The following is a 72,089-nucleotide window of genomic DNA, read 5'->3' as shown; positions in this document are numbered from 1 at the left end:
TCTTTCCTATGTATCTGCCCCTGTGCTGCCTGTACCACAAGCAAGAGCTGCCAATCAGAGTCCTGGGTAAGAAGGAGGAAACATGATCAGTCCTCCCCACACTTGAGCCCGAGCTGCAAGACAGGCAGACTCCACTGTGGTCACACTGCTTTTGAGAGCAACAAGCCCCCTTCCCCTCCCCCTCCATCAGGACAGCCAGCAGTTATTGACTCATATTCCTTTTTCTCCCAGTGACCTGTATAATTGGAAGATGCAGAATCCAAAATTTTCAGAGAAACCCTCAGCTCTCTTAGACTTGTTAGATTTTATAATGAAAATCCTCAGCCCACTTGGGATGACTATCAGCAGCTTTTGCAGGTTCTCTTTACAACAGAGGAAAGGCAGCAAATTCTAGCCACTGCTCACAAGCTAGTTCCTGGACCTAATGGCCAAGCCATAGCTATGCAGGCTGTCATAGAGGTGGCTTTTCCCCTGACCCATCCTGACTGGGACCCCATCAGCCTTGAAGGTAAGGAGACACTCAAAGCCTACCACCAGATTCTAATGGGGAGGGGGTCTCCAAGAGGCTGCTAGGAAGCCCACAAATTTATCTAAGGTAGGACAGTTATACAAGGTAAGGAGGACCTTTTTAGAGAGGCTACTAGAAGCCTACTGGACCCATACACCTGTGGACTGGGAAGCAAGAGAAAACCAGTCTGCTGTGAACATGGCTTTTGCCAACCAGGGGGTGCCAGACATCCACAGAAAGCTCCAATGACTGGAAAGTGTTGCAGTTAAGCAAATGTTGGAGCTAGTAGCAATAGCAGAAAAAGTTTATAATAACAGGGAGACTCCAGAAGACAAACAAACTAGAGGCCTGACCAGAATATTATTGGCTGCAACAGGAAATTCTGTTGAAAGGGAACTAAAAAGAATGTCTTATGGAAGAAACAGGGGCAGACCAACCCCCACAATCAAGACGGGAAGGGTCATACCAACCCGGTCTCCAAAAGGACCAATGTGCTTATTGTAAACAGATGGGACATTAGAAAAATGAATGTCCACAAAAGAAAGGCCTAAAGTTCTGGAGATAGGAGAACTCAGTGACTGAAGGCATCACAGCTCATGGCCCCTCCATGACCCCTGGGTAAACTTGAAGGTGGAGGGGAAAACCAATAGATTGTTTTTAGTCAACCAGGAGCCCAACATTTGATTCTGAAACAGCCCATGGGACACTTGTCCACCAAAAGGACATGGGTTCAGGGGGCCACTGGGACTAATCAATACTCATGGAGTACCAAAAAAAATTGGACCTAGGAAAGGGAGGGGTAACCCATTCATTCATGGTCATCTCTGGGTGCCCATATCCACTCTGGGGATGAGATCTTTGGACTAAAATGGGGGCACAGATCCATTTCAAACCCAAGGGAGTACAGGTTCTTAACCAGAATGGTCCTATGCATGTGTTAACTGTGTCACTGGAGGAAGAACATAAGTTCTACACCTCTCCTTCCTAAGCAACCCCTGAAAGCCCATATCTGAGGGAACTATGGGAAAGGATTCCAGGTGTGTGGGCAGAAAGAAATCAGACCAGGCTGGCCAAACATCAGACCCCAATCAAAGTCCAATTGAGGGCTAATGCTAGCCCAATCCAAATTCACCAATACCCTATGCCCCGAAAAGCCAAACTGGGAATAACACCTCACATAAACCAACTTTGGGAACAAGGAATATTGGTCTCTTTTCAGTCCACTTGGAATACTCCTCTCCTGCCAGTAAAAAACAAAACAACAACAACAAAAAAGAAACCACTCCAGGGCTGGAGAGATTGCTTAGTGGTTAAGCACTTGCCTGTGAAGCCTAAGGACCCTGGTTCAAGGCTTGGTTCCCCAGGACCCATGTTAGCCAGATACACAAGAGGGTGCACATGTCTGGAGTTCATTTGCAGTGACTGGAAGCCCTGGCATGCCCGTTCTCTCTCTCTCTCTCTCTCTCTCTCTCTCTCTCTCTCTCTCTCTCTCTGTCACTCTCAAATAAATAAATAAAAACAAATAAAAAATTAAAATAATAAGTCCCACTCCAATAACTACAGGCCTGTGAAGGATCTGAGGAAAATTAATAAATGGGTGGAAGATATCCACCCTATGGTGCCAAACCTGTACACTCTACTAAGCACTCTGTCACCTGAGCACAATGTGTAACCTCAAGGATGCATTCTTCAGTCTGCCACTGGCCCCAGCCAGTCAACTTCTATTCACCTTTGAATGGAGTGATCCAGAACATGGATTCAATGGACAGTTGACTTGGAGCAGACTGCCACAAGGATTTAAAAACTCACCTACCATCTTTGATGAGGCACTCCATAAGGATCTGGGTGAGTACTCCCAGGCTCATCCCGAAATAATCCTCTTGCAATATGTAGATGACCTTCTCATAGCAGCCTCAGATGAAGAAGCCTGCCTCTCAGCTACAGAAGCCTTGCTGAGAGAATTGGACCACATGGGGTATTGAGTTTCAGCCAGAAAGGCACAGCTTTGCCAGAGAGAAGTAATGTACCTTGGGTACATACTCAAGTGGGGACAACATCTGTTGTCTCAAGCCTGCAAAGAGACAACCCTCAACATTCCCCACCCCAGAACCAGATGACAGATACATGAAATTTGGGGGTCAGCAGAATTTTGTAGACTCTGTATACCCAGATATACAGAGATTTCCAAGACTCTCTATGAGGCCATGAGGGACCAGGAAAATTCCCTTGAATTGACCCCAGAAAAGGAAATGACTTTTCTCCACTTAATTATTTTATTTTATTTATTTATTTATTATTATTATTATTATTTTTTTTTTTTTTTTTGGTTTTTCGAGGTAGGGTCTCACTCTAGCCCAGGCTGACCTGGAATTCACTATGTAGTCTCAGGATGGCCTCGAACTCACAGTGATCCTCCTACCTCTGCCTCCCGAGTGCTGGGATTAAAGGCGAGTGGCACCACGCCCAGTTCTTTCTCCAGTTAAAAAAGGCCTTCCTTGAAGCCCTGGCATTAGTTTTGCCAGACATCCACAAACCTTTCCATCTTTCCATTGATGAGAACAAAGGGATAGTTAAAGGGGTATTGACTCAAACTCTCAGTCCTTGGAAAAGGCCAGTTGCTTACCTATCAAAGAAATTAGACCCCATGCCTCCGAATAATAGCAGCCACTGATTTATTGGTCAAAGACTTAGATAAACTAACTTTGGGCCAAACCCTGAGAGTGGCTACTCCTCACACTATGATCTTAGAGCCAATCAAATACAACCCTTGTTCAAATTAGCCAATCAAACTGTAGAACTAATTGCCCTCCAAAACCTTAGTTATGCTTAAAGGAGCCCGTAAGTTCCTCTCAGGGTCACCATTTTGTATGAATGGTTAACCCTCGCATGCTGGCTGATTCTGCAGAATAAATGCTCTTTGCTTTTATATACTATTTGAGTCTGGGGTCTTTCTTCAGCAATTCTCAGACCCTTACAATTACTAGGTTTACCTTGACAGCACAAGATTTTTTATGTGAACCTTTTGTGGTTCTAGGAAAGTTGCATTTATTTGTTGCTAGTTGTTAAAGGGTATCAATTGAAAGTCAGAGTCTCCAGTGATCAATGGAAGTATTGTGATAGGGGCTGCTCCAGAATAACAGAAAGTTAAAAAATAAAATAAGACTTAAAATCAAACCACCAGTAATGTTAAATTATCCCTGAGTACACATTATTTAGTTCCTCATTAACTTAATTGTTTTCCAGTAAAAGTGAAATGTGCAATATGCAAATTAAATAATATTATGTGTCAAAGTTTGAAAGAAATATTCATTTAACATTGGAAGGGATTTTTTTTCCCCCTGGAAATCTTGTTCATTTATTTTGTGAGAATTTTTGTTTGTCGCTATTTGTTCAAAACATAATACAATTGTGAGACCCAGTGCCTGCTGGCAAAGTTGGAATAGCTGTCAGCGGGAAATGGCAAACTAATAATAAGTGCTGGTAAAATATTTATATTATAGTTTACTGGAAAGCTGAATGGAGATTTGTGTTTCATTACTTCTTGAGGCAGTACATAGTAACATATTTGTGCACCAAAATAAGTGGATAGAATTCTAAATACTATGGTAACCTATCTTTAAGCTATCTGCTTGAGGGGGGGGGAATTAATGATCATCAGGATTTTTACGACTTGAAATATAAGAAATTTTAAACAAGGTCCATGGGGCAGTAATTAGCAGCATCTCACATTTAGTGTTATTGGACACTAGGCTGCTAGATCAACCACTTCAGAATCTGGTTCATAATTTTCAATAACAGAGCTATTCACCAGGGAGGAGTGGTGGTCTTAAGCCACCAGAGGACTGAGAAGTATGGTGATGTTCAAGTACAACACTGTGTTTATGTACTCCCCAAAGTGTATCAAAGCTCAGATCCAGCGAAATAAAAGAAAAGTCAAACAAAACAAGCATTAGACTGCGTAAAATAAGGTATGGACAAGGCAAACAGGTGAGGCATTGTTTAGGTGGCTGAGGTAGATCAATATCTATTCTTGCAAGCCAGGAATCCTGCCTGCTTTCCTCTGGGGCTATGCAGATCATCTTACAGCTTGTAGACAGACTGTCGCCTAACCCCAACTGACAGACAACCTATTTCACCCCTGTAAAAATCATACCCATCTTCTTCCTTTGTGATTCATTGAGGGGAGAAAATATATAACTGCCAACTAAAATAATGCTAGGTTGGTTTTACTACAATTTCTCATGCCTTTTCTCTTTCATGTGCAATTTAAAAATACTTAATAAGATGCAACTATATATGAGTATATTATTGTGTGCATGTGTGTTGGGGAGTTTATGGAGAAGTGACCAAGTTTATTCTAAAGTAAATACATATAGTCTCTGACATATAATAATCATGCAGTAAATATCAACAAAGATCAATATTCCTCTCATAAGAATTTTAAAACCTAACAGGGGATTATATATATATATATATATATATATATATATATATATATATATATATATATATACACATACACACACATATATATACATATGGCCAATTATAGGCTTAAGGAAGACATGTATGCATTTACCTTGTAATTCATTTCAAGATTAACATGCTTATGATAGTGGAAGTTTGATAGGGGAAGGTATATCAGAAAGTCTGATATGTTATATTTGAGGACATAGAAACATAGATTTACCTTGTCCTGATAAACTACAAGGTCTTACCTAGTGTTTAGTGATATTTTACTTTTTCTTACAGCACAATGTTTTCATTCCAATGGAAAAGCCAAAGTTAGAAATATTTTCTCCAAAAATTGGATTATACTTTCGTTATATCAAAAATAGCCATATTATAAAACATTCCAATTTCATCATATTTATATTATCCAGAATTCCCAGAAAATAGATAATTATACATATTTTAAGTTTGACTACATAATTTCATTGTTATTTTACTTTACAATTTATGATTTATACCTTTTACTAACATAAAAAGAATGGTGAATGATGCAACCATGACTGCTCAGTATAGAAAAGAAATTATAATATGGGTGTGGTGGTGCATGACTTTAATCCCCGCACTTGGGAGGCAGAGGTAGAAGGATCACCTTGAGTTTGAGGCCACCCTGAGACTGTGTAGTGAATTCCAGGTTAGCCTGGGCTAGAGTGAGACTCTACATGGACAAATCAAAAACAAACAACAGGGCTGGAGATATGGCATAGCAGTTAAGTGCTTGCCTGTGAAGCCTATGGACCCCGGTTCAAGGCTCTGTTCCCCAAGTCCCACGTTAGCCAGATGCACAAGGGGGTGCACGCGTCTGGAGTTCGTTTGCAGTTCTCTCACTCTCTATCTGCCTCTTTCTCTCTCTGTCACTCTCAAATAAATAAATAAAAATCTTTATAAAAAAAATAAATTAAAAAAAACAAACAACAAAAAAAATAGCAAAATTAACAATGAAGCAAAAACTATATTTTAAAAACACACAGCGCTCTTGATTTTGATTTGGTAAGCAAACATTAAATATGTATTATTCTTGAGTTCAGAATTTACTAGGACTAAAATTTTTCATTCATCTATAACTTATAGATGTCAATTTATTCATATTTTCATAACACACTCTTTCTGCTATAATTTTCTTTATGTGAGTTGATCAATAAAAGCAATGATAATTTTAATGCAATAACAAAAAACACAAAATGGGAAGTCTGAATTTTCGTTCCTTTTGTATGAAGTTTTAAAGTAGAACAGGTCATATTTTGTAGACTGGTGCATATCATATCTCTGAGTAATAATAACTTGTCTTTTAATCATGATGGTAGTTTTTGCACTGCCTCTTTGTATTGGAAGGAATTTAACTGTCAGATTAAAATGATTTATAGAAATCCTTCTATGTTTTGAACTAGTATTTGTATAGTACAAGAGACATGTACAATTAAACAACTACTTCACTCCTAACTTAGCAATAGTATGATTATGTTAACTTAATATTAAACAACATAAACATCATTTTTAAAAGAAATTGACCCCACAAGAAAGTATGAGTACAGAAATTTAAAATAGGATACATGATTAGAATGTGAACCCAATATTTTCAGTTACTCTCTTAATGTTATCAACAATAGATTTAAAACTTAAATCTAATGTTATTTATAAAATATTAGTTTACATTAAGGTTTCTTTTCAACCTACTAATATACTTTCGAATTTAAATAAAAATTCAATTAACAGTTTAGCATGATGCTAAAAAAGTTACTGTAAACAAACAGTTGGGAGACAACCAAGGGATTAATTTTATTTCTGTGCAGGTGACTAATTTTTCACAGCTATGCAATATCAATTTGAGAGGTTAGCTGAAGTCTAGTAAAAAGTACGATGAGGTAAATTCAATTTAATAATTAAGCATACTATAATGTACATGATTATGTGCCCATAAGTATAATGTATGCATATTTAAATAGGTAATATGCATGGATTTTTTGAAAACTAAGAATTTATCTTTAAATGTCAAAACACAAAATAGTAAATTTGCTATGATCACACAAGGGTGAAGGTCATCCCATGTTGACTAATTTGTTGGTACAAAGGAAAATATAAAATTAGTGTCTGACCTAATCAAAGCCATAAGTTGTTTGTTAAAACATGCATTGTCAACACCCTAATTATCTCTATTTATGTTTGTTTAGTGAGATAAACAGATGAAACGTTTCTGATCCAGATGTGACAATCACAGTGCTGTCATTTACCTTTCAAGGATCATAGAATTTTTTCCTTTTAGCACATTCCCTGGAGTATCTACATGTTTTCCCTATAAGCCAGTAGTTGAGAAAACATGTCAGATGCTAAATTCAAAATCCACCATGCAAGAAACATGTAGAAATGTAACAACTGGTTTGTAAGAAAAATGACTTGATGTCAAATTACATAAAATCTTAAATGATTTGCCATTGAAAGTTAATTAAAATTTATATTAAATAGAACTTCAAATGCTGAATAATTTTTACTTCACAACTTGGAACTGAAATTACTTTTCACCAAATATGCATTGAACCTTAAGCTAAAATGGCTATGTTCTATAATATAAAACCTTTAGGTATAAAAAAATATATAGATTTTGTAATACCAATTAAGATATAAAACAAGCCGGGCGTGGTGGCACACGCCTTTAATCCCAGCACTCGGGAGGCAGAGGCAGGAGGATAGCCATGAGTTCGAGGCCACCCTGACACTACATAGTGAATTCCAGGTCAGCCTGGGCTACAGTGAGACCCTACCTCAAAAAACCAAATATATGTGTATATATATATATATATATATATATATATATATATATATATATATATATATATATAAAACAAAAGGAACAAAATAGTTTGCTATTAACATTTATATTTTTTTCATACTCAATATAGAAATATTTGAACTTTCATATAGAACCATGCAACACTTGCAGTAATAATTTCTTCTGAAAATGTTCAGTAGCTTCTATGATTGAGAACTTTAAAGTTCTTTAAGTTTAAATTCACTGCAATACATTGAAATGAAAAATGTGGAGGATTCCTTGAAAGTTATAAGAACCTAAAGTGTTTTCTCATTTCATGAATCTATTTCATAAGCTATTATTTTTAACGTTAAGAAAGTTATTCATATGGTATATGAAATGAAAATATTAATAATATAATTAAGCTTTTATTGTGTAGGGTCAAAATAGTTCATCATCATAGTTCTTATATGAATGCTACTTAGATCGTCTTAATATAATAGAAAAAATGTAAATTTCTACTGTTTTCTTCAACTTTTTGAGACAGAGTCTCACTATGTATCTTACTTACTTCAAACTCATGATCATCTTGTCTCAGCCCCTAGAGTTCTGGGATTGTAGTGTGTTCTACCATACCTCGAACTTCTACCCTTTAAAGTGTGGTTTTTTTTTTTTTCTCCAAGAGTTGTTCAGTTAAGCAATATGTATTTCCAATTCTCGAACTGATGCAAGTGTGGAGAGTTACTTTCTGAGATCTATTTAATAGAGACAGGACTTAGGCAAGCATAGAAACCAAAATTGTGATGCAATGTTAAACTCTAACCTCCTTTAATTTGCAAGTAAGTACTAATATGATGAATGATAAAATGCACCAAAAATACTTGGAATATGACATTCATTTTATATAAGAATTATTAACTAGTGATATAATGGCTAAAGCATGTATGTGGACTAGGGATATAGCACAGTTGGCAGAGTGTTTGCCTAGGGAACACAAAGCCTTAGATGTGATCCCCAGTACCATATAAACTGGTTATGGTGGCACACTTCTATAATGTCAGCACATGTTAGGTGGAGGCTGAAAGATCAGGAAGTACAAGGTCATCCTTGGCTGTATAACAAGTTTAAGACCAGCCTGAGCTACATGAGATCCAGAAGAAGAAGAAGAAGGAGAAGAAGAAAAAGGAGGAGGAGGAGGAGGGGGGAGGGGAGAGGAAAAAGAAGAGGAGGAGGAGGAAACAGGAGGTAGAAAAGAAGAAAAAAAGGAAAACATGTAAAAGTATGAACACATAATCATCTGTAGAATATCAATGTTATGTCTATAATTCAAGCTATTGGGAGGTGAAGGTATGAGAAGGATTTGGAATTTAAGGCCTCAACAACATAGGGAAATTGACACCAACCTAAACTACATAAGACCATGATACCTTTTCTGGGGGGGGGGAGGAATGTCAATCTTTAATTTGAGGTTTTTACTGTGTTACTGTGTTAAATAGGAACTTAGAAATGCATCTTAATGAATATCATAAGCATTTCTTTGATTGAACATGGATAAAAATAGTTTTATCAAGCTGACCATAGTGGTGCATGCCTTTAATCCCAGCACTCGGGAGGCAGAGGTAGGAGGATTGCTGTGAGTTCGAGGCCACCCTGAGACAATATAGTGAATTCCAGGTCAGCCTGAGCTAGTGAGACCCTACCTTGAAAAAACAAAAACAAATAGTTTTATCAATAATTTCAAAACATAATACTACTTTTACATATCTATATGAATTATGAGAATGAAATTAAAATGTTTATTCCTGAGAAAATAGTAGCAATACAACTAAAAACACTGTTAGTGGAAAAGAAACCTTTAATATGCACAATCCACAGAATGTTGACATTGCTAAAATGTGTATTGTGAAACATTATTTCTTTATTGATTTGTTGTGTAAAGAGCACAGTTATTAGGATATTTGAAATTATTTCCTCAGCATTAGTGAGCAAGCACCATCATAGGAACTATAAACAGTAGTCTTTCCTTTGGAGAGACCCTGAGATTCCACGTACTTAGTGGATTTTAATGCAGAACTCGACCATCAGTGAAGAGGAACTTGTTTTCAACCATGTTTTGGAGTATCATAGCAAAGCTTCCATGGCATGTGAAGTTAATCATCACAGAAACTCTTCATGGAAAAAAGAAAAGAACTTTCAAATCCAAGGTTATCAATACACTTCGTTTTGATGATTTTATTCAGTTGGAAATAGAAGATAACTGAAAAAAAAAAAATCTCTTAAAAGCATTGACTTTTAGAGTTCATTCCAACAAAACAATTTGCTATTTACTTGTTTTACAGTTAATCTCCATGCTAAATCTGAAAGTATGCTCTCAATAACAGCTAGAATAAAATAACATTGGGATAATGACACAAGATGATAAAAGCAAGGAAAATGCTCATTTGTGGGTTAGTCTCTTTCACATACATAAACTTTAAGTTGAAGTAAAGTCAGGTAAAGACTGTACCAAAAAGTTATCAAGAGCAGTTATATGGAACAAAAGCTTACTAGAGGGGAGAGGAGGCTTTCCAAACTTCAATCCCTGTTAACAAATGCTTTTGGAATATCTTCCTCCATAAAATTTAGTGCAAATTTTGTTCTCTGAACATGCACTCACCCATGCATTCATGATCTCACAGTGGTTGTTGTTACCCCATAATGCCCGCAGAGTTCTGAACCAATCAACAGTTTGATACAAAAGGCAGAGGAAGAAAGACTGAGACATCACAACAGAAGGACTACTTGGAAAGTGGTGGTGGGGGGGGCGCAGGAATCAATGGGCTAGGGGTAGGGGAAGGGAACAAAAGAGGGTAATGGGAGTGTAGTTAAATTACTATATCTTGATGTATTAAAGTTCTCAACTAAAGAAACTTAAATAAAAATTAGCCTTGAAGCCTAATATTGTTTGGCATCTTTAACTGGTGAAAATTTAGTCTTAAACCTTAGTTTGCCTGTAGCTGTTCTTGTGATTATCAAGACAGAAGACAGACATAATGACATGCATTCAAAAAGCTACTCATTGTCCTCCTAAAATCCAGTGAAATTACATTGCCATACTTATCCAGCAGTCAAGTTCAACAATGTTACCACCTTTTGCTTATGGAATTGTGACATTATCTCAAATAATGCTCTGGAAACTTTCTTCTCTCCCCTTGCCAATGCATATATAAATATGAAAGAGCCATTCCTAAACCCCTAAATAACTGAATGGGGTTCAACTAAGCAAAGATCCACTCCCAATTTTCATTTGACCTATGATAGGATGATGTCACTAAGCCTGGGGAAAGGTTAAAAATATTTGTTCACCTATTTATTTCTCCAATATTGTGAATGACACATGTTTATAAGGGATATACATAAAATCTAGGAGTTCAGAGAAAAGTAAAGGTGGTAATTGTATGCAATATGAATATTAGATTAAGAAGATATTTTAGAAAATCTATGATCTCATGTATTTAATTGTTATCTGTCCAAGATTTGTTTCACCAAACCATAACATGAATTAGTATCATCTTATTATGAAATACTCACTATTAGGGATAAGTACTTAGAGCATGACTTCCCTTTCATTTCTTTTTAATTTTTTAATTGGTACGTACTGTTAAACAGATTTTTCTTGCCCACTGTAACATTTCAAGGCATGTATACAATGTGTAGTGATCCAATAACAGTAATTGGCATATCCATCACTTCCAAATATAACATTTCTTTGTATTGGAACCTCTTTATTATTCAAATCCCTTTTTATTAGCTACTTTGAAACATACAACTCATTGTTCTCAATTAAAGTTCTCCCACTGTGCTATATAACATTAGAAGTTGTGTCTCTTACTCAATAGCGCCCCTGAACCTGTTAATATCCTTTCTCTATTTCCCTCTCACACACCTTTCCCAGCCATCAATGCATGTCTATAATGATACCATATCTGGGTTACTGTGAATAATGTTACCATGAACATGTGAATTCAGATGTCTCCTCCTCTTTGTATATATACCATTCATAGGATTTCTGGGACATAGCAGGTCTCTGTATAGTTTACTGATAGACTTCCCATGTCATACGAACCTGCATTTCCACTACAATGTAAGAGAGGTCCCTGTCTCTGGTCCCTTTCTAGAATCTGTCATTTTTTTAAGTTTTGATAGCAACAGTCCCTCTAACAGGGATGAGATGATAACCTCAGTTTTTTTCATTGGCATTTCTTACCATACTCTGGGCTAAGCAGTTCGTATAGTTTACATCATCAAATTTCCTATATTTGAGTTTGAATATAATCATTATTCAGAGGAAATTGATTCATATAACCATCAAGGTGATCTCACAGGTCATAACATAGTCAGTAGCAAATCCAGAATTCAAATAATCTTTTGCTATATGCCCATCCTTTAACTGCACAGTATTTCATTGCAAGAAATATTTGATATCAACATATTATTTGAGCACTGATAATTCACTTCAACTACCTTCAACTGCACTCCTGAAACAAATAAAAGCATGTATGTTAACTTCTTATGTCACAGAGAAGGGGGACTGGAAAGGCTGAACCTGACAAATATGATATGTTATATTTGTCTTTCACACTGGAAAATTTAGACAATAATTAATCAATTAATTAATTCTTGTCTGTGTGCCCACATGCATGCCAGGGACTGTTACTGCTTCAAATGAGCACCAGATGCTTGCTCCACTTTTTTGCACCTGGCTTAAATGGGTAACCTGGGAACTGAACTCAGGCTAGCAGGCTTTTCAAACAAGTGCTTTTAACCATTGAGTCATTTTCCCAGCCCCAACACCAAGATTTTTCTTTTTTTGCTATCCTCTCTTCAAATATAGATGCAGAATGATCACTTTACTGTAGTAAGATTTTGACCCAAAATAAATTGTTCATTTATTTTAAGACTGTTTTAAAAACTCACTGGAGGGCTGGAGAGATGGCTTAGCGGTTAAGCGCTTGCCTGTGAAGCCTAAGGACCCCGGTTCGAGGCTCGGTTCCCCAGGTCCCACGTTAGCCAGATGCACAAGGGGGCGCACGCGTCTGGAGTTCGTTTGCAGAGGCTGGAAGCCCTGGCGCGCCCATTCTTTCTCTCTCCCTCTATCTGTCCTTCTCTCTGTGTCTGTCACTCTCAAATAAATAAATAAAAATTTTAAAAAAAAACAAAAACCTCACTGGAGGTATAGGGCATTGTTCACTTAAAGTTAAAAACCAGGGGGCTAGATGCAAAATGGCACATACATTTGTAATCCCGATGTACCTATAATGGTGGGAGTCTCCACCAGGAAAATCCAATGCTGGAATGAGTACAGCTTGTCTGACCTTAGAACAGTCTAGCAGTTAGTCTTCAATTACAAGAGACCTTGATTCAATGAAGCTGGATCACAGAAACCTCGAAGCTCACCTTTGACCTCCACAGCCATGCCATGGCACACACACAAATAAAAATAAACAAATAATAAAAAGGTAACTCTATATTATATATATAAATTTTGGTGATTCATGTATTTTCTAGAATTACTTTAAAAGCCAAGTAATAGTGTATAAAAACATGGATATAGTCACTTCATGACTTGAAGTTATTAGAACCAAATTTACATTGCCTTTTATTCATTCACAATAAATTGATCTTGCCACTAGGACTGAAGTCCAGTAAAATTAATCCATCCTCCACCTCTGAAACTTATGCTTGGGTAGGTTTTGCTGGTGGCTTTTGGCTTTCCTTTATCTGCTTCCATGGTAAATACTGTCTCTGTGGATGTGTTAATACCTCCAACTAGCTGAATTCTTGCTTCCTAGGAGTAATTCTGTTCTTCTAAGATAACTTTGCATATGTTTATTTTGATCTATTTTGTGCTGATCTTGAAGTCAAGATGGCTTAGCGGTTAAGCGCTTGCCTGTGAAGCCTAAGGACCCCGGTTCGAGGCTCGGTTCCCCAGGTCCCACGTTAGCCAGATGCACAAGGGGGCGCATGCGTCTGGAGTTCGTTTGCAGAGGCTGGAAGCCCTGGCGCGCCCATTCTCTCTCTTTCCCTCTATCTGTCTTTCTCCCTGTGTCTGTCGCTCTCAAATAAATAAGTAAAATGTAAAAAAAATTAAAAAAAAAAATTAAAAAAAAAAACTCATCTTGTGCTCTTTCGTTCAAATTATTGCTGGCAACTCTATTATAAATGTTAAAAAACCCATCCGAATCAAAGAATTGATTCCAGGATAGGATGGTAAACACTAAAATTTCCTGTTCATGAAAAATAGATGATGGAAAACCATACTGTTTTTATTTCCTTTACTTAGTATGGATGCAGGGTACCAAAGTTATATTAAGCAGTTGTCCTCGTGATTGAGCCCTGAGCCTTATGCATGTTCTGTATCACTCAGCTACACCCAAAGCCCAAGTTAACCAACCTCACATATCTTGTTAGGACAATGTTCTCCAAATACTCCTAAAACAAGTGCCATGTCTTTCTAGGGAAGGAGTAGTTCAGAAGAATTTAAAGCTGGAGGACAAGTCAGGGAAGATGCATTATGTGCCCTGCACCATCAACAAATGAGCTCAGTTTTCTCAACTTTATGCCAACTTGAGGTGCGCACCCTTTTAGCAAAATCAGTGCCATGGCCCCAGGGTTCCATTTATAGCTAGGTAAATGCCATGTAGAGCTCTTTCTCACAAAAATCATATGGGGTTTAGGACGGAAAGTGCTATGATAAGGCTAATGAGTCCACTAGGGCCAGGTGCTTCTAGGTTTGAATGATTCACTGAGATTGAGACAATTTTATTTATTAATTAGTATATTTTCTTTTATTTGTGCAGTCTTAAGATACAAAGATAACCAAGAATTCAGACATGGAAAAGATTTGGATGATTTTAAAATCTTATCATTTCATAAGCTACAGGATACTGAAGGGGAGCCATTGTTTTTTTGAAAAATGATGAAGCAACTTTCTCTGTAGACACCTCATGAGTATGCAGGGTGTATAGCTTCCTGTTTGGAAGCTTCCAGTTGTATCGGCACACTGGTGAGTAGATATCCTTTGATGGAAAGTGGATGATCACACGAGCCTTCATCATACTCATCCATGAATGCAGCTGTGAAAAGAACAGCAAAGAAGAAATAAGAAGATAGACATTAGTGAAGAAATGGCAAAGTCCTTTACTAGATTGCAAAATCAAAAATATTTTAAAAGCAGGAAAATACAGTATTTGCAATATTTTAAATTGTTGTATTTTGCTATATGTTGAACAAATATTTTATTAATGTAATTAATTTAATTGATGATAAATGAAGATAACCTCATTAAAACATACAATGCCCTTGGTTTCACTGTAAACATTTGGTAAGATGTGGAAATTCAGACTACTTAACTAAAGTGAAAGTAAATAAGTATTTTTTTGTTTATAATTAAGCACATAAATACTTAACCCCTAAAATTTGTGATTAATGAAGTTAAAGGAATATTTGAAAAGTGGTAAGAAAGTTATTCCAAGGGAAATATTTTTCTGGTCCTAAGAATCTAATTGTGCAACTGCAAGAGATCAGACACAACAAGCAAGTTCACAACGAACATATGATGCCACGGGAATTTGCTCAGAAATAAGCTAAAGCATATTAAAGGGGATAAATAAGAAGGAATTAATAACTTTAGAAGAGAACAGTACATATCCCTCCAATCATGGAAGAAATATCAAATAAAACACTAATAGTAAGAACTAATTGCTATTGGGTAGAACCATCAAATGAAAGAAAATTGAAGAGGAATAGTCTATGTCTCCACTCAACTAAAGCTTGGAGTATTGGGTCTGAAAGCTATACTTGTGGTATGTGAATAAAAAAAAAGTTGTAATGGACCATTAAGCAGCTCCTAAAACTCATAAAATGATAACTTTCAAGACATAATCCCAAGATTGGTTACCATAGTGGATGAAGCATTCATCTCCAAGAAACTACTTGCCCCACACAGTTACCTTCTGAGAGATAGGATCAGACTTCCAGCTCCTAAAAACTTATGGTCATGAGGTTCTAATCTAATCATGTAACTGAAACTACAAATGTAATAAACCTCTCATTTTCTCATAACAAATTATGCCAAGTATCAACCAAACTTACAAACTTATCTTTAAAGTTATGGAAAATAAGGTACTTATAGTTCATTGTTTGAGCAGGGCATGTTGTTTTGTTTTGACTACAGCTAAATGAATTAATATACAAAGATGAAAGCTCGTCCAAACTTTAGCAACTTCCAGTGTGGATTTTATAAAAGGGCCTTGATCCTGGAAATTACCTGTCCAATACAAGTCACACCTGTATGTTCAGCTACACAACTATGGAAGCACAGTATCAACTCACTGTTAATGAAAGCTCACTTCCTTCAAAGTGACTGGTGTGCATTGTCAAAAGAACTTACAAAAATGACTTCTAAAAAAGGTGATTTAAGGGCTGGAGAGATGGCTTAGCAGTTAAGCACTTGCCTGTGAAGCCTAAGGACCCCATTTCAAGGCTCAATTCCCCAGGACCCACGTTAGCCAGCTGCACAAGGGGGAACACGCATCTGGAGTTCGTTTCAGTGGCTGGAGGCCCTGGCGCAACCATTCTCTCTCTCTCTCTCTCTCTCTCTCTCTCTCTCTCTCTCTCTCTCTCTCTCTCTCTCTCTCTGTCTGTCGCTCTCAGGTAATTAAATAAAAATAAACAGCAAAAAACAAAAACAAAAACAAACAAAAAAAAAGGTGATTTAAGGGCCTCAGGTACATTTGCCAGTCCTGTCAGCTTGATGCATGTTGGAAAGTTAATTTTCCCTTTGTCTTTATATGAAAATAGCCTCATAGCAAGATTTAAATGACCCATTACATTTTAGAAATAACGTATTATTGGCATATTTTATTTTGATCACAAGCAATGATAATGTCCATGACTGCCTTTTAAAACTGTTAATGAGTCCTGGAAATGTGAAAAAGATATGGATTAGGTAGATGTAATGAGATATGATTAAAGAGTGCAAACACTGAAGGGAGTTGAAGAAATTCTTTTCTGGAAGAGTGTAATTATTATCTGATGAAAGTACTTAGTGGATAAGATTTCTGAAGAAGAAAGGTTAAGATAAACATGTGTTTTATGACAAGCTTGCTTAATTTCCCCCTTGGTTTTCTTACGTACACAATATTATGTTGAAGTTTCAGACATAAATATTGTTTGTCCAATACTTGATGCAATTCTACCAGACAATTAGAGTTTTAATTGCCCAAACAGGGAACACAGGAAATGTACTGAAACGTCCTATTGCAATTTCAGTGTATACTTCTTTGTTGATTTATGTAATGTAACTAATAATATACAACCTCACCTGGTTTTAAACAAACAAGTGAACTTTCTTAAAACCTCCCCATAAGTTGCTAAGCAACTCCAAAGGCACATTTTATTTAGTTTAACAAATAAAATTTAGATGACACATCTTTAAACATCTCTGTTTTGTAAAATGTAAAAAATCCAAGCAGGTATCCCATCTTATTTTGTTATACTAAGGTCTCAGGGAAAGACAGACATGTCACTGTTTTCAGAGTTATATTTGCCATACTAAGTTAAAAAAAAAATTGTTTAAATTGAAATTGCTACTGTAATAGAAGTGATGAAGACTTGGGGAACTGTGTGGAGTTAAAGACCACTCTTCATTCCCATACTGAAGGTTCCGCAGCTACAACACCTGTTGGACAGGGTACTTCAAAGTTTTGGGGAATGTGACTGAATTATAATGTGTTCAGCTGTAGGCACAAACCAAACTGCACTACTAGACCTAGTAGATATAGTAATGGTTTAATGCAGGTTACAACTAAATTTTTCTGCCAATATATCAAAATATCCACAGTGGATGGGGCATGAGGACAATATTATCTCCATTTGATCACCACTGTCACTGAATATAGTAGATATGATGAGTGCAAATATATATTTTAAGCCCAACTGGTGATGAAGATACCTTGGGATCATTGCTATCAATAATGAAGTTTCAGGGGGCCAGTAATACAGAAGCCAGTGCAACTGTGGCTCTCAGTACAACACAGACTTATAGCTGAGTTTATCATTTCAATGTAATTTCCACCGTAGGTAAAGTAGGGAAAGGGGCCAATGACAGTTGCAATTTTATAACCCTTCTCTAGCCATAACTTCTATCGAGAACTGCACAAAAATCTGTTCTCTTATCCCTTCTCATTAAATTACCTCTGCATTTATGAGCTAGCTAGAATCGTTTAAAAATAAATGCCAGTTTTAATAATGCCACTCTCTGCTCAGAGGGCCACCACAGGTTTTGTTACCTTTACTGTCATAAAACACAATCTTCTTTGCATGGTCTTTGAAGGTGTCCCACAATTTCATGACATATCTCTTCCATCCTCCACTTACACAATCACCTTTACCCCTCACACACAAACAGCTTGCATATTCCAATCTTCATATGTGATATGTAAAAGACAAATTCATTTTCTCCATTAAAGTTTTCCTAATTAATCCTTTTACTTATTAGCATTATATTTCTGTTTTAAAAAAATGACATGACTGCAAATTAATGTGAGGCAATCATTTACTGAATGTCTTCAACATTCCAGACACTGAACATTGCTAAGGAACTGTGTCCATCAATTTACATTTTATTATTTATGCCCAACTAGATTGTAAGTTCCCAGAGGATAGTAGCAGGTTTTGTGTGTATCCCTCTGGCACCTTTTAATAATGATGCTAATGAATGCACTTTCTATTTGATTAGCAATTATAACCTTTTAAATTACTTTCATGCTTAGGAGACCATTGGTTATATCATTCCATTACTTAATAATCAATGAAAGTGGGATATAAAATGTCCTACACACAGATTACAAAAAAATATGCTCAAAAGAATATGTATTTAATATATGTAGACTGAGTCTAGTCTTATAATTTCACAAACCTAAAATTTCACTTCTGGTTATAAAAGTTCTTGTGGCAGTCAAAACCCAAATGTTACCATAAGGACATGTATGGTTGAATGGGGCACAAGACACAACCCAGAAAATTGAGATTAGGAAGTCTTAACCTTATAGGAACAGAAAGCATTAAAAACGACTCTTACATTCTGCCTCAATTTAGCTACAAAAGATTAACATCATTTATTAAGACCTTCACCTCTTACCAGAGACAGTAACTTTTAAAAGAAAGAGGAGGAGAAGGAGGAGGCAGAATGTAAAGCCAAGTCTCACAGAAAGATTAACTTCCAAATCCTAAAATCACAGCATTTTACCTAATATATATGAATGAGGTCAAAAATATTTTTTTTAATATCTTAGAGGATCTCTCGCATTCCTTGAGGAGGAGGGCAATAATATCAAAGTGCCTGTAAAATACATTAGCTTATTAGACTTTTAGTTACATTGAAAAAAAAAATCTAAAGGTCAGCTATCTGACAGCTAAACACAGGGAGCCTAAGCAAGCCTTCCTGTGTCCAGTGGGTGGAAACTGGCTCAGACCCTGAGGAAGATGCCAGAACCCCAGGGTCTGGCGGGAGTGCGTGGTGGATTCACGCAAAATGCAAAGTAATGGAAAAGGCCTAAAGGACGATTTGCTTTTCATTGAGCCTTTTCTGGCTGTCGTTAGCTCACTCCACTCCTATGGTGAAAATGTGAGCAAATTTAAGGAAAAATGAAAATAAAAAATGAAGACCTTAAGATGCAGAGAGCCGGGAAGGGCTCCCTCGGTGTACGTGACTGGGCGTGGTGGAGTCGTGGTCTTGCGGCTCCGCGCTCCCGGGCTCTCGCGCAGTCTTTTCCGTACAGGTCCCTCCATCCCCCGAGTTTTCGGGGACCAGGGCTAGGCCGCGCTGCGCCTTTCTGAGCTCTGTGAAAGACGCCTCGGGCCGCAGAGGGACCCCGGAAACCTGGTCCCTTCTTCTTCAGAGAAGGGCTCTAGGGAGCTTTGGAACTGAATGCAGGCAGGGAGGGGGCGCACGGGCCCGCCGCGTGATGCCCTTCCCCGCGCCCTGCAGAACCAGGCTCCACCAGGGCCACTGTGGTTTGGGCGGCGCTTTGAGCGAGCCCGCAATGTCCGGGGCTGACCACTCAGCTCTGGCAAAATTAAAATGTGAAGAATAAGGTTATTTCCAAGTTTTTACTCCATCCTTGTTAATAGTTGGGGGAAGGAAAAAAAAAAAAAAAACACCTTCGGCTTGCCCCGCCCCACCTGCTTTTGAAACTGACTGACCGGCGCCAGAACCCTGAACTTTGCGCCTTTCCCTGCCTCCATCTTCTTTGCGCTCCAGGATCTTACCTTCTTCATGATCACTCCACTAGCATATCCCTGTAGTCTCTTACATTTTCTGCAAAAGACCTCAGCACACTTCACTTGTTAACATCAGACAACTGATTTAAATAGAACCAGAGGGTCTTTAGCTCGCTGTGAGTAACATTCACCATCCCTATTTGTATTTGTTCACAAAGGCTTAGGAGAGAACTGCTGGGTCACTATGCCTTCACTACTTTGTTTACAGCATCGCTTTTCAGCCCTTCTCCGCCTAAATTGTACTGGGAATATGGTTGCGTGGAGAAGTGGCTTTCCAGATATTTCATCATGTTAAATTTAGGACTTCTCACCGTGTACCTCTGTGTGTCCTAAGATGGAACAGAAACTCTCCCGTAATTCCCAAAGGTCTACTGACCCAGCCCTGCCTAGCAGATCTACCGCTTCTCATGCTGGGAATGAGAAAAAGTCGCCAACCACTTCTGTTGATAGAGGGCAGAGTAAGAAAGATGGAAAGTAAAAAGAAAAAAAAAGTGTTCATTTACACATTTCCTGTGCTGAACAAAAAAGTCCCACCATCAGCAAAAGAAGTCTCTTCCTCCAAAATAGCAGGCAGAAAGGGAAAATTAGAATATGCATAAAATTCCCTCATTTTCATTTGCACAGAACATGATTTCCGGCAGATTTGTATTTAAACTGCACGATTAATCCCAATCCCTACACACTATTGTACTTAATGCGTCCCCAAACCTCATTTTAAGAGTATCATTCTCCTCCCACTACCCTATTTTGGAGCTTGCCTTCCCGTGTTCTCTGTCTAGCAATGAGAATTTCATTAATAAAGCCTTCTTTTTGGTTTTGGTCTCCACCCGTTTTCTTTTTGGAGCAGCACCGGTATATTGAACCACCCATTAGTGCAAACTGGCTTGTGTCTGTGAAGCCTGGCTGGGAGCAAATGAGAGCCTTGTGCAAAGTGTGTTCTTGAGATGCATACACAGAGGAGAATCAACATGATCTACTCAGGTAATATCTATTCACCATTGGCAAAAGCTAATATGCTTGGGCTTACACACACACACACACACACACACACACACACACACACACGGCCTTATTCAGAATACAACCATTCTTCACACAGACTCATCTACCACCCACAACTAATATATGAATTCAGTTTGTCTACTAGGACAACAAATATGGTTGCATCTACCTTAAAAAAATTTTGTTAAAAAAACATCAGTTGAAGCCATTCGCCATTCCTTCCCCCCCCCTCACTTGGGCTTTACTTCCGTTTTTACAACAACTGTGATTGTTTCTTTGCTTTAATGACAGAATTGAATAAAGGATGAACTTTGCACACCTTGGAATACTAGGAAAAAAGAATCTTAATTCCATTGAACTCTAAATTCTTTACTCTTGCAAATCTCAATACAGAAAGAAAACCTATGTGGCTTCATAACAATCTGAGCCACCTGCAGTGATTCTTGCTTCCCTTAAGTAATTGAAGATTACAAGGAGATCTGAATTGATGCTTTAAAAGAAATGCTTGTATTTGTTTGGCTTCTTGTTCTCATAAAAGTCAGCCCACATTTTAAACATACAGCACAGTATATATACTATATGTACATAAACGTTCAAATATTTGGCTTCTATGGAATAAAGACTTATACAAGTCTTTTGTGGCATACAAGTCTATTTGGTTAGTTAAATGAGTGTGTTATCTTCGTATGCACATGAGTTCCAACTTTGTGAAATAACTGCTTTCAGTGTTTATATCAAATTTCTTCATTACAGAAGCATCAAACTTAATTTATTTTAGTTATATATATATATCTGTACTGGCTGAGAACTGTTCAGTCATAAATAATAATTGTTAGAAAATAAGTTCCCAAAAGAGCCATACTTAAAGATTTCATATAACAGGATTAATGGTCATTTTTTTAAAGCAATGCTAACTTCTATTATTTTTTTTGCTGATACAAGTGATAGTTTGTTTCTTATTTAATATTGTATTTACTTGAGAGAGAGGCAGGCAGGGGGGACGAGGCAGATATGGAAAGAGTATGGGTACACCAGGGCCTCTAGCCACTGCAAACAAACTCCAAATACAAACACCACCTTGTCCATTTGGCTTATGTGGGTACTGGGGAATTGAACCTTAGGCTTTGGAGGCAAATGCCTTAACCACTAAGCCATCCCTCCAGCCCTGATAGTTTGTTTCTTAATTCAAGGAACAATTCCAACAAATGAGAAACAATCACATTAACAAAATTAACAAAATACTATCCTTGCAATATTTAGAAATAAATTGCAGCCAGGTCTGGTGGCGCACGCCTTTAATCCCAGCACTCGGGAGGCAGAGGTAGGAGGATCACCGAGAGTTCGAGTCCACCCTGAGACTACAAGAGTGAATTCCAGGTCAGCCTGAGCTAGAGTGAAACCCTACCTCGAAAAAAAAAAAAAATAGAAATAAATTGCATGTGGAAAACTTCCATCTAATTTCCAGTTGCAGAAGTATACTTCTAAAGAGTTGGAGTGAATTTTGCAGGTGTTATTGAACTCCAGTCTGGGGTACTCTAAAAGAGAGCAGTAGTACACTGTGGTAACCTGAGCTGCCCTCCTCCCACTAGATTAAGATGAGCAGGCAAGACCAAGCATCACTTCAGTGAATTTATTCTCAGAAATGAAAGCTCCTTTTCCTTTGCTGATCATTAATGCAATGTTCTCATGAACTAGAAATTTTTATGAAAGTAACATGACTAGAAAAAAGAACTGTTCATCCTCCTTTCCACAAGAAGTGAAGATAAAGCACTGAAGCCTCCCTTGGAAGTGAAGCTGTGTCTATCCCATTTCCCCCTACACCTGCTACTTCTTCCTTTAGTTAATGTTTCTTGTAGATTATTAGATTGTGTGTGCATGTGAGTCCAAAGAGAACATATATAATTTTCTACCAGACAAACTTTCTATTAATGTGTATGCCTTTGTTTTTGTACTTTATAAGGCATCCAGATCATGGTTTCTAATATGTTTCCACACCTGTGTTATTAGTACATCCCATGGTTCTCCTGTCCTCATCACAAACCATGCTTCCTCTGTTGCTAAGATTTCTGTACATTTGGCCAAAGGAACTGGGCTACCAAGAAATTTCTACTTCATCTCTGTGCTCTTCTTCCATGACTTTTCTCTATTTCCTCACCACTTTTACTTTTCTCCCTTTTATACATTAAGCAATTATCAAACAAACTGCTTTACCTATATATCTGCTTGAAAGATACTGAGTCTAGTTTCACTACCTACCAGATCCATTCATTTTACTTCATCTCCCTGCTTGCGAGGAGTAGTGCTGGGTGTTTAGAAAATGAGAAGAATGTTTAGCTAAGAAGAGTGTTGGGTCACTAATAGGTACAAATCCATTGACAAATTTGGCCCTACCCAGTCCCAGGATGGATGGTGGTGTACAATGCATAAAAGCTTGTCATACACCTGCCAGCCTCAAAATCTTCAAAGTACTCTCCTCCTATAAACTCTATTCCCTTAACTGTGTTGTCTTCTGTAGATCTCTCTGATCCTAAAGCAATCTAAAAAGGGTCATCCTTCTGGGCCTGATCCTGGAGTGTTGTGTCTTGCTTTATGTACTGGATCAGTGAGCTCTTAAGATTCACAGGAATCTCAGTATCTCTGTGCTTAACTTCCTTAGGTTGGGGCATATGCTTCCTTAATACAAGGAGCTGCCTATTCACCAGAAAAGCACTGTGAAGGCACTCACTCCATCCCTCCACACAATACAGAAGCCCTTAACATGGAGGCCTGTGAAGGTATTTACACCATCCCTCCACATGGAACCCTTCACATGGAGGCCTCTGGTCCAGCTCCTTTCCAGGTTTATCTGGTATTTATTTATTTAGGAACTTACTTAGGTATGACATGTTTAGGAAATAAACCCATACCAATGAAAGCACATGGGTACAGGGCCACTCGGTGCCATTAAACCAAGGATATCTCTATTTGAAAACTTGAGTTGAACTGAGCAGGATCATCCATCTAACCATCAAAAACAAGAAATCAGAAGAATGCACCTCTGCAGCCAGGAAATGCAAATTTCAGAGAAAAAGGCTTCTGTTTTCATCCTGTCTGCCTGAAAAATATTTTAAGGTTGTTTTGCTATTATTAATAATATTATTAACAGTTTATTTGCATTATTGTTGCAATTTTTATTATTTTTGTTGTTGTTGCTATTATACTATTCACTAGAAGTTTAGGGAAATTAGTCAGATTAATTAGTTTACTGGTAATTTAAAGCTGAAACTAGTAATTAAGCCAAAAACTATAAATGATCAGGGATGATTCATACCAATGTAGGATTTGGAAGGAAGAGAATATAAATTTTGGATGCAAAATTTGGCAGCTGTGAAATAAATAGGACTTAAACATCAAAACTATGATAATTGAATTTTTGAGTCACTCAACCTCTCCCCCTCCCCCAAATTCATCTAAGAACTTTCTGTGATCTGCTTGGTAGATCTTTTTTAAAAAATCATTGTGGGGGAGTAGAAACAAAGGTCCTATGAATGTTCCTCATGTCAGTTGTGTTTTCACAAGGATCCACTGTGCTCAGGACATCCCTGCATAGACGACAACTCCCTTCCAAATGTGCCTTTTTCATCGCTTTGCTCTTCATATGAACCTCTCTGAAAAGGCTGCATCATGTAAGACAGGTGTACAATTTCATCCCTCTCAGATTCTGTGGAATATAAATTCAATAATGCAATTCTCTGCACAACAAGCTCTCTGCTCTTTCAGATGTAATTAATGTTTTGATAGTGTAGTTCTTTAACTACATATATACACATAAAAACAGACGCACCCTCTAGCTTTGCTGCTTGTGTGTCTAAAACAAAAACGGATACAGTTCTTTCAGTGAGTCCTAAAATTCTCCAAGTCAGTCAGCCCACAGAGGAAAATGTGTGTGTGTGTGTGTGTGTGTGTGTGTGTGTGTGTGTGTACAAATGAATCTATTGTGTGTTTGAAAGTATTTTTTAATTACAAAATGCATGCTTCTAGATTTTGTCACTTTTCAGTTGAATTTACAAGTAGAGGGTATTCTTAATTGATATTCTGACACAGACTTCCACTATATAACAGTTAAAAATCACCTAAAACACTGTTCTAAACCCCTGGTTGTCTTTGCCAAGTTTGATGATGGAAGCAAAATTTCAATATCTTCTATTTTATCCAGTTGGGGCTAAGTTGACACAGATGTATAAAAATGAGCAACTATAATAACAAAACCACAATGACTTGCTTAAAGAATTTGTTTATTCCACCCAACACCTCAACTCTATTATGTTTTAGATAAATCAGTTTACTTACTTGCTATCAGTTACATATGAACATATTGATAAGTGAAATAGATGGCCAGAAAGACAAACATACAGATAAGTGGATAACAATATAGAAAAGAGTCAAGTGAGAAAATCATGTTCAATGTCTACTATATACCTAATATTTCCATTTTCTAGGCTGATCAACAAATATGAAAACCTTGCAGACTGTGAAGCATCACATGCCTTCCATTTTTAATAAGGAAAAAAACATAATAATATTTAACCTAATACAAATATCAATTGTCCCATCCCTATGATGTGGTAGAATTGGTTGAAAAGGCTAGTCACATGGAACTTATAAATTGATTTCCAGACCTGATGGATACTCTGTTTGATGTGTGACTGTACTATGGTTTGGCAGGAAAACAGTTCACACATTTTTTTCTGCTAATATTTTTAGATGGGATGCATAGAAATATGTTTTTCAAACATGATTTGTTTTTACTCTAACTCTTCACATTTAATGTATAGAATTCTGAAAGACAGTAGAAGAATGAACTGATTCCAAGAAGACCTTGCATTGCATGGGAAAGAAACTAAACTATTTGTGATTCTGGAAGAGCTGATAATCACTGACATTGTTTTAGATGGTGGCCTATTACGGTTCCTTTTCTTTACTTTCTTAAAAATTATTTCCTTTGAAAGTGTAGATATGAGACTAATATATTTTCTCCATTCTCTCATAGGCTAACATGAAAGCATTAAATATTTCAGCTTATTTTCCAATGGAAAAGTCATTATAGTTCTACAGATTCAGTATTAGTATGAGAACAGATTACCAGCCCAGTTGTTTAGGTATAGTTTCTTCACATTTGCTCTAGCAAGGTACAAACAAGGGTAAGAGTTTCTACATTGTTGATCACCAATGATGTGTGAGCTATCCAAGCTATCCAAAAGAAATTCTTTCGCAGAGTTTTATATTTGCTCTTATTTCTTTCTCAAGTTTCCTTTCTTTAGTTTTTTTTTTTTTTCTTGAGAGACATGACTGTGATTCTTAAATGAGGTTTTGTTTAGCTCCAGTTAATATTAAAGAAGATCACACACACGGTTGGAAAATATTGTTATTTTTCTTTAATGGGGAAAATTGGACTCCCGCGTGTCAGATCTGTGGATTTCCGAAAGGCAATGGGAATGGTACTGACATCACTTTGCACTTTAACAATCGGATTTGGTCAGGGTACAAATTGTTTGTTTAACCCGACAGCTCGGTGCACCCCGTCGCACGCTTTGCACACTCATTAAAACGATTATTCACGACCTGTCGAGTGTTTTCGGGTTCATTCACAGGAAAGGCTTGGAGCTAGAGAGCAATTTGAGTCAACACTGTCCACCACCCCATGCACGTGAGGACGAGCTGGTGGCTGGTGCATGCCTAAAAGATGCCTGGAGGGGTGGGGAAGTTCTCCAGAACTATAAGTCCTGGTCATGGAGTGCTCTAGACTCTCAACCTCCCCAGTATGCCAAGATGGCTTGGTCACTGTTGCATAATAATTAATTAATTAATTAATAATAAAACAAAAAAATACATTGCCTCTGCTCCTTCTTTCAACCTTCTGTAAGACTTTGGGTACCAGGACTCAGTCCCTTCTGCGGGCAGCCTCCAGATCTGCAGTCTCTTGGATCAAGGAGTCACAGCTGACAATGCAGAGGATGAGAATTTCAGGAAAACTCCCAGGATAAGGAGAGTAATTCCTTTTTCATCTTTTGGGGTCCTTTTGGTTTTGATTTTGAAAAGAGCTTGTGTTAAATTTGTTTTCTGTATACCTAGCATTGTAGGAGAGGAGAGGGAGAGAGAGAGAGAAAGGAAGGAAGGAGGAAGAGGAAGAAAAAGAGAAGAGAGTAAAAAGAAAATAGAACCCTGGAACTTAGTTCATAGATGTTGTCAATGATTAACATGGAGGGATCTTTCCTTCATACTGAGAAAAGTCTTACAGTATGAACTTTAAATTACCCTCAATAAGTTAAACCATCTCTTGTTTTTCAGATTTCAAATAATCTTTAGATATTTTGCAATGACAAGGGAAATGCAAGCATGGGCACATCTCAGTCTTCTCCTCTTGACTGGTACCTATAGAGAACACACTGAATGGTTCAGGCGTTCCTAATTGTTGAGATAAGTCTTGGTATAAACCACTCATGTGGTGTTCATTTAGATGTAAACACACATCCACACTGAATAATAATATAAATACTATGCACACACATATACACATATACATACATACATACACACACATATATATTCTAAGAATTTCAGGATGGTTTCTTTGGGACCACTGATATCTGATATAATTTAGTGTCAATAGTTGCATTAAAACAAATGCGTTCTATCGATGTTGAAATGATTGCTCCCTGTTTTATGTCTGTTTGTTTTCATCAAAAGTACCAGTAAACTCAGTGGCCAGTTCATTGCTATGAAGATAACCTAATCATGCCATCCATCACCCTGCCACAAGAAAGTCTAATTTGTTAGTTTTGTTCTATTAAATCTACCATCAGCAAATTGTGATTTTCTATTTTATTTAAACACAGCAATACAATATGTGAAGAAAAGAATGGAACTTCTCAGCCAGCATGAGATTTTAATCAGAAGCAAGTGTCTAATTGCTAAAAAGCATCTCTGAATAAATAACTGCAAAGTAGTTGCGTTGTCATAATCTACTATCAGGTATACTTAAAATGAACTTGTGAAGTGTGTTTCACTTCCTATATGAAGCACTTTCATTAAAAGCAATGTGTGATAATAATCAAGAGAGAGATGCTGAAATATGTAAGTAAGTAGCTGAAAGCCTCCACAGAAACACAAATCAATATAGTAATAGACAACACAATTGATGCAGAAATAATCAATTTTAGTTTTTCAACCTGCAAGGAGAGCTTGGAATGTTAATTAAAAGTATATTTGTCAACCAAATCATACTACTGTTAGTGATAAATTAGACAAATAAGTAAATAAAGAAACAAGCAATACCTGCTATCAGTTCTATCTGATTCTACTTTGTTTTTTTTCCAGACTCTTTTTGATAGTGTGGAAAGAGTACTCTTTTATTCCAAAGAAAGCTCTGCCAGCCATTAAGAATATATCATTAATTATAGAAATTATCAGAGTATCAAATAATAAAATTACCACATTTTTCTTGCTCTGAATTTTTCAACCCTAATCCCTGACTCTAATTATTCATTATTCACATTTTAATAAGAAAATGCACAATAGTGGTTCTTATTTTTTTAAAAAATTCCCCAGATACTGTAGCACTATTGAGTTAAAGAATTCTGGGCTATTTGCTAAAATAAATGAGAAAGGTGCCATATCCTCAATATTCTTTGAACATCCTCCTATGCTTATGTGACCCATATGGGAAAGCAAGGGGGGAAACCTGCATTATTACAAGCTTGTCTTATATAATAACTGCAAAACAAATGCGATCCAAAGAAATAATATACTTTGGATTTCTAGAACTTCACATCTTAAAACTGTATTTTAGGTTTTGCTTCAGTTATTTATTGTTTTAAGTTTTTTTGAGGGTGTTTGTTCCTGTAGGGTAGAATTGTTTAAGATTATTAGTAAGCAAAGGTGTGTGGGGATTATTTAGCTTCTAGAAACTAGTGGAAATTGTGTTTGTATTATTCCTTCACCTGGAAATGCTTATTTACATTTTTTTCAGTGTAGGTTTCTTAATTACAAGTCTTAAAAAAAAAAACCTTTCAATTTATAAAATTTAGTTACTTTGAGAGTGTTTTTTTCCTTCATAATATCTGTGCATATAAATCTCAATTCTTATTATAAAGCAGTGTGTAACTCGGCGTTCTCCATGACTTGCCTTGTTCCCATACAGCAGTCCCCCCCCAAAAAAAAGACTGCAGGGCCAACCAGACGCAAAAGAAAAATATCATCAGTTATTGTTTAGGGCTAATTTAACAGATAATTTAACTTCCAACAACAATGATCAGGTCATTAAATTTCAGTGCAACGAGAAAGAAAATGAAAGATATAAGATACAACTCTCTCTAACCCGATTACTATTCTCAAACTCCTCACCCATCAAGGGCACTATAAAACGCCTATGCAGGGAGCAGTGTTTGCTCCCTAAAGGCACTGATTCAGAAATCAAAACCAGAGATGGAGAGGAACTATGAAGCTGCTGAGATGCTGTAGAAGACAGCTTCAGCTGGGTGAATGCAATCAGTGTAGGAAAATTTGACTTCAACAAAAAAAGAATATCCAAACGTGTTGCTATTGAACACGCCCTTTCATTCCCACATGCTCTCCTCCAGGGCGGCTTTTCCAAAGACAGTATTCAGCAAACGCTCTAGGCCAAAGACTGAGGGGGACTTCGTACTCCCGTCACGGCTTCACATATATAATAATTCTGAGTAACTTTTGTGATTTTAAATGCCCTCTCTGGTAACAGTTTCAGGATTTCCGCTTACCTTTATTTTGATAGAGGAACAGGATATAGTCCTGTTGGGGCGTGACTGGCCGGTCCAAGGGAGAGGGCAGTCGCCCGCTCTTCCCCTTTGGGGAACCTCGCACACCAGTTTCAGCCTACCAAAGCGCTGCTGGTGTCTCCCCAACTTAGGGCCCCTCTTAGCGCCAAAAGCATTACTTCTCCAGCTACCGCTTTTCCCCAAAAGACCCTCGCCTGGGTCTGGGGCTGCAGGCTTGGGCAGAAAGCCAAAATGGACTAGAAACAAGAAGTAAGGAACCGCAGAAAAGTTTCCCCAACGTTCCCGTGGATGCTGAGATCTGAAGCTGCACCAGGGTAACAGAAAGAAACGACCGTCAGAGGAAAAAACAAAGCTGGGCGGGGGGAGCGGGGGGAGTGTTGGACGGGAAGAGTAAGGAGAAAGGGGAGATCTCAGTATCCTCGCACGGCCTGCCCGGAGCTCCGCTTGTCCTAGGCAAGAGCGCCCTCGCGTTGCGGCTCCTGGCGCCGCGCGCCCTGCGGGCCTCCGAGAAAACCGGCTGCGAGGGCTTGTGAGCGTCGGTCCTCCTCCGCCGCCCACAGCTTACACAACTCTCTCTACATTGTTCCAAAAACACAAATCCAAGAAAAGCACACCTAGCTCCGACAGAGTGCCCCTCTCCAGCGTCACCCCCGAGCCCCGCAGGGCGCACGGACGGACACCGCTTCCAGGGCCCTTATAAGTTGGCGGAGCCAAACTGTGTGCTGCGCGCTAGCAGCCACTCTGGGACAGCCAGGCTCTGGAGCATTCACCGCCGGCTCCTAAGTGTGCATTAAGAATCAATTATTTGTCTGAGATTTCCAAAGCCGGGAACTGAGCTATTCCCAACAGGGACAAAATCAAGCCCGGAACGGTGCTCATTTCCCTAGGTTTCTTTTCTTTTCTTTTCTTTTCTTTTCTTTTCTTTTCTTTTCTTTTCTTTTCTTTTCTTTTCTTTTCTTTTCTTTTTTTTTTTTTTTTTCCTCCCCAAGAAACAGAATAGAAGTCTTTTACACCCACCCGGCGCTTAACCGAACTAGGTCCAGGAGCAGCTCGGCTAAATTATGCCTGTGTTGCCTGACCCAGGCCAGGGACACTGCCGCAGCTCTGGGGCGACACTGGCAATGTTACTTTGAAAACAGCGGGAAAGACATTCAAAAGGAAGTAGTAGGACAAGAAAAACAAAAGAACATGAATAAAAGGGAAAGGGGAAAGGAAAATGTAAAGAAAATGGAGGAAGGGAAGGAGAAAGAGCAAAGGGGGAAACACAACTTTGGGGGGGCTTTCTTGCTTATGAAGCCAGAGTTCTTCCTCAAATACTGAGCTTAATATTGAAAATCCAGGATTTGAACGTGAACTCTCCTAATTCTCCTCGCAGCAGCCATAAAACTCTCCGCAATAATATGACCAGGAGCACACGCGAAGTCCTACTGTGGCCTCTCACCGCCGCTCTCCAGAGAAGTGCGGCTCCATTTCTCTACTTTCCCCCTCCCCACTTTGCCAAAATGCACATCCTCTTTACCTAGGAATCCTTCAGTATTCCAGTCATCCTGGAAAATCTCTCATTCTTTCACCTACATCCGTGAGTATCCGCAATCGCCAGAACGATTTACAAGAAAAGGGGAACCGTTAAGCCGAGGAACATAGAGCCCTGGTTTACAGGTGGATCAGAAAGAGTCCCACACTCCCACTTCACCACGCGCCCTCCCTGCAAGCACTTTCACTTACCCGTCTTGAGGAGAGAGAACTCCCAGTCCCTTTCCCTCCCTCCGACAATCTCAGGCCGTGCCCTGGGAGGAGAGAGAAAGAAACAGCAAAAAATGAATAATAAACAAATAAACAAACTTATAAAATAAAAACGAATCGTTAGGGAGAAGACAAAAACCTAGTATTACGTCATGTGTTTGCTAGCTCCGAGCCTCCTAGGCCTGCATTCTGAGGACAAGGTCACTAAGAACTAAGCACGACTTCCCCCACCCCCAGGGACTGAAATCTAACTGGTGGTTTATCTGCTGGTGGTTGGGAGAAGGAGAGTAAGGAGAGTAAGGCAGGTTGGTCAGAATGGAGACAAGAAAGACTTTTTTAAAAGGCAAACAGAAGAAGAATGAAAATGAAGTACTAAGTGAAAGGCTGTTGGTGGCCTTTCCCTCTTACAGGTGGCAAGGTTGCACTGTGTGGAGGAGAGAACTGAGATGATCCCCATTCTTTCTGTGACTCCAGGGTTTGGCCTCCAGTAGAAACATAAAAAAGGGGGATTTTAATTCAGATTTCACCTACCCTGCTTGTTGGGGTGGCTGTGTAGATTTTCACGCTGGAGAGTTCCGTCTGTCTGGCAGAAGCTGGAGTGGTGTTGGGGGCAGATTATCTACTGAAGCAGGAATGTACAGCAACCCCGCCCTCTAGGCACAGTTACACAACCCCAGCAACCCGCCTCAGCCAGCTCCAAAACCTCTAATGATCTTCACCTTCACCCTTTGTTAACCCAATTCTCCAACAGGCTTCTGGCCTCAAACACAAAAGCCATTTCAGCTTTTCACAAAATTACTTTTTCAAAAGTAAAATTATTTGAATGCATGCAAACTCCTCAATAAAACATAGAAGATGCATAATGTAAAAACCACACTTGAAAAATATAGCCTTCGAATATACTAGATGTATCTATCTTTGGAGGTTAACTATGTACCAAGTTAAATGCATACGAAAATCAGCACCTTGCCAATTTATTTTCTTCCCTGTCCTTGCCATGACACAAGGCATAGAAATCTTATAAAGCCAGATGAAGAAACTTACTATTATTAGTATTACTATTATTATTTGGAAGAAGCCTCTCACTGGTCCATTTTTCCTCATCTTCGTGGTGCTTATTACATATTTGTAATTTTACTTAACTTCATACCATGTAAATTCAATAAATTACTCTAAACCTGTAAATAAACTGTAATTTGGGTCTTTAGGTTTAAAGTCGGAATCGTTTTTGTTTCCAAAATTTCATGAAGGGAAATCTTTGTTTCATTTAAAACAATTATAAGTTTGAAAGTAAATAACCTCCAAAAAGGTTTAAAGTGTTTTCTGACGTGCACTGGGCAAAAACAGGTGACCATACATAGCAAAAAATTGTAACCAAGGTCAAGCAAAACCGTTATTGCCAGGCCAGACCCCCTTTCAAACTTCTCTCCCCCGCTCCCTCCCTTCTTCCCTCTCTCCCTCCCTCCCTTCCTTCTTTCATCTTTCTTTGAAAACTCTCTTGACAATGGTAGGATGGATCCAGGTAAATGAAATGGTTACACTGTGCTTCAGAAAGCATTCACCAAGTCCTCTCCGCGTACCCCCTTTCACATCTAGGATGACCAATAAACTTCTAATCATACCCGGTATATATGAAATCTGGGCATGTGCCAATACAGAATTTCACTCCAGCACTTAGTTTCTATGGATGAAAATAAGTCATTCTTACTTTTGACTTCATAGTATAAAAGTTGTCATTTGAAATTCTATATCTCGGTCATCCAAAAACATATTTTATAAAATTACACCTAGAGTTATATACCCAGAGGAGGGAGATACCTGTGGAGGAACTCATTCTTTAATATTTAAATCCCTTTACTTCAGTTTAAGAATTCAACTTTCTTTTCAACTTTCAATAGCAAAACATCAACCATCCTCTGTGGCAGCACGCACTCATTCTACATTCTGCAATAAGACCATAGCAATATATATATACATATATATATATATACATATATATATATATGTATACATAATTTTTGTTTTCAGCCTACATGCTGAATGTCTAACTGACAAGTGTGTAATGGGGATTTCCATTACCTAAGCTTAGCACTAGTACTCAATTTTTATTTTTATCAGCCATTAAGTTTGGCTTTCTAAACAATAATTTGTGAAAAATTATGTTATGCTTCATTCTGAAGAATTGATAAATGTCAAGGAACTTATGTCTGAGGTGAATCTAGTCTTATACTAGCAAAATAAAGCCATACACAAGTCTCCTTAAAGGAAAAAATTAGCTTAGTCTATTTTTGCCCATTTCCTTTTTGTTTTTGTATGTTTGATTTCAGCTCTTTTAATTCCCCTACTCACATCCTCCCTCCTTCCATCCTTCCTTCTTTTCATTCACAATCCATTGACTTCCATTTTCCAATATCAACTATTCTGCATTTCAGTTTAAAATCAGCTTTAGTCACCTTGCTTGTCCACTAGGTTTCCCTTCCCTGAGCAACTCTGTTTGCTGATAACGTCTTTAGGACAGATTATTTTTCATTGGGCCCATTGTACAAGTAACCATCTGACTGCATTACTGCAGAACACATTTCAGACTACACAACTGTAACAAATGAACAACTTGTCCTCCACAAACACAAAACAGGATCCAATTAATTACTAAACCTTTAACTCATCTTTTCTAGTTATTTTCTGGAATTATAGCAACTGAGCTGCCTGAAACATTTTTATTTAAAAAGCTTTCATTTTGTTTCATATATGCATATATATATATATAATATATATATATTCCATGTCTCATATGTTGCAATACATATGCATATTACAAGGTAAAACAAAATTTTGACTCGTATAAGCAAAAGAAACAAATCTCTAGGTTATATTATACAGATGTATAAGAAAAACCAATAGATACCTCTATGTTGTAAAACTAGGAAGGAGAGGCATTGTACTTGTGAAGAATTAGAATTTTTGGTTGTTATAATTTTAAAATTAAAATATCAACATCAACTGGCAAGTCATTACAACAGGTGATCATTGCAGCAACAGCTATATTGCAACTTCAGCACATCTTTATTAGAATCTTTCATTGTGGGTGAACAGCCACAAAAAATAAATGCTGACTTTGAAAGTATAAATACAAATACTTAAACAAAATTGTTTGCAGCATTCATAGCACAAATTGTACCTGACCTGAAGGGCTCTCTGTGTGTATGTATATGTACAAACACATATATGTATATACACACACACACCAACTGTGTGTGTGTGCTCATTTTTCACTTCTAGCTAAACACACACACACACACACACACACACATATTTATAGCTTGCCAAATGCTATAAACAAGATACCTGAAACAAAATATACAAAAAGCATTCTTTGAACTTATTTGAAAAGAAGCACTGAGTAAACAGCTATGCACATGAAAGTTTAAATATCTCTTTGCTGTACGACCACAGAAGCTTACAGAATTAGCTGATAAGCCTACACTTTTGCTTAAAGCTCATGTTTGCTAGGTAGCCTGCTCCTGGGTAAAATTTGTTCACACAGGGGAAAAATACTATTTTCATTTAAAGTCTCAGGTCAAATTAAAGGAGCAGTTTAAATCAGAATTTAGCTGAATAAAAGAAGGGGGGGAAGCCTTTGAATTTCCTAAAAATCGAGTGATGCCTTAAAAACCAGCTGCACTTAATAAAAGAGACAAAAGTATCAAGATATATATGAATTTAGCCTATTTTTATTTCTGTGTGTTCATAGTAAACATTTTTGTAAGTGACAAACACGGGCATATGACCACAGTATCACAATCAAGAAATCTTAAGACAACATTAACAATCACTCAAATTGATGCGGCATTTGCGCAACAAGGTTACATATTTGCAAGATTTACCTATAAGTACAATAGGTATTAACATTTCACTACATTTAGAAAAAATAAAAGTGACCTGTTAGTGACCACATACATCGAAATATACACAACACGAACTGAAGGCAATCCTTAATTTTGTCCCCTTCCAATTCAATTGAATGGGCAGTGTTGCCAACTGAAACAACTTACTGTTTGTTTTTAATACTTAGTATACCAAGTGCATTTGCTAGAATCCAATCTTTGGTCTAAAAGTAAACAAAAGGAAAAAAGAAGTTCTTTAAAGAAAAAAGGACAAAACAATAAATGGCCAATATAATTTCTTGGGCACCTTTACTACAAAAATGCTTTTTAAATACAAATTACAGTTTAACATTTTAAAACTCTTTCCATAAATTTAGGTTGTTGTCAAGGCCTGCGTCCACCAGATCGATCCATGATAACTTATAATACTGCACACACGGAAATCTGGCGGCCTTTAGATATAGATCGGTCAGGTTTGAATGAAATGGTGAAGCAGTCACTAGATACACATCCTACTATAATTTGACATCCAAACCTTATATTCTACAATGTATTCTCCCCACATTGCACCTCGCTGACACTCCACACCTTGTTAGAATAGTAAACAACTCTAAAGACTGAACAAACGTACAGAAAATGGGGGCCGGGAATGGGGGTTGGGGCTTAATAAAAAATACCTGGACTTATTTTTAATTATCATTTACAATGCAAATGTGTGTGTAAAACGCTCACTTACAGTCTGGTCCCAGGGACGTTAATGTATTAAAGGGTTAGAAGAAGACCCCTGATTTTGATGTGTGAAATAATCAGACAGTCCTCCGGACAGTCCTGTGGTAAAACTTGGCAAAGAGGGTCTTAATGACTCACAGGGCAGGGTCGAGGGGGCCTGCGGCGACGTGGAGGAGGACGCGGCCCGGGCGCTCATGGACGTACTGCTCTGCGAAGTCATTGACGGGTGCGGGACGTGGGGGAAAAAGTAACTGGTCTGTCCCGCCAGCAGGTTGACGGAGCAGGGGTTGAGCGAGTAGGTCCCGGAGCAGGGCACCGACAGGCCGCAGGGCACCGAGGCGGCGAGGGCGGCGGCCGTGAGGTGGTGCGTGGCGTACGGGATCTCCCCGTTGACCAGGCGGTCCACGCTGAGCCCGTTGGCCGTGGAGAAGGAGTGGTTGTTGCCCAGGGAGTTCTGAGTCAACACGGAGCTGTAGGGCATCGGGTGGCTCGGGTAGGCCGACGTGGTGCCGTTGTAACTCAAAGTGCTGCTGGCGCGGGGGTGGTGCAGGGACAGGAAGGGCGACATGGGCCAGTAGAGGGAGCCGGCGCGGTCCATGAAGGTGAGGCCGGTGGAGGTGAGGCGCGCGCCGCGCTTGAAGGCCAGCTTGGCCCGCGACGTGGTGGAGCGCCGCCGCAGCTTGCCCGTGGTGCCGCCGATGAACACGTCGTCGCTGGACGGGTCCAGCATCCAGTAGTTGCCCTTGCCCGGGTCGTCGTAGTGGCGCGGCACCTTCACGAAGCACTTGTTGAGCGACAGGTTGTGGCGGATGGAGTTCTGCCAGCCCTGCTTGTTCTCGCGGTAGTAGGGGAAGTTCTTCATGATGAACTCGTAGATGCCGTTGAGCGTCAGGCGCTTCTCGGGGCTCTGGCGGATGGCCATCATGATGAGCGCGTTGTAGCTGAACGGCGGCTTCTCGTACTTGCCGTTCTTCTTGTCGCCCTCCTTGCCGCCCCCCTCCCCGTCCTTGCCGCCCTCGCCCGCCCCCTTCTTCTCCTCCCCCGCGGCGCCCGCGACCTTCTCCTTGTCGTCCGGCCCGACGGCCGCCAGCTCGGCCGGGCCCCCGCCGCCGCCGCCGCCGCCCGGCTCGCCCTTGCCGCCCAGCGCGTCCGCCTTGGCCGCGTCCAGGACGGCCGGCGGCGGCGGCGGCGGCGGCAGCACCAGCGGCTGGGGGCCCTTGTCGTCGTCGGCGGGCGCGGCCGTGGCGCCGCGCGCCTGCGGGGGCTGCGGGGCCGGGGGCGGCGGCGGCGGCTGCGGCTGCGGCGGCGGCGGTTGCGGGGCGGGCGGCGGCGGGTGGTGGTGGTGGTGGTGGTGGTGGTGGTGGTGGTGCTGGGGGTGGTGGCTGTTGTGGTGGCCGTGGCTCGCGTGGTGGTTGTCGTTCTGGACCGCTTCGGGTACCAGGCTGTTGATGCTGAACGAGGACTTGGGGATCATTTTCACCTCTTTCCTATCTCCCATGTCCAACATCACCCAGGCGTCGGGGGGGAACGGCGGCGGCGCGGGAGCCGGGCTGCGGCGCGTCGGGCGGCGGTGGCCGGTGGGTGCGCAGCGGAGCGCGGGGGGCGCGGGCGGCGGCGCAGAGCGCTCGGGCAGCAGCGCAGGTGGACCGCAGGCTCGGGCGCTGGCAAGTCATGTAGCAAAAGCAGCAACCACCCCTCAGGAATTAGGGAAGAAAAGAGGAGAGAGACAGAGAAGAGAGGGGAAAGGAAAAAAGGGGGGGGGGGAAAAAGAAACCACCACCGCCCCAGGGGTGAAGCTCCCTAGCTCCCAACTCTACTTGTCGGCCTTCCCCCCCACCCCCCTCTCCCCCCTCCCCCCCGCTGCTTCCTCCTCCTCCTCCTCCTCTCGCAGCAGCAGTCACAGCAGCAGCGGCAGCAGCAGCCCAAAGGGGGGGAGAGCCGGGCGGCGGGCGGGCGCGTCCCGGAGCGGCCGCGGCGAGGCTGGGGAGACAGCGATCGAGGCGGCTATAGCCACAATTAATTTTCCGAGCTACAGGCGCACACTAGGGCTGTAAAAAAATTTTTGGTTTAACCTTTCCTACCGCTGGGCCAATCAGAGCTGGCGGCGTGCGGGAGCGTCTCTCCCACCATCGTCCAATCGGCAGGACCAGGCCCACCTATCCCCGCCCCTCCCCGCCCCCTGCGCCCGCCCCCTCGGGTGTCCGCCTCCCCCTCCCGCGCCGGCCTGGGACCCTTGGCGGCCGCGCCCCCCGCGCCGCGCAGGGATACGCGGGCTCCCGGGGAGCACGGCGCGCAGCGGCCCGGCAGAGGCCCCGCCGCCCCTGCAGCCCGGGGCTCGCCTCAATCCGAGCCCCGCTTCCCGGCCCCGGCGCTCCCGTGGCTGGCCTCCTCCTCAGTGTATTGGGTCATTTTCGTTTGAACGTCAATATTTATCTTTATTGATTAAAGTTTGTATCCAATTTTATCTTTATCCGCGCGGGCGGCGGGGGCGGCGCGGGGAAGCGCAGAAGTGCGGAGAGGATGCGCGCGGGTAGGGCAGGAAATGGAGGAGGAAGAGCTGGGCACTACTTTCCTGGGTGGGCCTGAAGCCTGGGCCTGCGGGTCCCGAGCTGCTGGGAACGTCGAGCACCCCCTTCCCTCCTCCCGCGGGTGACTCCCTAGGGTAGCTGGAAACCCGGTGCAGGTCCGGGGCTCGGAACGGGGCACTTACTGGTTTCTGGACGCCGGCGGCGGCAGCGCAAGGCTGGAGCAGGCGGGAAGCTCGGCCGCGGTGGCTCAGAGATGGGCGAGGCAGTGGGCCTTCGGGGCTGATCGCTGCCTGGGGCGGTCACAGTGCCACGCCGTCGTGAAATAAGTGAGGGGACACATGCTCTCCGTGTGGCTCTTCCTCCCCTCCACTCCCGCGCGGGGTGGGTGACTTGGTGTCTTCTCGCGCTCCAGCTCCTCCTCTCAGCTTCTAGTCACCACTGGAAGAGGAGAGTCACCAGCGATTACCCTAGAAATATTTCCGTTTTGCTTGACTTGGAAGGGAAAATCAGGGTGGGCATCTGCTTCTTTCCGTTAAAACATACACACACAAACACACACACACACACACACACACACACACACACACACACACACACATATTTCTAGGTTCACTCCTCTTTTCTTCCTATTTCTGAAGTGCTTCTATTTCGTAAAGATCTCAATTATGAAATAGTAGTGTAACTGGAGGCTGCTCTTGCTCTTGCTCTTGCTCTTGCTCTTGCTCTTGCTAGCAGCCCGCAGGAGCCTGGGGAACCTGGATATCACAGTCCCAGCGTCCAGGGTTTGGGAAGGAAAGGTTCGGTTGAAGGTTGGAGTGAGTGGAAAGACTGCGATTCTGGGTATTTAAAAGGATCCCTGGGGCAGGGCTAAGGCCCAGCATTTCCCAGGGATTGGAATTTAGTATGGAGCACAGTGATCAGAAGCTGCACACCCCACCTGGGCACGCAGCACACCACAGTGTATGGAGGAGGATGTAGCCAGACCGGAGAAGAAGGAGGTGGAGCCGCGGGGGTGACACGCACCTTTCCCCTCCTCTGTAAGGTAAATAACCGTGCCATGTAAGCATTCTTCACTTTGATGAGCTCTCAGCTAAATGATCTGGCAGATTTGGCATCAAAGAAAAAGCGGGGCCTATGAATAACATGAAATTCTAATGCGGTAGATGCGTACTCAGAAGAATAGTTCTTCCACTGTCCCCACCTCCAATTTTGAAATGGGAGGAGTAGGTGAGAGAGACGCGGGGGGGGGGGACGACAGAGAGACAGATTTTGGGTAGAATTGCAGAAAATTACAAATAGCTGATTTAAATCTATTACGAATGCTGTTGATTGAATATTTGACTAACCTCAAGCATCCTTCCACTGTGTGTATATGCATATACTATATCTACACAGCTCCTTTAAAACAAACTCTAAATGCACTTGGGGAAAGTCCTAGTTCCAGCAGTTAACTTTGACAATGACATGGCGCCAAGGTTGGTTTCTAAGCTCAGGATTTTTCACTGAGCCCGGTGAGCTAATGGGCTTTGCCAACCAAGCTGAAGAGATCCCTGGGCTTTCCTCTTCCTGTTCACCTCTCTCTTTCCACCCTTCTCCCTTCCCCAGGCCCTTTCTTCCTACTTTTCCTCAACTCTATTTCCTCCCCATCCCTGATTTCTCCTTCCTTCCCCTTGCATTTCCCCCACGTCTTTCCCTCCCTCCTTTCCCCTCCCACCCTTCACTCCACCAACTCCTCCTCTTCACTCCCCCCCACACGACCCCCCTTCTCACCACCACTTATAATGGCTCACAGGGCTCCCTCTGAGGTGGACAACTCGGTACGTTTTCGTAGTCGGTCTAGCGTGAAATGATTTGGTGTAACCGGATTCTTGGGAAAGGACAGGTTACGTAAACATTTACTGATGTGGAGTAACTATACTATTTGTACTCTGATATGCAGGAAGGAAAGTGTTGATTAACACAGAAGAAAAAAAAAGCGAAATTAGCTGATTGCATGCTCATAAGTGCAAGCTGTCATTGAACTGCTTTTAAAATAGACACAGCTGGGTGTTTGTGTTGAAAAATTTCTTGTGTTTTTGCTAATACTGAAATAAGCATGATTTTGTATACCAAACATTTTCAGATCATTAAAATTTGTAATCTGTGCTGGTTTTAAACACAAAGAAAAGAAACAGAATCATTTCGATGTAAAATTTGCTGATATTATATTAACTCAATCAGGTCTGTACAAATTGCGCATTGTGCTTCCTAAAATCTGTTTGATCAATTTAATGCACAAAGTGCCAAACGTGGGTATTGTTTGTTAACATTGGACATTTCATTCAAATCTGAGCTCAGCGGTGAACTGGAGGAGCACTCCTTGAGCACAACTCCAGCTCTGAGCGATGAATTTTTAATGTTTTAAGGTGTTTCTTAGGTCAAGGCCTGAATGTGCATTGTTTGCTTACTTACCCTGAGCAAGAAATTAGAAGGCAAAATAAGTTTTTCTTCTCTTTACTTTCAAAGAGCAAGATGTAGGGGTCCCACCTGAGAGCAGAAATAACCTGAATGGAATGGATATGTCAGGGGCTCCCATTGACCTGGAAAATGTTTTGCAGCCAAATTAAGGATACACAACATATTATTTTAATGGGTTGTATGAATGCATGTCTCAAAATACATTTTATGATAATAGAAATGGGTTAATACTTAAACTTCAGCCTCACAAATGCAATTGTTATATGCAGTTTTCAAGAAAGCAAGTTTGAATTCCTTTAAATAATTTTAATTGCTCTATGTTGTGAGATTCGAATGTATACCAGGATGCACATATAGATCAGGCTTGTTTAATAAAATATGCACTGTTTACTCATCGACTTATATTTGTATCAGCAATGACTTCTTTTTAGAACTGCTGGGAGCTGAAATGGAGGGGGAGGAGGGTTCCTGGATAGAGTATTGTGCAAGTTGAAAGTCCGTGGATGAGGCTTTGTAAATCCTACTGGCCAATTTGGGTGCAAATTGGATTTGAGAGCCTGCCCACGTAAGCCAGGGGTCCTTCCCTGCAGAGCATAAAGCCCTGCTTTCAACCCTTCAGTCTGTGTGAGTACCTTCTGAAGACTGAGGACAACCAGTGGTCTCAGAGTGGAAACAAATTCCCCATCATTATAATTTTTCCTCCTAATAAATTTAATAAACTTGATCACTCTTATATTGTGCACTGTTAATGAAATAGTGAGTAAAATAGTAAAATCAGATGTCACAGCAAAGGTAATTTTCTGCTATATGTAGTAGTAAATTTCTCTATCTTCAGGCCTTGGTCTCACTGCTCTGCCCCCACCCCCAAAGAAAGAAGACATCCATTACAGAGTGAGCAGTTCCAAAGGAATATTTGATGGGGAAAGGAATTAGGTTATTCCTCCCCTGCTTTTAATTACTAGCCTGGCATACTTCATCAGAGTAGGTACAGTTTATTTCACTTCTCCATTTGGTGGTATTACATTGTCTTCCTCAGGGACTGTCTCACTCTGGCTCTTTCCTGTTACCTGTGAATGAAGAAGACATTGTATTTAACGACTTCCACCCTGCTGTCTCTTTCTATGAGGATGTGGTGGGAACAGGTCCTTCACCAAGTTCTAGCTAGAGCTCTGGCCCAGCCCAGGCACAGGGGTCTCTGACTCCTTGGATTTTGGGTGTCAGAGCACCCTGTGCAATGCAGAGACTTCCAGGTATTTCCGGAGATTCTGTCACACTCCAAACGGGCCCTCCCTAGAGCCAACTTGTGTGTAATCTCTTCCTAACAGCGGGTATTGGTGCTAACATTTACTGATTAGGAATCACTCTTCAGTGTGTTGTATCCCTGTTCTGTGGGTTTGGTTACAGGTTATACGATTAGGCTTGCGAGAACAGTAGTGAACTAAACTTCCCAGTAAGAGGTCTTCACACCAGGGAAGTGTTACTTTTCGGCAGCAGCCCAGCCTCGTCACTCATTAGGGAGCTGCAGGTTGTCAATGGCTGCTCAAGTGCGCCTAAGCACCGCGCATACCCTTAACATCCCGGGGCGCGCACATGTGCGCATTGCGCGCGCGCGCGCGTGTGTGTGTGCGTGTGTGTGTGTGTGTGTGTATGTACACACACACACACACACACACACACAGCTCTAAAAGTAAATTAAGAAACCAATGATTAAGACAAGCGTCTACTAGGCCTGTCATTTCAGCATCCTTCCATCATAACATTGTGGCACAGGCAATTTTGCTTGAGAAAAAAAAAAATCTATGGAGAGCCATGTATTTGAAAGTCTCAGTGTTTAACTTTTATGAGCTAGCGAGTCAATTCCAAAGCCAGAAAGTCCAAAGAAAGAGGAAGAAGGGTGGTCTCTATAGAGCCCTATTGGCTTCTCCCTGCAAGTCTCTGGACACTACCTGTTTCATGTTCCATAAAGCCAAATCTATAGGCATCCAGTGGAGGAGTCCTGAGATCTTCCTTCTGCCAAAAAGTAAAACGTACAAGAGAAGTTTTGTCCCAACATTAACCCCAGGGTAGTCAGGCTCACACTCGGGTAGGATGTCACCAGCCTAGGGCTGATGGACTTTTCGTTTCCAGGAAGTTTCTCAGTAGAATAACATGAACTGCTCATGTGAGTATGGAAGGCCGTTTCCCTGTTATTTGTCAACAGCTTGAGTCTTTAGAAAACAATTTATAGAAGTCCCTGAAAATAGGAAGGCAGACCTCGTTCCACTTGCATATCAGATCCGACAAGGAGAAAGAAGCTGCTCTGTACTGCTTGGGCAAGCTGGTCCTGAATGGTCATCTTCCATTTTTTGATCGGGTGCCCAAGCAGTTGGTGCACACATACTTTCAAAGAGGATAGGGAAGCTTAGGAACAAAGCAGAGCAAAGGGTCAGAAGTGTGGTCTTGAGCTAGAGACAGAAGACATGGCTTATCCTTAGCACCAAAGAGGGAGCAAGGGAGACTGAAAAACTCAAATGTAAATAACTATGCTATCTTTGTTTTTCCATCACTGAGACTAAAAAGGAAAAAAAAAATGACCTTGTATTTATCATGTTGAAACAAAAGTTTGTAGGCCTCAAAAATACTGAGCTTGTAAGAGCCTGGGTTCCTAACTATCTCATCACAGTTCTTAATGTTAGGGAGCATCAATGTGATTTATTTACCTTGGTAAGTGGTATAGCACCCTTCAGGAAATAACATATCTCTTGGTTCTGAAGTATCCTTTCAAATGGACCCCACACCAGATGTGAGAGAAAAATGAAAGTGTGGCTCAGTTGCAGCTATTGGGTAACCTGCTGAGGGACAGTCACCTCTCAATTGTTAAATGCACATGGAAAGATATACATTTATGTTAACATTCTATATTCAATATATATATTCATATTATATACATTTTTTTTCAAATGACTTTCGTACACTGAAAGGCCATGGAGGAATAGGGAGAGAGAAAACTCCAAAGTCCCTTAGCCTGGGAGAAGTTGAGGAGAGAAAACAAACTATTTACTCCTAAAATAAGCCTGTTTCCTTTCTAACAACCTGCGACCCAACCTAAAGCAATGCACTAGTATGCCCGCACATACCCATGTGCCTCTTTGCTCTTTAGCGTGGTTTTCTGTAGCCTTCCCTACGAGCCACCTAAACCCAAGCGGCGCAAAATCTTTCGCATTAGTGTCCCCCCAAGGTACTGTCCCGTCCACCCCCTTGGAGCTGCCACTACCAGCCCGCGTTCGCGTTCGGGTTCCTGGCTGAGAGCTTCAGGAGCTCGGGCTACAGGGTCTGCACGCTGCTGCTACAGGGCTCCCCTTGCTCCTTTGTCATCCTAGCCTGCCAAGGGCAGTCAAGCCAGGAGGAGGCCTGGCTTCCAGGCTTCCTCTCTAGATGCAGATCCCCTTCTCTCCCTTGGTGTAATGGTAACTTTTCAGCCTAGCTGTCTCGGTTTCTTTTGAACATCAGACTAGATGCATGCACAAACAGATCAATATTTTTGGGCCTTATAGGTCATCTGCCATGGTCAGAGCAGGGGGCGGGAAGGGGGACCAGTTACAGATTATAAACTTGTATGCGTATAGTGCAAACCCAGAAGAATAAAAAAAAAAAAAAATACCAGCGCACGCTGCTGAAGTTAATTCGAATATTCAATTGCATGGAAGGAGTATTGAAACCGGAGAACAGAGCCTTCACGCTTGCCTTTCTTGCTCGTATGTAGCGAGAGGATCCGACAGATGAAGCTGGGTCCAGAAGAGAGAATAATATACCGATATCGTCTGGAAATAAAGCAACTCAGCTCCCTTTCTTAGGTGTGTCCAGGGAACTTTTTTATTTATACAACAATCCTGGGTAGAGTCTGGTTTACCAAATTTAGTAGCTTCCTTCTGGGTTTGTCCCTAAGGCACATAGGAGAGAAAGCAGCCTTCAAGATTGAAAGCTCTCCAGCGGTGGGCAAGTTTGGCTCCGAGCACGTGAACTATAATCACCATGGTGAGGAGGTCTTTTTTTTTTTCTTTCCTTTCTCTTTCTTCCTTCCTCCCTCCCTCCCTCTCTCCCAATCTCTCTCTCTCTCTCTCTTTCTTTCTTTCCCTCACTCTTTTCTTTTCTCCCGGGGCGTGAACGTGTTAGATAAGATAGATGGGCCCAAGAGGAAGTGGAAGCGCTGAGAAACCCCAGCTCCTCCAGAGAGAACCTCCCTCGGGGCTGGCAGGCGGTCTGGACCTTGGAGCTCAGGGCCACTGAACTGGCTCCGCTGCGGTCGCCCCAGTAGGTTTAGCAGCTGCCGCCTGTCCAGACTCAGTTCTCTGAATACTGCCGGTGCAATCCACCCTTTAGACTTAGAATAAACACCCAAGACTAATGGTTCCCAATTAAGCTAAGTATATGCTAACCTGCTTGCAACACAAAACTGGGCCCGAAGGTTTCACAGAGTTCTAAGTCCACACTACAAAATAATCCGTGGGTGGGAGACCCAGAATTGCACATGAAACATTGTATCCTAACCAATTAAAGAAATTCTTTCCCCTATTTACATTTACGCATATGCTATTGATTACAAGATCCCATTTCTTGAAAAAGTGCTCAGAGTACGTGTACTACACATAGCTCGTTCTTTGTCCCCTGAAACATTTTCAGCTGCTTCTGCTTCTGCGACCAGTTAGCACTGGATTTTGCCCTAGGAATTGCTCCCCGGGGCGGAAAAGTGGAGTCAACACATCTCTAGCGACTTTTTGTTATCCTTGTGTGTATTCACTCCAGGGCTTCGGAAACAGTTCAAAATCCTCAGCCTTGGTCTCATTTGATTTTGTTGTTGTTGTTATTGACAAATATTGGGTCCCACGCGAGCCACTTGTGAGTGCCCTCGGCTCCCTCTTGCAGCTGCAGCTTCTAGCGGGGCATTGGAACCATGTCCTGGAAACTGCAGATATTTGTTGGGAAAGTACGACGTGTACATTCGCTGCTCCTTCAGTTTCCGAGTCGGCCCCTTACGATGATAGCTCCTGTCTCACTGATGTCAGGTTCGTTTCTTAATTTGTCCCACTAAGAACACTGAGTACATGTGTGTTTTTCCCTCGTTTAAAAACTGAAATGATTTTTTAAAATGCGTGTTGGGGGGGGGGATAAGGATGTTCATTCTTATGTATATCTGAAGCAAAAGAACATAGACAACTAGACATAAACTAATGTTGGGGACGTGGAGGATGAGTTGTCTAACTGGAGTAATATATACAGTTTATCTTTCAGCTGCGAGTGTGTTTGCCTTTCCCGTTGTGCGCGCTGCACATGTACTGAATCCATGCTCTGCTTGTCTTGGCATGTTTGAAGCCCTAGACACCTAACAGTATCATTATGGGAAAGAGACAAAGCCCCCGAGAGTCCATCTAGGCAGGGAGGTGATTGCCTCTGGGGCGCAAGGGGTGTTTCTCTTGGCTTGCAACTTTAGGGGAAGCGCACCCACTCGTTCCGATTTCCTCGCGGCGGAGACTTCAGGTCTTCCCCACGTTGAAGTGGGGTATAGTGGGGGGGGGGGAACCCAGCTGATTTCCGACATTTCAAAGGGGCTTTATTTACCAGTGTCACCGAAGTGTGCGCTACTGGAAAATCAACAAAACAAGCATAGAGCTGCAATTTTCAAAAAATAGAATCTCCAAATATAAAAATAAAAAATAGAAGATAAGATGTATAATTCAATCAAATTACACAAAATTGCTTGAAAATCCAGAACAGTAGCGATCCATTATTCCTCTGTTTTATTAGTGACAAGTACAATTACTTTAAGATAAAGAACACTGGTGAATATATAATTGGCTGTAATCATGTTAGTGTTTGAATAAAAATGACGGGAACATTTAACACTTTGACAACAAAATGTTCAGAAATAACTTATTTATTCAAACAGTTTTTATTTTCCACCAAGTGAAGGAGAAACACAGTTTGCTTAGGAAAATCAATGACTTTTCCCTGTAATAAATAAATATCTAACAAGGGAAAAACAGCCCCACACCTCTATATTATTACTATTATTATTTTTAACCAGCAAGAACCTTAATCCTGCATTCGAAGTCAGCCTTGCCTAGCGGTTGTTTGGTACCAAAGTCTGCCACCTAGAGGAAGCACTTTGCAGTTCAACCCTAACAACAACCCCTTTTCCCGCAATGACCTGGGGAATCAACGTTAATATTCCTTTGCAAATTGCTGTCCAAACCAACTCCCCCACTCCACCCCTTCATATTCCCTCCTGCCCTGCAAAAGCGTCACGGTATTTTCTTAGCAATTGTTCCGTGCTACTGACAAAAGAAGCGAGCCTTGCGTACCTCGGTGCTTTCCCACGAAAGCGCAGAAGGTGTTGCTGGGGAAGCGGGTGAGGGATAGCTGGTTCTGGAGAGAGAATCCACAGCTATCCCGCGGACCCTAAGAGTAGCCTGCACTTAGGTCTCATGAAGGGACAGCTGGTGAGAAAAATCACCTCATCCCAAACCATCTTTTTTTCCCCAGACTCCCGCAGAGAAAAGCACCCTTTCTGTTGTTGGTAATTCTAGAACTTTTCCTTACTTTTTCACAATTTCTTCCCTGGCCGCAGGAAGATCTGAGACCCAGATTTATCTAGTCATCCTGTAAGTCCTTTTATCGTCCCAGGTGGGCTGCTGGAAATACTGTGTTTATAGAAGCCGGGTGGGGATGCATCCTCCCTAGAGCCTATCTATAACCCTGAGAAAGCCGAGGTTCTGGAGTTTGAAGAAACTTCTGTGCACGGGAGATAATGGGTTTAGTTCGGAGGGACTATGGATCTTTTTTCATATTTCAGTCTTGGTAGATCCCCTCGGCTCTTCAGGTAAAGAAAAAAAAAGATACCAGCCACCCTGCCATCGCCCCCCCCGCCCCCGCCCCAAGCTGCTGTACAGCAAAGCTTGGAGCCTGGGCAAAGAGATTCTGAGGACAGGGAAAGGCCCAGCACAGAATCCACGGCTCTGAGAGAAATGGGTTTGTTTAACGTTGCGCACTGCAGCATGCGTCTCAGCCCCCAAAATTTTGTTTTATATTGCCTTAAAGTACTTACAACACTGTTCAAGCACTAGTTTTGCTTGGATGGTAAGGAATTTAGCTTCAGCTGGGTTTTACTCCTGTTTTCCTCTACCTCTTCTTCCCTCCAATATTCTTTTCCCTCCCTCTTTCCTTTCCTCCCTTCTCTCCCCCACCTTCCTGTTTTCGTCTTTCTCTCTCCCTCCTTCTTTCCTTCCTTCCCCTTCCCTTCCTACCATCCTTTAGTCCCCTCACTCTCTGTTTTCTCTTTTTCTCCCTCCCTCCTTCTGTCCCTACCTTTTCTTTTGATTTCGTACTGTTCCTCCCTCTCCCCCTTTTCCCTGTCTCTACCACACATTCTGTAAGCGTAGATGAAAGAAAGAGTGGGGTGGTGGAGGTGACCATTTTTACTCTGAGTATCAAAAAACTCCTTAAAGGTCAGTTGTTAGTGTCCGCTTATCTGGGAGATGGTTATTCTGTTCTCTCCCAAACAGAACCTCATAACCACAAACTAAGAAGCTATTTTTATATCATACAAACTATTTTACAAGGCCATTGAAGTAAATATGTATTTAAAACTAACAAAAGTCTGAAACTGATGGCCTAGTCCATGCCTTCCCTATGGAGCAAGGCCTGTGTGACCCAAACTGACTCCACTCAAGTTCTCAGAAATGGTTTGCTTTGTTTTATGCAAAACTAGCTCTTCCCCTCTCCACTGCCAGGTCTATCATTCCTCCCTTGTATTATACCAGCAGTGATGTTGGCCTTCCACTACGTGTGTAGGCTGCTAATGCGCACCACTTAACACCGCAAACATGTTCATCTGTGTGGATTTTCCCAAGGCTAGTCGCTATGCTGGCTCCTTTTCCTTTTTCTCTTTTCTGGGCATATCCATTCTTCTTCTTCCTCCTCCTCCTCCTTCAGGTTTTTTTTTTTTTTTTTGAGAAAGGGTCTAAAAAGGGGTCTGATACTTTTAGTGAGTTTGAAACTCTGTCCCTTCCCACTGCCTGTCATTCACCCTAGAGCAGTGGTACAGTTTGGGTTTTCTTTGTAGAGCAGGACAATCTGATACCCCAGGCTTCACCACATAGTTGCCTCTCCCAGTAAACCCTGCCTTCTTTTTCCTCCAGACAGACCTTTCTTCTCTCCTCACCTGAGCTGGTGACCACAGCTGTGGATGGCCCTCAGTGGTGCCCCTTCAGTGTTAATCTTGTGAAGAAAAGCCACTTCTGGTTTTCTTTTCTTATGGCATCCATGCAGAGTTGAAGATGCCCTGCATATGGCATTATATGTAAGCTTCTAACGACTTTGTAGGAAACATTCACTTGGATTTGCTGTGTAACCTGGAAAGGAGGCACACTGGAGAGTAGAATCACCAATCAAGCTTTCTTAATCTTTTAAGCAAGTCTGTCCTGCAAAAGTTATGTGTCCACACAGTTCATATACCCTGTTTCCAAGGCAAAGGCCACCAAGAGGAAAATTACATAATTTTACTAGATAGGTAATAAATGTTACCCAATGCGTTTTGATAGGAAACATGATGATGGATGTATTATTCACAACTGAAACACTCTTGCTTCTTAAAAGCTGGTACGCTGTAGACAGAGGCACTGTTTTCCATCTCCTGTTACCCATGCTCTTCCTAGGAAAATGTCTTTACCTTTCTACTTCTTTCTTCATCTGAAAAATAAATGACCTGCAATTTTTAATATCTAAATTTCCAGCTATCTTCTATTTGCACAAACTTCCAAAAAAATGACACAAAAATGATTTTAAAAAAGGTAAGAATTAAAAAATTTTTTGAAGTAGAAAATCTCATTCAAACGTCAGCAGCGCCATCTCGTGACCATAATACTCAATAGTCAGAATGAACGTTTACTGAACAGTGGATTTTTAAAGGACAAAGGCAGGGTGGATTATTTTAAAATAAAATTTGATGGATCCGTTTGCAAACAGAACTCCTCTGATATTAAAGATTATAATAGATATTACTATAGAGAAAAAGAATTATGTTTTACTACTTTAGGTTAGTTTGTAAGAGCAATCGTCAATTCTTTAAGTTTCACATCAAGACTAATTACACAAATGATATGTGTGCTCTTGTTTTATTTAATTAATTTTACAATTGTATATACATAAAATACTTAAAATTGAAATTGGTGCATATGTATGTATGTATATATGTGTGTGTGTGTGTATATATATATATATATATATATATATATATATATGACTGAAATAACCATCTCATCTCATTGATTTGAGATTACTGTCTTGTTAGTATCAGGAACATACTAAAAATGACACCATGTTAAAAAATTATTTATTTGTTTATTTGTTTATTTGTTTATTTACTTATTTATTTATTTGACAGAGAAAGAGGCAGAGAGAGAATGGACGCGCCAGCCACTGCAAACGAATTTCAGATGCATGCACCTCCTTGTGCATCTGGCTAATGTGGGTCTTGGAGAATCGAACCTGGGTCCTTTGGCTTTACAGGCAAATGCCTTAAACTCTGAGCTATCCCTCCAACCCTAAAAATGACACCATATTTTAAATAAACACATCTGTGCTCTCTATATATCTTCTTTTCCCATTTTTTAATTCAAATTAATGAAATTTTTATGCATGGATGCATCTCATCTCTTCTTCTTGGAGGGACGGATGATGGACTCTCTGGGCACAGGTGCAGTCTTAGCAATGTCAAATTAGAGTCCAGGAATTTTCAGAATAGCAACGTAAGCATTTGCTTGTCATTTAACACTTAGATTGAAGTCGTGGAAGACTCCATTTCATTCCTTGTTTGTGGGCCATGTGTGCGAGTATGGTTTGTACATGCACTTAGTGAAGTGCACATTTTTTAATTCCCCATCAGCAAAGAAGCTGATAGCTCTTGGAATATATGTGTTCCTTTCTCAAGGATACCAATGTTGTTAATGACATTTTGCTTTCACTCATGCTTGCTGTGCTTTTCTTATGGAATTTGCCCACTGACTGGCATATTAAAATGGTTGATAGTTCTATTTGGGGGAAGTTAAGCTAGGCACACCACTTCCATCAAGCTTAGTTTCCTTACACACAAAATGCTCCCTATTGTTCCATATACCTCAGAACATCTAAGAATCAATCAATCATGATCGTTCATTTGAGAATGTTCTTCTTGCTCTGTCCTGCCATTTGCAACTAACTCTTACCAAGACAGGAAAGTCAGTGCAATTCTGTATTCACCTGATAATCCTCTTACTCGAAGTGAGAATTGGTAAGCCCTTCTTCTCCATGGTTCATCCATCCTCTTTTTTTTTTTTTCTGTCTTTTTAAAAAAGTAACAAAATTCTTCTACTCTCCAGCCATCATTTACTAATTCATTGGCATGCATGCCACTCTCTCTCTCTCTTGATGTCTATCCAGAAAAATCATGATGTGGGAATGTGATTAAACTGCATGCAAAGCTGAGGCAGCTGTATTTGAGTTCCTCTCGCATGTTCCTAGATCATCGTGGGGATTATTATTATTATTGTTAATATTTTTAGGTACCAGAGCCAAATGTCTTTCCACTTCTGTAGCCCTGTGAACAAATTACTTCAGGAGGTGGTAATAAAATGTGTCCAAATTCGATCCCAACTAGAACATTATTCCACACATTTAACAAGGAGAAGATTGCTCACATAAGAAAAAATCACACTGTGATGTACACATGCTCAGCATAATAGAGGTCTAGGGAGGCTGAAGGCATATAAAAGGAGTGTCACTTCTACACTGATCTGCATGGGTAAAATGATCAGGACTCCTCATGAGGAAGACTGTGAGTCCTCTGGCAAAGATTTCGGTGTTGTGTATCATTATGTTGTTCTCTGATATTCTTGCATTCCTCATATGACTAAGACCAGTAACCAAGCTGTCTTATGTTAGTGTCGAAGTGGTTCAGATTTCTGGATTTTTTTTTCTATTTTGTAATATTTACTAAGACTTTGCCAGTTGGGCAACTCTAATCTGAAAAATTTGAAATGCTTAATGTTCTCAAAAATAAAATTTAGGGATTGTCAGGTTGACATTCAAAAAGGTTTGGACCTGAAAACACTTCATATTTAAGAATTTTGGATTAAAGATTATCAACCTGCTTAAAATTAACAAGGCATGCTTTTTTTTTCTGTCAACTTTTTTACAGACCAATAAAATCAGGTATTATTTTATTTTAGAACTGAGATAATTGACCAGAAGGCTAAACATCTTCTCTAAGATACTGCTGGAAGATGCAGGAAAGGAGGGCAAACCCTGGCCTTGGAACAGCCATAGCCTGCCCATGATCCGCGTTAGGATTTACTCATTCACAGCAGGAAGTGGAGACACGCCACAGCAGGAACTACTGCCAGATGCTACTGTGTGCATCTCCCCAGGATGCCATGTTCCATTAGAGTATTCACAGGCCTCCTTGCAATTTGATAGAGTCCATGCTTACTACTGTTCTTGTAGCATTGTTTCCTCCCCTCAACACTAATCATTCAATATTATTTCCACAGGAGGCATCGTGTGTGCAAAAAGATTGTCCTCCGAAAATTTTTGTTAGTCATCCTTGGAGCCAAGACTTTGGAGTTGGCAGGAATTGAAGACATCCTGGGATTCAGCAGCCAAGGAAGGAGAATCAGTATCTGAATCAGTGTCTCCTGCGAACTATGCAAAATTGTAGTTAGGAATATTCTCAAAATATTCTTCTGATGTTGCTTTCTGCTTGGATAGCTAGCATCCTTCATTAATGTGTTTGCTCACTTCATTCTTGTCTGCCACTGGATGGACAAATGTTACAAGTTGGCTGAATCTTCATGTTGCAGATCCACCTGAACACCAGCTATCCCCTAAATCTTGCAGGTCTTTGCTCCCGTGTTTGCTTGGGGCTCAGGAGAGAAGCACCTGACTTTCCATATTTTCAAGTTATTTGTGCCAGAGTATTTGGAAAGACTATTTAATTATCAAGATCAGATGTAGTTTAGTTTAGCTGGCACAACACCTTCCAGAAATTTCTGCAATCTCTGTATTTAGTAATGTTAAACATTTTGTCTTAAATGTTATTAGGATAAACAGAATTACATGTGGACCACAAATGAGATATAAACATTCTCATCTACTTGATATATTTTTGTAATATATATATATATATATTCCCTGATATCTATCTCCAAAATATTCTTAATGTTGAGAATGTAGTATTGGAAAAAGGACTCAAGAAACCCACCTGCTTTTATGTTTTTGTTCTATTTTATTAAGCATTACATAGCACATTGTGGTAATTTTAATAAGATGCCCCCACCCATACACACATAAACTCATGTGTTTTGAATATTTGATCTCCAGTTGATGGACAACTTGGGAAAAGAAGTCTTGCTGAAGAAGGTGTGCCACTGTGGAGCTGGAGAGTGGATCTCGAAGTTTATTAACCCCTAGATTTCCAGAGTTAGTTCTATTTTTAAAATATTTATTTATGTATTTATAAATACACAAATGAATGTACACATACACACGAGCAAGACAGAATGAATGCTTCAGTGAATGAAGGAATAAATATGGACATGTCAGGGCCTCTTCCTGCTACAAATGAAATCCAGACTCATGGGCTACTTTGTGCTACTGGCTTTATGTAGATATTGGGGAACTGAACCCAAGCAAGTGCCTTTAACCACTCCTAGCTAACACTTTTGCTGCTGTTGTTCACCTGCTGTGTCTAAAAGCTTATGCTCTGGTCTTGTGATCCCTGGTTTTGAATCTGATTCCATTACTTTCAGAATGTATGATTGTGACTCTTAGGTTTTGTTGTCAACTTGATCAGATTAGAAATCCAGTAAGAGCCTTGCCTCTCCAGCATATCTGTGAGAGTACTTCCTGGAAGGATTGATATAGGGCAGAAAATCTGCCAACAGAAACTCTGGTGGTAGACTTTATGTAAAGTATCCCCAGGGATGTTTGCTTGGCTGCCCATGCTGCTTGCTGGTGTGTGTATCTACCCAGTGCTTCTATCCTTCATGGACATTGGAAGCCAACTTCATCAGCTTTCCAATGGCCGTGGAGGAATCCTTCAGTTCCAAACTTGGACTGCTGAGGCATCCAGCCTCATGGACTGAGGTGCTTCTTTCTGGATTTTCCTGTTCTCCAGCCTACAGACAGCCATTGTTGGGCTGCCCAGCCCATATGCTGTAAACACATCTAGTAAATCTCCTTTATAATACATCTTCATTCTATTGGTTCTTTTTCCCTGGAGAACCCTGATTTGCAGAGTTTGTGATACCAGGAGAGGTTCTAGGAAAAGAAAACTATAAGAAAGAATTTTTCTAGTGAGCATGGCATAATCTGGAGCTGGCTCTTCAAAATGTAGCACTATGAAAGACTCTGTAGGTAGTAAGGAGATCACTCATAATCCATGATGTTAACTATTTATTCATTTTATTTGACTTTAATTTTTGATTCAAGGTGTCACTCTCAGGCTAACCTAGAACTCACTTTGTAGCCCAGGATGGCCTCAAACTAATGGTGATCCTCCTACCCCAGTTCTTGAGTTTTGGGATTATAAGTGTGTGCTATAATGCCCAATTTTTTAACTTTATTTATTTATTTTTTGTTTAACAATTTGAAGAACTAGTCAAAATAGATGTATTTGATGACCCTGATTTACCTCTTGTGAAGAGCAAGAAATTTAGTAACTTTGTATATAAAACTTTTGAATATTTGTGAAAAAATGTGAAATATCATAAAGCTGGCCATTTGCATTTAGTATGCTTGGATAAAGTAAAAAGACAAAAGAAGAAGCTGAGATATGAAGTTTCCCAGTTCAGAATGTGGGTAAAAATTGAAATGTTTCTAAGTATGCCCTAGAAGCAACTATTCTGTCCAGCATCTATAGGGGCTCAAGTTGCAGTAAACCAAGCTCAAGGCCTTATCATACAATTGACTCACTTATAATGCAAGGGTAATTAATGTGGGGACACTGATTGGAAATGAGTGAGTTTCTGTAATTCGGAACAGACATATGTTGCAAGTCTCTGATGAAGCTGAAGGCCCTGAACTTAGATTCTGATGGGTTTATTTTGTCTGAGGAAGTAGCATCTCTATGCTTAGCAGTGGAAGTATCCACTCCCAGCAATGCTGCCTTGTCAGCCTTTGCCTGAGAGAATTATTCCTGCAATTTCTGGACCCAACAGTGACTTTTCCTGACACAGATGCCAAGTAGGACAATGGTGATGCCCCTCAGTGTCTACCCACTTTCCTCTTCAGACCTATAACCATACTTAAGGTTAAATAGGCCACTATAGGTGAGTTAGAAAGTGTGACTCACAAGGAGGGAATGAACTTTTATGAGTTTTATTTTTTTTTTTAACTCTGGAGAATATATGAGGAAATCAATTTTATGGGTATTGGATAATGGAGGAAGGAGCATAAAACTAGATTGTACTGAATTTATCAATATGGACTCATTGAGCAGAGGTTCTAAGTTTAATAATGCAGTTACAAAGGTGGCAAGAATTTATTTGAGTGGTTGGCTAAAGTGTGGGTCAAAAGATGGCCACCTAGAGCTGCCTTATATACCTTGGCTTAATCTTGATGATGGGATTAAAAGACTCAGAGAAACTGAAATGCTAGAGTGGATTTGCATGTAAAAACTCATCCTTATGGGAGGACACAAAAGTTGTGCCCTTCAGTAGCACTGTAAAAAGAGGATTTGTGAGGGGCACACCAGCATACTTGAAAAGCTTAGTCATTGCTCTTCCATTTAATGCAGATCTGACAGTGGGAGACACTGTTGCTGAATTAGATGATTTATGTACAGTAAGTAAGCCTGGATCCTGAAGTCATTAGTGACAAGTGGCAGCACTGAATCATCAAAGACAGCACAAGCAAAGCAACGTTCATATGCTATCACTTGTGTGCACCTTTGGTACTAGCCAATCAATCATAGTATTCCCAGAAGTGAAATCAATAGGAAACCTAGTAAGTTCTTGCTAGACCTGTCTAAGCAGAAAAGTTTCAGAGAAAATGAATGAAAGGCTGTTTTGAATCATGGTAACTGAGAACCATGGTCACTTAGCTGATTTCCAGACTTAAGCTAGTTTATAAGGACTTAGAACCCCTCATGAATGGAAGGCCAGTTTCCCTTGAGGAAGGACACTCCAATAATCTCAAAAAATTTTAATATTAGATGAGATCGGGCATGTTCAGGGTGGTATGGCCATACACTGGTGCTAATTTTACTCTCCATCAGAGAATCTGCTTCTCTTTTTCAGTTAGTTGCAGATCCTAAGTAGAGAACCACCCCATCATACTTAAAAAGGGCCCTAGCTGAAACTAAGAATAATTGGTGAAACAAGTAAGGGTACTGTTTTCTTGGTGAACCTGATACCAGCACAAGGGTGAAGGAAGTCAACACAGAGAACAATCAACTCCTACCAAAGCATACATCCAGAGATGCAGAGGCTCCCAACACCTCATCACTGAGGCAGACCCAAAATGAACACAACAGGGCTCAGGGAAATTTTATGGAAGAGGGGGTGGAACAATGTCAGAGCCACATGTTGGGTCATGATATGCAGAGACATTTCCTCCTACCCATAACTGTGGCTACTCCAAAATGCATGACCCATATACCTCTACAAGGAGGGGCCAGGGAGAGGGGGGGAGACATGGAGGAGGCTAACAATAGTACCAACTTGACTGTATTCGCTGAGTACAAAACTAATTAATAATAAAAATGTTTTAATATTATTTTTTCTCATCCTTCACCAGAGGGACCTATGGCCTTTTGCTAGGGCAACTGTACACTGGGCAAAAGGAAATGAGCAGATGTTTCAGGGTCTATTGGATATGGGTTCTGAATTGATATTGACTCCAGGAGATCCCAAGCAGCACAGTGGCCCTTCAGTTAAAGTAGGAGCTTATTGAGGTCAAATGATCAATGGAGTTTTAGCCAACCTGTAACTTACTGTGGGTCCATTGTGTTCTTGAATTCATTATGTGGTTATTTACCCAGTCCCAGAAGGCATATTTGGGATAGATATATTTAGAAGTTGGCAGAATCCCTATATTGATTCCCTGACCTATGTAGTGAGGTCTATTATAGTTGGAAAGGTCAATTAGATATCATTAGAATTACCTCTACCAGGAAAAAATATTGAGCCAAGAACAATATTGCACCCCTGGGGAGGGGAGTACAGATATTAGTGCCACCAAAAGGATTTGAAAGATGAAGAAGGGTTGTTTGAACCACATCTCCCTTTAACTCCCCTATTGTGTCTGCTCAGAAGACAGATGGATTATGCTGAATGATAGCTGATTATAGGAGAGTTAGTAAGTAGTGACACAAATTGCAGCACCTGGAACATACTGGATGTGTATGTTCCTTATTTGAACAGATTAATGCAGCTCTTGGTTCCTAGTATGCAGCTGAACTTATAAATATTTCTCTATGTATGTCCATAAGGAGCACCAGACACAACTTGCTTTCACCTGGCTAGGCAAGCAGTACACTGTCACTGTTTTACCTCAAGGTACTATTAAATCTCCAGTACTGTGTTCTAACTTAGTTCACAGGGATTTTGATCATTTGGTCCTTTCACAAGGTATCACATGTGTCTATTATATTGGTGATATTATGCTTATTGGACTAAGTGAGCAGGAGGTGGCAACAACTCTGGCAGCTCTGTGGAACTGTGGTGAAATGCTCTATGACCTCTTCCATCTTGCATCTCACATGCACACAAAACCAGTACAATGTGGATGATGCTGCAAAGCTCTGACAACATCTCAGGATGTAGTCATAGAAGCCTCTGCATTGTGACCTTAGAAAGAAGGGAATTCCTTCAGCATCATCTTTCTAGCCTTCTCCTTTCAAATGAGCTAGCATTTTTACAAGCCAGAACCTTCAATGGGTCTTCAGTGAGTCTTGCCGTCAGGGAATCTTTCTTATTGTCCCAGAGCGTAGCAGTGAATTTCTCTTTAATAATGATTTTGCAAAAAATACTCAACCAACAGCAGCTTGTGGAAGGAAGGGGTTTATTTTGCCTTACAAACTTGAGGGGAAGCTCCATGATGGCAGGGGAAAACAGTGCATGAACAACACCTCCTGGCCAACATAACACAGGTAAGTGTGCCAAACACTGTCAAGGGGAAACTGGATATATCACCCATAAGCCATCCCCCCAGTATACACCACCTCCAAGAGGATGCAATTCCCAAATGCTACAAGCTAGGAATCTAGCATTCTGAACACATAAGTCCATGGGGGACACCTTAAGCAAACCACCACATTCTGACCTGGCCCCATAAACTGATTACCATCCATGGTATAAAATGCAATGTTTTCAGTCCAACTTTCAAAGCTCCCACACTTGTTATCAATCCTAATGATGTCCAAACATCCCTATAGGTCAAGGTCTTTAACTGAGCCATAATACAAATAATAATAATAATGACACAGAATAAACATTCATACTGCAAAAAAGATGAAATTGGTCATTTCAAAGAATTATTTAACCAACAGAAGATTTATAACAAACAGGGCAAACATCAAACTCCAAGTCCAAGTCCCACAACTCTATCCAGGGAAAAGTTTCCAAGTCTGAAAATTTTAACCAGTGATGAGTCTCTGGAGTTCTAATTTTCCCCTCTCCCCCGGCTAGGTTACTCACAGTTCAGAAAAATTCATCAGGGCTGACAACTTTCCTGGAAGCCATCCCATAGTTCTGGCATCTGCATTGGGTTTTCACTCCAACCCAAGGTTCATCCACATGACTCCATTGGACCTCCTTGAAGGTAATCCAACAAGCATGCTTCACACTGCTCATGGCCATTTCCAAAATAACAAATCTATGTTGCAAATTCAATGACCCTCTCTTTCCTGAATTTGTTATACTCCACTGTACTGAGTGTATTACCAACTTGTTAATCTGGGGAGCAGGAGTGGAATAAAGCAGACTTTGAAAATCAGAACAGAACACGGCTTCAGCATTCAAGCCCTGACCTTCAAAAGAGTCTAAATTTCTCCTGTTGTCCCAAGGCAGGTCAGCTGGTTTAATTTCAGTGGTTGCAATTCCTCAAACAACTGAAGCTGAACTGGCAGCAGTTTGGGTTCAAAGATTTCTTTCCTCTTTTTTTTTTTTTTTCTGTGCTGTTTTATCAGATTATAGCTTGGTTCTACAGCTACCTGGGTGGAGGAAATGTCACTGGGAAGATATAAAGGTGTGGGGATCGGGTTGAAATTCCAATCTAAATATATGCAAAGTACCTAGTTGCATCTGGAGTTCCTGAAATGTGCTGTGTGGCTTTTAGTTTCTCTCTGCTTGGACCTGTGAAAGCAGGACCAGCTTCTTCTGCCTTTATGGAACTTCCCCTGGATCTGTAAGCTTCAATGAACTCCTTCCTCCATAACTGTGCCTGGTCTGGAACTTCCTCTCAGTGAAGCTGAAGATGTCTGCTACATGTGGTATATCCCTCTGCTCACATCAGTACATTTCTATGCAATGCAACCCTGTACAAGTTTTCAAGATGGGACTAACAGCAAGCATCTTACATAAAGTGTGTTACTCCAGTCCAGGCAAAGCTCTTTCTCATCCTCCTGAGCTAAACCTTGCAGTCCATATTTCTTACTGCATTGGTGTCTTTCAACTCTGACCAGAATAGTGCATCAAGCTGTACTTAGAGCACTACAAGGTATCTCTTAGGCCAAGGTATCAAATACTTCTTTTTTCCTCCTGTAAATGAGTTCTAAAAGACTAAAGCCACAGAATCATGTTACAAGCAGAAACAATCTCACTCCTCTGGTACCAATTTTACTGTTGTAGTCAGCTTTGCATTGCTGGCAGAAAATACTCAACCAAGAGCAGCTTGTGGACCAGACTTCCGGTCAAGATGGCGACCGCCTAGCTGCACTACAAACAACAAGGGAAAAAAAAGGCAAGTATACAAGGGAAATTAGGAACTTTTTGAAGAGGGAGGGCACAGATTGGGGTAAAAGAGGGAAGCACACACCCTCGGGACCCACGCCCCACCACCCCGCCCACCGTGAATTGCTGCATCAGGCGCGACCCGGTGCCCCAGCGGCCCGGCGCCACGTGTGCACAAAGTCCCGCGCGCCCCAGCGGCCCTGGCGCCCCACAACCCTGTGCCCAACACCAGCACACCCCCTGCACCCCCCAGCGCGCCCCTCCCCCCCAGTGTGCTCCACGCTCCCTATCCACACGTGGCAGGCGCAGCCCGAGCGAACCGAGGCTTCCCGCTCCCAGGCGCCCAGGCCTGCCCCACTCCCCCGTGACCCCCGTGCGCCCCAGACTCCCGCGCCCCACCCCCGTGTGCCTCGAAACCCCCCCCACCCCACACCCTGCGCGCCCCACAACCCACGCGCTCCATGCTCCCTATCCACACACGGCAGGCGCGCCCCAAGAGCCCCGCGCCCTGGACGCCCAGGCATGCCCCGCACCCCCGCGCCCTCTACGCGCCCCGACACCCCAGCCCCCCACCACCACGCACCTCAAGGCCCCCCCGAGCCCCGTCCCCGCCTGCCCCCGCGCGCCCAACACTCCCTACCCACACGCAGCAGGCGCGCTCCAAGCGCTCCGCAGCGTCCCGTGCCCGGGGGCCCAGGTGTGCCCCGCGCCCGCCCCGTGCCCCGAGACCCCCTTGCCCCCCCCCCGTGCTCCTCAAGACCCCCCAGTGTGCCCCAACCCCGCCGCGCCCCGCGGCATCCTGCAGCGTCCCGCAGCGTCCCACGCTCCATCTTACCTCAGCGTGCTCCACGCCCCCTGTGCGACCCGCGACCCCCTTGACCCCATCCCCCGCGTGACCCGCCCCCTCCAACCCCCGCAAGTCCAGAGCACCCTGCGCCCACCCGAGCGCCCTGCGCTCCTAGCCGCCCCTCCTCCTTGCGCGCCCTGCGCCCCCACCCCCACGCGCCCCGGAGCTTCCGCGACCTGAGCCCCATGTGCCTGAAGCTCTCCCTGCCCCCCCCCGCGCCCCCACACCGCACGCCCCTCGTCCCCACCGCACGCCCCTCGTCCCCCCCGCACGCCCCTCGTCCCCCCCGCACGCGGCCCGAACGCCCCCACGCATCCCGAGCACGGCCCTATGTGCACAGGCATGCCCTGTGCACCGTGTGCCCCACCCCCATGCGTCCTGCGCCCCGGCGTGCCTCAGCATACCCTGCCCACCCTCCACACTCCGCACCCCCTGCGAGACCCCCTTGACCCCCCTCCACAAGCCCTGCCCCCCCACACGTCCAGAGCACCCCGCGGCGTCCCTTGGCATCCTGCACCCTGGTGTGCCCTGCGCCCCCTCCCCCCATGCGCACCCTGCGCCCCCCCACACACCCCGTGCACCCCCCACGTGCCCTGCGCCCCTAGCTCCCCACGCCTCCCGCACGCTTCCCCGCGACCCCTGGGAACCCTGTGACCACCCCCGCACCCCGCACACCCCCACTGCATGCGCACCCCCCTGCACCAACAGTGCGCCCCTCGCCCCCTGACTGATCAGAGCGCACCACGCCCCCCGCCCCTCCAGGGCTCCCCACCCCGCGCCCCCTGAGCCCTGCCGCCTTCTGCACACCCCACCCTGATTGCCCGGTGCCTCGGCGCACCCCAACACCCCCACCGCTGTGTGCCCCACTCGCTCCATACACACCATCGCACCCCGTGCCCCCTTCCGCCCACCCGCCCAAGCACCCTCCGCACATCCCGCATGGCTGTGCTCTGATCGGGCACCCACCAGTCACGCCTGCCACCCTGCTGCACTGAAGCTGAGACCTCCTACCTCGCCCTTGTTCTCTGATCCTGCGAGTAGACCAGCCACGTGGTGCTTGGGTCGCAGGCCTGTGGGGGCCACCCTGCCGTGAATAGGTGGCTGCCAGATCCCATGCTGCCGTGCTCACATTGCTTGCCGCCGGTCAGCTTCTGCTGTGTCCTGATTCCGTACTCACATCATCTGCCTCTGAACTACAATTGCACGTGCAGTGGGCCCACTCCCACAGCAAGAGCCACATAAGTCCACACTGAGTCACTAGCGCCAGCGCAGGTGCCATCCCCTACCTGTACATTGCCACCCATCCCCCACTCCCCTGAGGTGGAAGAGCACAGACAGTTTACAGACCCCAGAGTACCCAGCCAGAATCTAGGCACCTTCAGGACTTGCTACCTCAGTCCCCTTTCAAGCTCAAAGGCAGGCAGCTTAGGTGCATTACTGGGTGAGAATTCAGGCAACTTTGGTGCGCCTGTCAGGCTATAGGTAGACGGCTTTGGCAAGAGTGAGCAAAAACACAGGCTGCTTACAACTGCCCAGGCTGCCTTGGATTCGCATTAAGCTAGATCCCAGGCTGCTCCACCCACCTACCTGCCCATACACTGACATGGGTAGACCACAGCGCAAAAGAAATAACACGAAAAATAAAGTGCAAGAAAATCCAGACACATCACCCAGTCCAACAAGGATCACAACTAACCAAAACATAGAAGAGTGTTTAGGATCAGAACATCAAGTGGAAGCAATGAACAATGCAACCGTGACCAAACTACTGCTAGAACTGACAGGAAAGCTACAAAGGATAGATAATCGTATGGATGCTACCATCACTAAGCTAGAGCAATATGATAAGACACTGGAAGGAATTCAAAGAGAGCTAAGAGAGTTGAGGGCGAGTGAAAAAAAAAGAGGACCTTAAAAATCAGCTGGCCACACTAAATGAAAACATAAAGAAATGCAAAGATGATTTCCAAGAATCATCAAGAAAATCAGAAAATGAGGTGAAAAGGGAGCTGGTCAGAGCGATGGAAGTGATACATAGGAAAGTAGTAGAAAATGCAAACTTAATTGAACAAGTCCAAAACTCACTAGAGGCTCTCAAGAATAGAGTCAGTGAAGTGGAAGATAGAAATTCTGATCTGGAAGACAAGATGGAAGAAACAGTTCGAGAGTCCAAAAATTTCAGTAAGTTCAAAAGTTCCTGTGAAAAGAACATGAGAGAATTGTGGGATACACTTAAACGTACTAATATCAGAATCACTGGAATACCAGAAGGAGAAGAATTTCAGACCAAAGGCATGGAGAACTTATTTAACACAATAATTGAAGAAAACTTCCCCCGTCTCTTAAAAGAAAGGCCCATCAAGATTCAAGAAGCAAACAGAACTCCTAACCGACTAGACCAAAGGAGAAACTCCCCAAGACATATTATCATTAAGACTCTAAACATTGACACCAAGGAAAAAATCCTAAAAGCAGCTAGGGAAAAACAGCACACCACTTTCAAAGGAAACCCCATCAGAATTACGTCAGACTTCTCAATGGAAACCTTGAAAGGTAGAAGGGCCTGGAATGATACTCTCCAAACTCTAAGAAACTATGGCTTTCAACCCAAACTAATCTACCCGGCAAAAGTCTCCATTATAATAGATGGTGAAAGGAAAACTTTCCATGACAAAACTCAGCTTTACAATTATATGAACACAAAACCAAACCTACAGAAAATACTCCAGGAAATTCTCCACAGAGAAGAAACAAATAACCAAACACAAATACCTACAAGAAGCAGATCACAGCAACCAAACCCAGAGTAGATAGAAAAAAAAAAAAAATTAAATTCCATGGAAATGCCAACACACCTCTACCACCACAACATGACAGGGATCAAATCAAATCTCACAGTCATCACCCTAAACATTAATGGCCTTAATTCACCCATCAAGAGACACAGGCTAACAGGGTAGATCAAAAACTTAGACCCCTCTATCTGCTGCCTTCAAGAAACCCACCTTACCACTAAAGACAGAAACCTCCTCAGGGCGAAAGGGTGGAAACAATATTCCAAGCAAATGGGAATAAGAAACAAGCAGGTGTAGCTATATTAATATCAGATAAAGTCGACTTCAAACCAAAAACAATCAAAAAAGACAAAGAAGGCTACTTCCTACTTGTAAAGAGAACAATCCATCAAGAGGATATTACAATCATAAATCTGTATGCACCAAACACAGGGGCACCGCAGTTAATAAAACAAAACCTACTTGACAATAAAACAGAAATAACCACTAATACCATCATAGCTGGGGACTTTAACACACCATTATCAGTAATAGACAGATCATCCAAATAGAAGCTCAACAGGGAAGTAAGAGAGCTCAACAAAACCATAGAGCACTTAGAACTAACAGACATCTACAGAACTTTCTATCCCAAATCCACAGACTACACATTCTTCTCAGCAGCCCATGGAACGTTCTCTAAAATAGAACATATACTGAGTCACAAAGATAGCCTCCACATATTTAGAAAAATTGACATAATTCCCTGCATGATACCAGATCATAATGCTATATTCCTAGAAATCAACAACAAAAAAACAAGAGCCCCAAGGGCAACTGGAAACTGAATAGCACACTCTTAAACAATAAATGGATAGTGGATGAAATAAAAAATGAAATTGCAAAATTCCTGGAATTGAATGACAATGAGAACACATCATACCAAAACTTGTGGGACACAATGAAGGCAGTCCTCAGGGGAAAATTCATAGCACTCAATGCCTTCAAAAAAAGACAGAAAGATCCCAAATCAATAGCCTAAACATCCTCCTAAAGGCATTGGAAAAACAAGAAAAATCCAACCCAAAGAGCTCCAGAAGGAAAGAAATAATTAAAATCAGAGCAGAAATTAATGAATTGGAAACCAAGGAAACAATTAAGGCAATTGACAAAAAAAAGAGCTGGTTCTTTGAAAAAATAAACAAGATTGACAAACCTCCAGCCAATTTGATCAAGCAAAAAAAGGAGAGACTCCAAATTAACAAAATTCAAAATGAAAAAGGAGAGATCACAACTGACATCAGTGAAATCGGCAGAATCATCAGGACTTATTTCAAAAACCTCTATTCCACAAAACTGGAAAATGTGGAGGAGATGGGTAAATTCCTGGATGCATATCATCTACCAAAGCTAAACTCAGAGCAGATCAACCACCTCAATGAACCCATCACGCTCATGGAGATTGAAAAAGTAATAAAAAACCTCCCAAAAAAGAAGAGTCCAGGACCAGATGGATTCCCAGCCAAATTTTATCAAACCTTCATGGAAGAACTCAAACCAATCTTCCTAAAACTGTGCCACACAATTGAAGAACGGGGAAAGCTACCCAACTCCTTCTATGAAGCTAGTATCACCCTAATCCCAAAACCAGGCAGAGATGCCACAAGAAAAGAAAACTATCGGCCTATTTCCCTAATGAACATAGACACAAAGATCCTCAACAAAATACTTGCAAACCAAACCCAAAAACACATCAAAAGCATTATCCACCTTGACCAAGTGGGATTTATCCCAGGAACACAAGGGTGGTTCAACATACGAAAATCTTTCAATGTAATACACCAGATAAACAAGGTTAAACATAAAAATCACATGATCATTTCGGTAGATGCAGAAAAGGCCTTTGACAAGATACAACATCACTTCATGATCAAAACATTGGAGAGAATCGGCATGGCCAGTTCACATCTTAATATAATAAAGGCAATATACAAAGCTCCAAAGGCCCAAATAATACTTAATGGAGAGAGACTGGAGGAATTCCCATTGGGATCAGGAACAAGACAGGGATGTCCTCTCTCACCTCTGCTTTTCAATATAGTTCTGGAAGTCCTAGTCCAAGCAATAAGGCAGGACAAGGAAATAAAAGTGATACAATTTGGAAAGGAAGAAGTTAAGCTGGCTCTATTCGCTGATGACATGATTGTATATATAAGAGACCCGAGAGACTCCATCCCAAAACTCCTGAAGGTGATTAACTCCTATAGCAAAGTAGCAGGATACAAAATCAATGCACAAAATTCGGAAGCATTTCTGTATGCAAATGACAAAGACACAGAAAAAGAAATAAAGGACATAGTCCCATTTTCAATAGCAACAAAAAAAATAAAATACCTTACAATAACGTTAACCAAGGAAGTAAAAGATCTATACAACGAAAATATAAAAACTCTCAAAAAAGAAATTAAGGAAGGCTTGAAAAGATGGAAAGACTTCCCATGCTCCTGGATAGGCAGAATTAACATTGTGAAGATGACAATCCTACCAAAGGCAATATATAGATTTAATGCAATTCCAATTAAAATCCCTACAGTGTTCTTCACAGACATAGAAAAACTGATCTCAAATTTCATATGGAAAGGCAGAAGGCCTCGCATATCCAAACATATCCTCAGCAAAAGAAATACATCTGGTGGCATCACCATACCCGATATAAAGTTATACTACAAAGCCATAGTAATAAAAACAGCATGGTACTGGCATAAAAACAGGAGTATAGACCAATGGAATAGACTTGAGGACCCGGATTTTGGGCCAAGCAACTGTAGCTACTTGATATTCGACAAAGGCCCAAATAATATAGACTGGAAAAAAGATAGCATCTTCAACAAATAGTGCTGGACAAACTGGATAACCACATGCAGGAAACTAAAACTTGATCTACACATTTCACCATGCACAACACTCAAATCCAAATGGATCAAAGACCTTAGCATAAGACCAGAAACTCGAAAACTACTGGAAGATAATTTAGGAAGTACTTTCCATGATATAGGAATGGAAAAAGACTTCCTGAATAAAACCCCAGTGGCTCAAGTTCTTAAACAGTCACTCAACCATTGGGATCATATGAAGCTGAAGAGTTTATTTACAGACAAGCATATAATAAGCAAAGCCAATAGAATACCCACAGAATGGGAGAAAATATTTGCGAGTTATCCAACTGATAGAGGCCTTATCTCTAGAATTTACAAAGAACTCAAAAGTCTAAACAATAAGAAGACAAATACCCCACTCACAAAATGGGGCACAGAGTTAAACAGGCAATTCACAGAGGAAGAGATACAAATGGCAAACACACACCTAAGAAAATGTTCATCATCCCTAATCATCAGAGAAATGCAAATTAAAACACCTATGAGATTCCACCTTACCCCAATAAGGATAGCCAACATCAAAAGGTCGAATGAAAATAAATGCTGGGAGGATGTGGAGAACAGGGACACTCATTCACTGTTGGTGGGAATGCAGGATGGTACAACCACTTTGGAAAGCAATATGGAGACTCCTGAAAAAGCTGACTATAGAAATACCAACATACCCAGTTATACCATTACTGGGCATGTACCCTAAAACCTTCAAACCAAAAGCCAGAGAGATTTGCTCAACCATGTTTGTAGCAGCTCAATTTGTAATAGCTAAAAGCTGGAATCAACCCAGATGTCCATCATTAGAAGAATGGATAACAAAGATGTGGTATATCTACACAATGGAATTCTATACAGCAGTAAGAAAAAACAACATAAAGAAATTTGAGGAAAAATGGTTGAACCTGGAACAGATCATTCTCAGCAAACTTACCCAATCACAGAAAAAAAAATGAAACATAGTCTCACTCATATGCAACACCTAACCTGAATCTGCCCAAGATGCCTTACATACCCAGCAAGCACCTCATGGACTAGACAATAAGATGTATGGGAGGCGGGTAGGGAATCAAAGGATGGAAAACAGTAATCTGGACCCAAACGGCAATGGTACCATAAAATTCTACTTCCTAAAAGACAGACCAAATTGCTGAACCTTCACTAGACCCTCACAGGAAACACCTGAGCCACAAGACACTTTAGAGGGTAGGATCAAGACTGACCTAAATCTCCTACATCTTCCCTCCCTCCCTCTTCTCCTCTCCCCTCTATCTCTTGTATATTAGTTATGTTTCTCCTCATTGTCTTAGTGGACACTGACCTGTAACCCCCACTTCCAGCTTGGGCCTACCATCCACAATGAGCTTTGGATCAGAGAAACCTACAAGGTTTCCCAAAACAATGACAGACTTCTGTCAGAGTACTTGATGACCCACCAAAGGCCAGTGATAAGACCCTTGAGGACCAGGCAATAGGGAGGGTGGAGCAGAAAGGGAAGGTCAGGGTGGGGGTGGGCACAGAACTGGACCTAAATGGCAATAGTACCATAAAACTCTATATCCTAAAAGACAGACTAGATGGCTGAACCTTCATCAGGTCTGTAGAGGGACCACCTAAATTACAGGGCCCTCGAGAGGGTATGATGAAAACTAACCTTAATATCCTCCTATTTCTCTCTCTCTCTCTCTTCTCTCTTTCTCCTTTATATTACCTAACTTTTTCTTTTTTCTTTTGGTACTAGCCTGTAACTCCCAGTGCCAGCATGCAGTTAACATCCACAATGAACTGAGCTGTTGATCAGAGAGACCTATGAGGTTTCCCAAAAGAAGATAGATTTCTGTCAGAATACTTGGTGACCCACCAAAGGTTAATGCCTATTGCCAAAGACAACATATACTGTTGGTACAGAACATGAAGTGACGTGGCTGGAATCTGGAAGAGAGTCAATCTCTAGATAGTTAGCCCATCTAGTGCCAGAAGATAGCAACTGGGGGGGAAACGACCAACATCTGTCCAAGAGATTCATGGTCTAAGCTACACAGCAGCAAACAACCTGGCATGATGCTCACACGAGTGCAATAGTGGCACACAGCCAATGGTGGGTAAGCAACTGGTCAGTGGAACAGAACCCCACAGCTGAAGCTGGGAAACAAGTCAGAAACATATCCAAAAAATGTGCCTGCTCTCCATTATCAAGCTCCCACCAAGACCCAATAGGTGTTTCTTTTGCTAAGGACATACTTGGATATCTGAGCCCTTCTGACATGCCATATGAATTATGAGGGATTTATTTTTTCTATCTCTGTGAAGAACAATGTTGCATTTTTTATTGGCATTGCATTAAATGTGTACATTTCTTTTGGTAAAATTGCCATTTTCACAATGTTAATTCTGCCTATCCAGGAGCATGTGAGGTCTTTACATTTTGTCAAGTACTCCTAGATTTCTTTCTTGATTGTTTTTAAGTTTTCATTGTTTAGGTCTTTCACATCCTTGTTTAATGGTATTCCAAGGTATTTTATTGCATTATTTTTTTGTTGCTATTGAAAATGGGACAATGTCGCTAATTTCTTTCTCTGTATCTTTGTCTTCTGCATATAGAAAGGCTACTGATTTCTGTACATTAATTTTGTATTCTGCTACATTGATGAAGGAGTTAATCATCTTTAAGAGTTTTGAGATGGAAGCTATTGGGTCTCTTATGTATAGAGTCAGCTGTGAATAGGGCTAATTTGACTTCTTCCTTTTAACTTGTATCCCTTTTATTTCTTTCTCCTGTTTTATTGCTTGGGTTGGGACATCCAATACTGTGTTGAAGAGCAGAGGTGAGAGTGGACACCCCTGTCTTTTTCCTAATCTCAATGGGAATTCATCCAGTCTCTCCCCATTAAGTATTATTTGGGCTTTAGGAGCTTTATATATAGCCTTTATTTTGTTAACATATAAACCATCCATGCCTATTCTCTCCAAAGTTTTGATCATGAAATGATGTTACATTTTGTCAAAGGCCTTTTCTGTATCTATCTAAATGATCATTCCAATTTTGTGCATAAGCTTATTTATGTGGTGTATTATATTGACAGATTTCATTATGTTGATCCACCCCTGTGTTCTGCGGATGAAGCCTACTTGATCAAGGTAGAAAATGCTTTTGATGTATTGTTGGATTCAGTTTTCAAGGATTTTCTTCAGGATCTTTGAGTCTAAGGTCATCAGGGTAATAGGCCTATAGTTTTCTTGTGGCATCTCTACCTGGTTTTGTTATTAAGGTGATATTAGCTTCACAGAAGGAGTTGGGGAGCTTCTCCTATTCTCTGATTATATTGCACAGTTTCAGAAAAGTTGGTTTTAGTTTTTTCATGAAAGTTTGATAGAATTCATCTGACTAGCCATATGGTTCTGGATTCTTTTCTCTCTCTTTCTCTCTTTTGTTTTTTCTAGGTAGGGTTTCACCCTAGTCCAGGCTGATTTGGAATTTACTATGTAGTCTCAGTGTGGCCAAGAACTCAAGGCAATCCTCCTACCTTCCCTCCTGAGTGCTGGGATTAAAGGCATGTGCCACCATGCCCTGCCTTTTGGATTCTTCTTTTTGTAGAGGTTTTTTTTTTTTAATTATATTTTCAATCTCAATGCATGTGATAGGTTTGTTTAGGAGATTAATGTGCTCTGAGTTTAGCTTTCATAGGTAGTATGTAACCTGGAATTCATCCATTTCCTCCATACTATCCAGTTTTGTGGAGTAGAGGTTTTTGAAATAAGTCCTGATGATTCTCCCAATTTCACTTATGTCTGCTGCAATCTCTTCTTTTTCATTTCTAATTTTGTTAATTTTAAGCATCTCTCTCTCTCTCTCTCTCTCTCTCCTTTTTTTTTTTTTTTTTGCATGATCAAATTGGCCTGGTGCTTATCAATGTTGTTTATTTTTTCAAAGAACCAGCTCTTTCTTTCATCAATTTTCTTAATTGCTTTCTTAGTTGCCAGTGGAAAGTAGAATGGCTTCATTGAATCCCATAAGTTTTAGTATGTTGTGTTTTCATTGTTCTTCAATTCTAGAAATTTTGCAGTTTCATTTTTTATTTCATCCACTACGCATTTATTGTTTAAAAGTGTGCTGTTCAGCTTCCAGGAGCTGATGGGATTCCTGGCATATCTTTTATAGTTCATTTCTCACAATACAGCATTGTGATCTGATATCATGCAGGAAACTATGTCGATCTCCCCACAAATACACAGGTTTTATGACCCAGTTTATGATCTATTTTTGTGAAGATTCCATGTCTGAGAAGAATATGTAGTCTGTGGGTTTTGGGCTGAATGTTCTGTAGATGCCTGTTAAGTCTAATTTATCAATAGATTTGTTGAGCTCTCTTACTTTCCTGTTGATTTTCTGTTTGGATGATCTATCTATTGTTGATAGTGTAGTATTGAAGTCCCCAAATATGTATTTTTGGTGGTTATTTCTTTTTTGTTGTCAAGAATGTTTTGTTTTATGAATTGTGGGTGCACCAGTGTTTGGTGTATAAAGATTGATGATTTTGAAATCCTCTTGTTGGATCGTTACCTTGATAAGTAAGAAGTGGCCTTCTTTGTCTTTTTTGATTAGTTTTGAATTGAAGTGTATTTTACCTGATATTAGTACAGCAATGCTTACTTATTTCTTAGTTCCATTTGCTTGGAATATCATTTTCTACCCTTTCGCCCTGAGAAAGTAACTGTCTTCAGTGGTGAGCTGAGTTTTTTGAAGACAGCTGATTAAGAGGTCTAATTATCTGATCCACCCTATTAGCTTATGTTTCTTAATGGGTGAATTAAGGCAAATAACATTTAGGATAATAATTGTGAGGTTTGATTTAATCCCTGCTATATCATGGTGTTTTATGTACCTTGGTGTTTTCTTGGATTTTGTAGTTTCTTGTGGCTTCTTTGAATTTGGCAATTGTGATCTGCTTCTTGTAGGCGCTTGAGGTTGGTTATTTGATTCTTCTGTGTGGAGAATTCCCTGAAGTACTCTGCAGGTTTGGCTTTGTGTTCATATAGTTGTAAAGCTTACTTTTATTGTGGAAAATTTTTCTTTCACCATCTGTTATGAGGGATACTTTCAATGGGTAGAGTAGTTTCAGTTGGAAGCCATAATTCTTTGACTTTGTAGTGTTCCATTCCAGCTCCTTTTGGCTTTCGGGGTTTCCTTTGAGAAGTCTGATGTAATTCTGATGATATGCAATGTGTTGTTTTCCCCTAGCTTTTAGGACTTTCTCTTTGTTATTGATGTTTAGAATCTTAATGATAATATGTCTTGGAGAATTTTTCCTTTGGTCCACTCTGTTTGGAGTTCTGTTAGCTTTCTGTAACTTGATGGGACT

General features: G+C 41.2%; 1 protein-coding gene and 2 long non-coding RNA genes across 6 annotated transcripts; 1 reads left to right on the top strand and 2 right to left on the bottom strand.

Annotated features, from left to right (window-relative positions):
• Positions 1-35,330: 35,330 nt before the first annotated feature.
• Positions 35,331-38,060, bottom strand: Foxg1 (forkhead box G1). Its single transcript, XM_004661850.3, has one exon. It carries the CDS (start codon positions 37,739-37,741, stop codon positions 36,260-36,262), a length of 1,482 nt encoding a protein of 493 aa, XP_004661907.3. The 5' UTR covers positions 37,742-38,060; the 3' UTR covers positions 35,331-36,259.
• Positions 38,061-41,412: 3,352 nt separating this feature from the next.
• Positions 41,413-47,615, bottom strand: LOC123462157. 3 transcript variants are annotated; one of them, XR_006638133.1, is made up of 4 exons: positions 47,558-47,615; positions 44,860-44,983; positions 43,166-43,229; positions 41,413-42,286 (listed from the first exon to the last, which is right to left on the bottom strand). It is a non-coding gene; the product is annotated as an uncharacterized LOC123462157 (long non-coding RNA). The 3 variants fall into 3 exon arrangements; XR_006638134.1 differs by lacking the exon at positions 47,558-47,615 and adding an exon at positions 45,109-45,241; XR_006638135.1 differs by lacking the exon at positions 43,166-43,229.
• LOC123462156 lies at positions 44,609-56,495 on the top strand. 2 transcript variants are annotated; one of them, XR_006638132.1, is made up of 4 exons: positions 44,609-45,052; positions 45,145-45,233; positions 46,122-46,261; positions 52,781-56,495. It is a non-coding gene; the product is annotated as an uncharacterized LOC123462156 (long non-coding RNA). The 2 variants fall into 2 exon arrangements; XR_006638131.1 differs by having other exon boundaries at positions 44,609-45,233.
• Positions 56,496-72,089: the final 15,594 nt, after the last annotated feature.

Source organism: Jaculus jaculus, chromosome 7, assembly GCF_020740685.1.
Source record: "Jaculus jaculus isolate mJacJac1 chromosome 7, mJacJac1.mat.Y.cur, whole genome shotgun sequence".
Taxonomy (NCBI): Eukaryota; Metazoa; Chordata; class Mammalia; order Rodentia; family Dipodidae; genus Jaculus; species Jaculus jaculus.
The sequence above is the reverse complement of the archived record's forward strand: the minus strand, read 5'-3'. Positions and strand labels throughout refer to the sequence as shown.

Bases quoted from the DNA above. Each gene is read 5' to 3' on its own strand.
- Foxg1 (XM_004661850.3), bottom strand. From the start codon at position 37,741: ATGTTGGACATGGGAGATAGGAAAGAGGTGAAAATGATCCCCAAGTCC.